Source organism: Gorilla gorilla, chromosome 4 (assembly GCF_029281585.2).
Source record: "Gorilla gorilla gorilla isolate KB3781 chromosome 4, NHGRI_mGorGor1-v2.1_pri, whole genome shotgun sequence".
NCBI lineage: Eukaryota > Metazoa > Chordata > Mammalia > Primates > Hominidae > Gorilla > Gorilla gorilla.
The window spans coordinates 192,389,641-192,461,729 of record NC_073228.2 but is presented as its reverse complement, the minus strand read 5'-3'; positions in this window follow the sequence as shown (position 1 = coordinate 192,461,729).

The following is a 72,089-nucleotide window of genomic DNA, read 5'->3' as shown; positions in this document are numbered from 1 at the left end:
GCTATCTCTGTAAACATGGAAATATCTACACCGCCATCTGTATGAACATGGAAATATCTGCACCGCCATCTGTATGAAGATATAAATATCTGCACCGCCATCTGTATTAAGATGGAGATATCTACACCGCTATCTGTATAAACCTGGAAATATCTACACCGCTATCTGTATAAACATGGAAATATCTACACCGCTATCTGTATAAACATGGAAATATCTACACCGCTACCTGTATAAACATGGAAATATCAGCACCGCTATCTGTATGAACATGGAAATATCTACACCGCTATCTGCATGAACATGGAAATATCTACACCGCTATCTGTATGAACATGGAAATATCCACACCGCTATCTGTATAAACATGGAAATACCTACACTGCTATCTGTTTGAACATGGAAATATCTACAGCGCTGTCAGCATGAAAATGGAAATATCTACACAGCTATTTGCATATACATGGAAATATCTACACAGCTATCTCTTTAGACATGGAAATAACTACACCGCTATCTCTATAAACATGGAAATATCTTCTCCGCCATCTGTATGAACATGGAAATATCTGCACCGGCATGTGTATAAACATATAAATATCTGCACCGCCATCTGTATTAAGAAGGAGATATCTACACCGCTATCTGTATAAACATGGAAATATCTACACCGCTATCTGTATGAACATGGAAATATCTACACCGCTATCTGTATAAACATGGAAATATCAGCACCGCTATCAGTATGAACATGGAAATATCTACACCGCTATCTGTATGAACGTGGAAATATCTACACCGCTGTCTGTATGAACATGGAAATACCTTCACCGCCATCTGTATGAACATGGATATATCTACAAAGCCATCTGTATGAACATGGAAATATCTACACCGCTATCCGTATGAACATGGAAATATCTACACCGCTATCTGTATGAACATGGAAATATCTTCACCACCATCTGTTTGATCATCGATATGTCTATACAGCCATCTGGATGAACATGGAAATATCTACACCGCGATCCGTATGAACATGGAAATATCTACACCACTATCTGCGTAAACATGCATACATTTCCCCGCTACCTGTATAAACATGGAAATATCTACACCGCTATCTGTATGAACATGGAAATATCTACAAAGCTATCTGTTTGAACATGGAAATACCTAAACCGCTATCAGCATGAAAATAGAAATATATACACAGCTATCTGCATATACATGGAAATATATACAAAGATATCTCTTTACACATGGAAATAACTACACCGCTATCTTTATAAACATGGAAATATCTACACCGCCATCTGTATGGACATGGAAATATCTGCACTGCCATCTGTATGAACATATAAATATCTACACCGCCATCTGTATTAAGATGGGGACACCTTCACCGCTATCTGTATAAACTTGGAAATATCTACACCGCTATCTGTATAAACCTGGAAATATCTACACCACTATCTGTATAAACATGGAAATATCTTCACCGCTATCTGTATAAACATGGAAATATCTACACCGCTACCTGTATAAACATGGAAATATCAGCACCGCTATCTGCATGAACATGGCAGTAACAGCCCCTCTATCTGTATGAACAAGGAGATATCTACACCGCTATCTGTAAGAACATGGAAATATCTACACCGCTATCTGTATGAACATAGAAATAACTTCACCGCAATCTGTATGAACATGGATATATCTACACAGCCATCTGGATGAAGATGGAAATATCTACACCGCTATCTGTATGAACATGGAAATAGCTACACCGCTATCTGTATGAACATGGAAATATCTACAACACTATCTGTATGAACATGGAAATATATACACCGCTATCTGTATGAACATGGAGATATCTTCACCGCCATCTGTATGAACATAGATATATCTACACAGCCATCTGGATGAACATGAAAATATCAACACCGATATCTGTATGAACATGGAAATAGCTACACCGCTATCTGTATGAACATGGAAATATCTACACCGCTATCTGTATGAACATGGAAATATCTACACCATTATCTGTATGAACATGGAAATATATTCACCGCCATCTGTATGAACATTGATATATCTACAGAGCCATCTGGTTGAACATGGAAATATCTACACCGCTATCTGTATGAACATGGAAATATCTACACCGCTATCTGTGTAAACATGCATAAATCTTCACCGCTATCTGTATGAACATGGAAATATCTACACCGCTGTCTGTATGAACATGGAAATATCTACACCGCTATCTGCATGAAAATGGAAATATCTACACAGCTATCTGCATATACATGGAAATGTCTACAAAGCTATCTCTTTACACTTGGAAATAACTACACCGCTATCTCTATAAACATGGAAATATCTACACCGCCATCTGTATGTACATGGAAATATCTGCACCGCCATCTGTATGAACATATAAATATCTACACCACCATCTGTATTAAGATGGAGATATCTACACCGCTATCTGTATAAACCTGGAAATATCTACACCGCTATCTGTATGAACATGGAAATAGCTACACCGCTATCTGTATGAACATGGAAATATCTACACCACTATCTGTATGAACATGGAAATATCTACACCGCTATCTGTATGAACATGGATATATCTACACAGCCATCGGGATGAACATGGAAATATCTACACCGCTATCTGTATGAACATGGAAATATCTACACCGCTATCTGTGTAAACATGCATACATCTTCACCGCTATCTGTATAAACATGGAAATACCTACAGCGCTATCTGTATGAACATGGAAATAGCTACACCGCTATCTGTATGCATATGGAAATAGCTACACCGCTATCTGTATGAACATGGATATATCTACACAGCCATCTGGATGAACATGGAAATATCTACACCGCTATCTGTTTAAACATGCATACATCTTCACCGCTATCTGTATGAACATGGAAATATCTCCACCGCTATCTGTATGAACATGGAAATATCTACACCGCTATCTGTTTGAACATGGAAATATCTACACCGCTATCTGCATGAAAATGGAAATAAATACACAGCTATCTGCATATACATGGAATTATCTACAAAGCTATCTCTTTACACATGGAAATAACTACACCGCTATCTCTGTAAACATGGAAATATCTACACCGCCATCTGTATGAACATGGAAATATCTGCACCGCCAACTGTATGAAGATATAAATATCTACACCGCCATCTGTATTAAGATGGAGATATCTACACCGCTATCTGTATAAACCTGGAAATATCTACACCGCTATCTATATAAACATGGAAATATCTACACCGCTATCTGTATAAACATGGAAATATCTACACCACTACCTGTATAAACATGGAAATATCAGCACCGCTATCTTTATGAACATGGAAATATCTACACCGATATCTGCATGAACATGGAAATATCTACACGGCTATCTGTATGAACATGGAAATATCCACACCGCTATCTGTATAAATATGGAAATACCTACACTGCTATCTGTTTGAACATGGAAATATCTACAGCGCTGTCAGCATGAAAATGGAAATATCTACACAGCTATTTGCATATACATGGAAATATCTGCACAGCTATCTCTTTAGACATGGAAATAACTACACCGCTATCTCTATAAACATGGAAATATCTACTCCGCCATCTGTATGAACATGGAAATATCTGCACCGGCATGTGTATGAACATATAAATATCTGCACCGCCATCTGTATTAAGAAGGAGATATCTACACCGCTATCTGTATAAACATGGAAATATCTACACAGCTATCTGTATGAACATGGAAATATCTACACCGCTATCTGTATAAACATGGAAATATCAGCACCGCTATCAGTATGAACATGGAAATATCTACACCGCTATCTGTATGAACGTGGAAATATCTACACCGCTGTCTGTATGAACATGGAAATACCTTCACCGCCATCTGTATGAACATGGATATATCTACACAGCCATCTGTATGAACATGGAAATATCTACAACGCTATCAGTATGAACATGGAAATATCTTCACCGCCATCTGTATGATCATCGATATGTCTACACAGCCATCTGGATGAACATGGAAATATCTACACCGTGATCTGTATGAACATGGAAATATCTACACCACTATCTGCGTAAACATGCATACATTTCACCGCTATCTGTATAAACATGGAAATATCTACACCGCTATCTGTATGAACATGGAAATATCTACAAAGCTATCTCTTTGAACATGGAAATACCTAAACCGCTATCTGCATGAAAATAGAAATATCTACACAGCTATCTGCATATACATGGATATATATACAAAGCTATCTCTTTACACATGGAAATAACTACACCGCTATCTTTATAAACATGGAAATATCTACACCGCCATCTGTATGAACATGGAAATATCTGAACTGCCATCTGTATGAACATATGAATATCTACACCACCATCTGTATTAAGATGGGGATATCTTCACCGCTATCTGTATAAACTTGGAAATATCTACACCGCTATCTGTATAAACCTGGAAATATCTACACCGCTATCTGTATAAACATGGAAATATCTTCACCGCTATCTGTATAAACATGGAAATATCTACACCGCTACCTGTATCAACATGGAAATATCAGCACTGCTATCTGCATGAACATGGCAACATCAGCCCCTCTATCTGTATGAACATGGAAATATCTACACCACTATCTGTATGAACATGGAAATAGCTACACCGCTATCTGTATGAACATGGAAATATCTACAACACTATCTGTATGAACATGGAAATATATACACCGCTATCTGTAGGAACATGGAAATATCTTCACCGCCATCTGTATGAACATAGATATATCTACACAGCCATCTGGATGAACATGAAAATATCTACACCGCTATCTCTATGAACATGGAAATAGCTACACCGCTATCTGTATGAACATGGAAATATCTACACCGCTATCTGTATGAACATGGAAATATCTACACCGCTATCTGTATGAACATGGAAATATATTCACCGCCATCTGTATGAATATGGATATATCTACAGAGCCATGTGGATGAACATGGAAATATCTACACCGCTATCTGTATGAACATGGAAATATCTACACCGCTATCTGTGTAAACATGCATACATCTTCACCGCTATCTGCATGAACATGGAAATACCTACACCGCTATCTGTATGAACATGGAAATATCTACACCGCTATCTGCTTGAACATGGAAATATCTACACCGCTATCTGCACGAAAATGGAAATATCTACACAGCTATCTGCATATACATGGAAATATCTACAAAGCTATCTCTTTACACGTGGAAATAACTACACCGCTATCTCTATAAACATGGAAATATCTACACCGCCATCTGTATGAACATGGAAATATCTGCACCGCCATCTGTATGAACATATAAATATCTACACCGCCATCTGTATTAAGATGGACATATCTACACCGCTATCTGTATAAACCTGGAAATATCTACACCGCTATCTGTATGAACATGGAAATAGCTACACCGCTATCTGTATCAACATGGAAATAACTACACCACTATCTGTATGAACATGGAAATATCTACACCGCTATCTGTATGAACATGGATATATCTACACAGCCATCGGGATGAACATGGAAATATCTACACCGCTATCTGTATGAACCTGGAAATATCTACACAGCTATCTGTGTAAACATGCATACATCTTCACCGCTATCTGTATAAACATGGAAATATCGACACCGCTATCTGTATGAACATGGAAATAGCTACACCGCTATCTGTATGAACATGGAAATATCTACACCGCTATCTGTTTGAACATGGAAATATCTACACCGCTATCTGCACGAAAATGGAAATATCTACACTGCTATCTGCATATACATGGAAATATCTACACAGGTATCTCCTAACACATGGAAATAACTACACCGCTATCTCTATAAACATGGAAATATCTACACCGCCATCAGCATGAACATAGAAATATCTTCACCGCCATCTGTATGAACATATAAATATCTACACCGCCATCTGTATAAAGAAGGAGATATCTACACCGCTATCTGTATAAACATGGAAATATCTACACCGCTGCCTGTATAAATATGGAAATATCAGCACCGCTATCTCTATGAACATGGAAATATCTACAACGCTACCTGTATGAACATGGAAATATCTACACCGCTATCTGTATGAACATGGAAATATCTACACCGCTATCTGTTTGAACATGGAAATATATACACCGCTATCTGTATGAACATGGAAATATCTACACCGCTATCTGTATGAACATGGAAATATCTACACAGCCATCTGGATGAACATGGAAATATCTACACCGCTATCTGTATGAACATGGAAATATCTACACCGTTATCTGTATGAACATGGATATATCTACACAGCCATCTGGATGAACATGGAAATATCTACACCGCTATCCGTGTAAACATGCATACATCTTCACCGCTATCTGTATAAACATGGAAAGATCTACACCGCTATCTGTATGAACATGGAAATATCTAAACCGCTATCTGTATGAACATGGAAATATCTACACTGCTATCTGTTTGAACATGGAAATATCTACACCGCTATCTGCATGAAAATGGAAATATCTACACTGCTATCTGCATATACATGGAAATATCTACTCAGCTATCCCTTTACACATGGAAATAACTACACCGCTATCTGTATGAAGATGGAAATATCTACACCGCTATCTGTATGAACATGGAAATAACTACACCACTATCTGTATGAACATGGAAATAACTACACAGCCATCTGGATGAACATGGAAATATCTCCACCGCTATCTGTATGAACATGGAAATATCTACACTGCTATCTGTTTGAACATGGAAATATCTACACCGCTATCGGCATGAAAATGGAAATATCTACACTGCTATCTGCATATACATGGAAATATCTACTCAGCTATCTCCTTACACATGGAAATAACTACACCGCTATCTGTATAAACTTGGAAATATCTACACCGCTACATGTATAAACATGTAAATATCTACACCGCTATCTGTATTAACATGGAAATATCTACACCGCTACTTGTATAAACATGGAAATATCAGCACCGCTATCTGTTTGAACATGGGAATACCTACACCGCTATCTCTATGAACATGGAAATATCTACACCGCTATCTGTATGAACATGGAAATATCTTCACCACCATCTGTTTGATCATCGATATGTCTACACAGCCATCTGGACGAACATGGAAATATCTACACCGCTATCTGGATGAACATGGAAATATCTACACCGCTATCTGTGTAAATATGCATACACCTTCACCGCAATCTGTAATAAACATGGAAATATCTACACCTCTATCTGTATGAACATGGAAATATCTACACCGCAATCTCAATGAACATGGAAATATCTACAACGCTATCTGTGTAAACATGCATACATCTTCACCGCTATCTGTATAAACATGGAAATATCTACACTGCTATCTGTATGAACATGGAAATAACTACACCGCTATCTGAATGAACATGGAAATATCTACACCGCTATCTGTTTGAACATGGAAATATCTACACCGCTATCTGCATGAAAATGGAAATATCTACATGCTATCTGCATATACATGGAAATATCCACACAGCTATCTCTTTACACATGGAAATAACTACAACGCTATCTGTATGAACATGGAAATATCTACACCGCCATCTGTATGAACATGGAAATATATGCACCGCCAACTGTATGAACATATAAATATCTACACCGCCATCTGTATTAAGATGGAGATATCTACACCGCTATCTGTGTAAATATGCATACACCTTCACCGCAATCTGTATAAACATGGAAATATCTACACCGCTATCTGTATAAACATGGAAATATCTACACCGCTATCTGTATAAACATGGAAATATCTACACCGCTACCTGTATAAACAAGGAAATATCAGCACCGCTATATGTATGAACATGGAAATATCTACACCGCTATCTGTATGAACATGGAAATATCTACACCGCTATCTGTATGAACATGGAAATATCTACACCGCTATCTGTATGAACATGGAAATATCTACACCGCTGTTTGAACATGGAAATATCTAATCCGCTGTCTGCATGAAAATGGAAATATCTACACAGCTATCTGCATATACATGGAAATATCTACACAGCTACCTATTTACACATGGAAATAACTACACCGCTATCCCTATAAACTTGGAAATATCTACACCGCCATCTGTATGCACTTGGAAATATCTGCAACGCCATCTGTATGAACATATAAACATCTACACCGCCATCTGTATTAAGGAGATATCTACACCGCTATCTGTATAAACATGGAAATATCTACACCGCTATCTGTATAAACATGGAAATCTCTACACCGCTATCTGTATAAACATGGAAATATCTACACCGCTGCCTGTATAAACATGGAAATATCAGCACCGCTATCGGTATGAACATGGAAATATCTACACCGCTATCTGTATGAACATGGAATTATCTACACCGCTATCTGTATGAACATGGAAATACCTTCACCGTCATCTGTATGAACATGGATATATCTACACAGCCATCTGTATGAACATGGAAATATCTATACAGCTATCTGTATGAACATGGAAATATCTACACCGCTGTCTGTATGAACATGGAAATATCTTCACCGCCATCTGTATGAACATGGATATGTCTACACAGCCATCTGGATGAACATGGAAATATCTACACCGCGATCTGTATGAACATGGAAATATCTACACCGCTATCAGTTTGAACATGGAAATATATAAACCGCTATCTGCATGAAAATAGAAATATCTACACAGCTATCTGCATATACATGGAAATATCTACAAAGCTATCTCTATACACATGGAAATAACTGCACCGCTATCTCTATAGACATGGAAATATCTACAGCGCCATCTGTATGAACATGGGTATATCTGCACCGCCATCTGTATGAACATATAAATATCTACACCGCCATCTGCTTTAAGATGGAGATATCATCACCGCTCTGTATAAACTTGGAAATATCTACACCGCTACCTGTATAAACATGGAAATATCAGCACCGCTATCTGTATGAACATGGAAATATCTACACCGCTATCTCTATGAATATGGAAATATCTACACCGCTATCTGTTTGAACATGGAAATATCTAAACCGCTATCTGCATGAAAATGGAAATATCTACACAGCTATCTGCTTATACATGGAAATATGTACACAGCTATCTCTTTACACATGGAAATAACTACACCGCTATCTGCATGAACATGGAAATATCTTCAACGCCATCTGTATGAACATGGATATATCTACACAGCCATCTGGATGAACATGGAAATATCTACACCGCTATCTATATGAACATGGAAATATCTACTCCGCTATCTGTGTAAACATGCATACATCTTCACCGCCATCTGTATAAACATGGAAATATCTACACTGCTATTAGCATGAACATGGAAATATCTACACCGCTATCTGTTTGAACATGGAAGTATCTTCACCGCTATCTGCATGAAAATGGAAATATCTACACAGCGATCTGCATATACATGGAAATATCTACAAAGCTATCCCTTTACACATGGAAATAACTACAGCGCTATCTCTATAAACATGCAAATATCTACACCGCCATCTGTATGAACATGGAAATGTCTGCACCGCCATCAGTATGAAGATATAAATATCTATACCCCCATCTGTATTAAGATGGAGATATCTAAACCGCTATCTGTAAAAACATGGAAATATCTACACCGCTACCTGTATAAAAATGGAAATATCAGCACCGCTATCTGTATGAACATGGAAATATCTACACCGCTATCTCTATGAACATGGAAATATCTACACCGCTATCTGTATGAAAATGGAAATAGCTACACCGCTATCTGTATGAACATGGAAATATCTACACCACTACCTGTATGAAAATGGAAATATCTACACCGCTATTTGTATGAACATGGATATATCTACACAGCCATCTGGATGAACATGGAAATATCTACACCGCTATCTGTATGAACATGGAAGTATCTACACCGCTATCTGTGTAAATATGCATACATCTTCACCGCAATCTGTATAAACATGGAAATATCTACACCTCTATCTGTATGAACATGGAAATATCTACACCGCTGTTTGAACATGGAAATATCTACACCGCTATCTGTGTAAACATGCATACATCTTCACCGCTATCTGTATAAACATGGAAATATCGACACCGCTATCTGTATGAACATGGAAATAGCTACACCGCTATCTGTTTGAACATGGAAATATCTAAACCGCTATCTGCATGAAAATGGAAATATCTACACCGCTATCTCTATGAAGATGGAAATATCTACACCGCTATCTGTTTGAACATGGAAATATCTACACCGCTATCTCTATGAACATGGAAATATCTTCACCGCCATCTGTATGAACTTGGATATGTCTACACAGCCATCTAGATGAACATGGAAATATCTACACCCCGATCTGTATGAACATGGAAATATCTACACCGCTATCTGTGTAAACATGCATACATCTTCACCGCTATCTGTATGAACATGGAAATATCTACACCGCTGTCTGTATGAACATGGAAATATCTACACCGCTATCTGCATGAAAATGGAAATATCTACACAGCTATCTGCATATACATGGAAATATCTACAAAGCTATCTCTTTACACATGGAAATAACTACACCGCTATCTCTATAAACATGGAAATATCTACACCGCCATCTGTATGAACATGGAAATATCTGCACCGCCATCTGTATGAACATATAAATATCTACACCGCCATCTGTATTAAGATAGAGATATCTACACCGCTATCTGTATAAACCTGGAAATACCTACACCTCTATCTGTATGAACATGGAAATAGCTACACCGCTATCTGTATCAACATGGAAATATCTACACCACTAGCTGTATGAACATGGAAATATCTACACCGCTATCTGTATGAACATGGATATATCTACACAGACATCGGGATGAACATGGAAATATCTACACCGCTATCTGTATGAACCTGGAAATATCTACACCGCTATCTGTGTAAACATGCATACATCTTCACCGCTATCTCTATAAACATGGAAATATCTACACCGCTATCTGTATGAACATGGAAATAGCTACACCGCTATCTGTATGAATATGGAAATAGCTACACCGCTATCTGTATGAACTTGGATATATCTACACAGCCATCTGGATGAACATGGAAATATCTACACCGCTATCTGTATAAACATGCATACGTCTTCACCGCTATCTGTATGAACATGGAAATATCTCCACCGCTATCTGTATGAACATGGAAATATCTACACCGCTATCTGTTTGAACATGGAAATATCTACACCGCTATCTGCATGAAAATGGAAATAAATACACAGCTATCTGCATATACATGGAAATATCTACAAAGCTATCTCTTTACACATGGAAATAACTACACCGCTATCTCTGTAAACATGGAAATATCTACACCGCCATCTGTATGAACATGGAAATATCTGCACCGCCATCTGTATGAAGATATAAATATCTACACCGCCATCTGTATTAAGATGGAGATATCTACACCGGTATCTGTATAAACCTGGAAATATCTACACCGCTATCTGTATAAACATGGAAATATCTACACCGCTATCTGTATAAACATGGAAATATCTACACCGCTACCTGTATAAACATGGAAATATCAGCACCGCTATCTGTGTGAACATGGAAATATCTACACCGCTATCTGCATGAACATGGAAATATCTACACCGCTATCTGTATGAACATGGAAATATCCACACCGCTATGTGTATAAACATGGAAATACCTACACTGCTATCTGTTTGAACATGGAAATATCTACAGCGCTGTCAGCATGAACATGGAAATACCTACACCGCTATCTGCTTGAACATGGAAATATCTAAACTGCTATCTGCATAAAAATAGAAATATCTACACAGCTATCTGCATATACATGAAAATATCTACAAAGCTATCTCTTTACACATGGAAATAACTACACCGCTATCTCTATAAACATGGAAATATCTACACCGCCATCTGAATGAACATGGAAATATCTACACCGACATCTGTATGAATATATAAATATCTACACCGCCATCTGTATTAAGATGGAGATATCTTCACCGCTATCTGTATAAACTTGGAAATATCTACACCGCTATCTGTATGAACATGGAAATATCTACACCGCTATCTGTATAAACATGGAAATATCTACACCACAACCTGTATAAACACGGAAATATCAGCAACGCTATCTGTATGAACATGGAAACATCTACACCGCTATCTCTATGAACATGGAAATATCTTCACCGCAATCTGTATGAACATGGAAATAGCTACAACGCTATCTGTATGAACATGGAAATATCTATACCACTATCTGTATGAACATGGAAATATCTACACCGCCATCTGTATGAACATAGAAATATCTACACAGCCGTCTGGATGAAAACGGAAATATCTACACCGCTATCTGCATGAACATGGAAATATCTACACCGCTATCTGTGTAAACATGCATATATCTTCACCGCTATCTGTATAAGCATGGAAATATCTACACCGCTATCTGTATGAACATGGAAATATGTACACCGCTATCTGTTTGAACATTTAAATATCTATACCGCTATCAGCATGAAAATGGAAATATCTAAACAGCTATCTGCATATACATGGAAATATCTACAGAGCTATCTCTTTACACATGGAAATAACTACACTGCTATCTGTATGAACATGGAAATATCTACACCGCCATCTGTATGAACATGGAAATATCTACACCGCTATCTGTATGAACATGGAAATAGCTACACCGCTATCTGTATGAAGAAGGAAATATCTACACCACTATCTGTATGAACATGGAATTATCTACACCACTATCTGTATGAACATGGATATATCTACACAGCCATCTGGATGAACATGGAAATATCTACACCGCTATCTGTGTGAACATGGAAATATCTACACTGCTATCTGTGTAAACATGCATACACCTTCACCGCTATCTGTATAAACACGGAAATATCTACACCGCTATCTGTATGAACATGGAAATATCTACACCGCTATCTCTTTGAACATGGAAATATCTAAACCGCTATCTGAATGAAAATGGAAATATCTGCACAGCTATCTGCATATACATGGAAATATCTACACAGCTATATCTTTACCCATGGAAATAACTACACCGCTATCTGTATGAACATGGAAATATCTACACCGCCATCTGTATGAACATGGAAATATCTGCACCACCATCTGTATGAACATATAAATATCTAAACCGCCATCTGTATTTAGAAGGAGATATCTAAACCGCTATCTGTATAAACATAGAAATATCTACACTGCTATCTGTATAAACATGGAAATATCTACACAGCTATCTGTATAAACATGGAAATATCTACACCGCTACCTGTATAAACATGGAAATATCAGCACCGCTATCGGTATGAACATGGAAATATCTACACCGCTATCTGTATGAAGATGGAAATATCCACACCACTATCTGTATGAACATGGAAATATCTTCACCGCCATCTGTATGAACATGGATATATCTACACAGCCATCTGTATGAACATGGAAATATCTACACCGCTATCTGTATGAACATGGAAATAAGTACACCGCTATCTGTATAAACATGGAAATATCTTCACCGCCATCTGTATGAACATGGATATGTCTACACAGCCATCTGGATGAACATCGAAATATCTACACCGCGATCTGTATGAACATGGAAATATCTACACCGCTATCTTTGTAAACATGTATACATCTTCACCGCTATCTATATAAACATGGAAATATCTACACCGCTATCTGTATGAACATGGAAATATCTACACCGCAATCTGTTTGAACATGGAAATATCTAAACTGCTATCTGCATGAAAATAGAAATATCTACACAGCTATCTGCATATACATGGAAATATCTAAAAAGCTATCTCTATAAACATGGAAATAACTACACCGACATCTGTATGAACATGGAAATATCTGCACCGCCATCTGTATGAACATATAAATATCTACACCGCCATCTGTATTAAGATGGAGATATCTTCACCGCTATCTGTATAAACTTGGAAATATCTACACAGCTATCTGTATAAACATGGACATATCTTCACCGCTATCTGTATAAACATGGAAATATCTACACAGCTACCTGTATAAACATGGAAATATCAGCACCGCTATCTGTATGAACATGGAAATATCTACACCGCTATCTCTATGAACATGGAAATATCTACACCGCTATCTGTATGAACATGGAAATAGCTACACCGCTATCTGTATGAACATGGAAATATCTACACCACTATCTGAATGAACATGGAAATATCTACACCGCTATCTGCATGAACATGGATATATCTACACCGCCATCTGTTTGAACATGGAAATACCTACACCGCTATCTGCATGAAAATGGAAATATCTACACTGCTATCTGTATGAACATGGAAATATCTTCACCTCCATCTGTATGAACATGGATATATCTACAGAGACATCTGGATGAACATGGAAATATATACACCGCAATCTGTATGAACATGGAAATATATACACCGCAATCTGTGTAAACATGCATACATCTTCACCGCTATCTGTTTGAACATGGAAATATCTACACCGCTATCTGCATGAAAATGGAAATAACTACACAGCTATCTGCATATACATGGAAATATCTACAAAGCTATCCCTTTACACATGGGAATAACTTCACCGCTATCTCTATAAACATGGAAATATCTACACCGCCATCTGTATGAACATGGAAATATCTACACCGCTATCTGTTTGAACATGGAAATATCTACACCGCTATCTGTATGAACATGGAAATATCTACACCGCTATCTGCATGAACATGGAAATATCTACACCGCTATCTGTTTGAACATGGAAATATCTACACCGCTATCTGTATGAACATGGAAATATCTACACCGCCATCTGTATGAACATGGAAATATATGCACCGCCAACTGTATGAACATATAAATATCTACACCGCCATCTGTATTAAGATGGAGATATCTACACCGCTATCTGTATAAACATGGAAATATCTACACCGCTATCTGTATAAACATGGAAATATCAACACCGCTATCTGTATAAACATGGAAATATCTACACCGCTACCTGTATAAACAAGGAAATATCAGCACCGCTATATGTATGAACATGGAAATATCTACACCGCTATCTGTATGAACATGGAAATATCTACACCGCTATCTGTATGAACATGGAAATATCTACAGCGCTATCTGTATGAACATGGAAATATCTACACCGCTATCTGTTTGAACATGGAAATATCTACACCGCTGTCTGCATGAAAATGGAAATATCTACACAGCTATCTGCATATAAATGGAAATATCTACACAGCTACCTCTTTACACATGGAAATAACTACACCGCTATCCCTATAAACTTGGAAACATCTACACCGCCATCTGTATGCACTTGGAAATATCTGCACCGCCATCTGAATGAACATATAAACATCTACACCGCCATCTGTATTAAGAAGGAGATATCTACACCGCTATCTGTATAAACATGGAAATATCTACACCGCTATCTGTATAAACATGGGAATCTCTACACCGCTATCTGTATAAACATGGAAATATCTACACCACTGCCTGTATAAACATGGAAATATCAGCACCGCTATCGGTATGAACATGGAAATATCTACACCGCTATCTGTATGAACATGGAAATATCTACACCGCTATCTGTATGAACATGGAAATATCTTCACCGTCATCTGTATGAACATGGATATATCTACACCGCTATCTGTATGAACATGGAAATATCTACACCGCTATCTGTATGAACATGGAAATATCTTCACCGTCATCTGTATGAACATGGATATATCTACACAGCCATCTGTATGAACATGGAAATATCTACACCGCTATCTGTATGAACATGGAAATATCTACACCACTGTCTGTATGAACATGGAAATATCTTCACCGCCATCTGTATGAACATGGATATGTCTACACAGCCATCTGTATGAACATGGAAATATCTACACCGCGATCTGTATGAACATGGAAATATCTACACCGCTATCTGTTTGAACATGGAAATATCTAAACCCCTATCTGCATGAAAATAGAAATATCTTCACAGCTATCTGCATATACATGGAAATATCTACAAAGCTATCTCTATACACATGGAAATAACTGCACCGCTATCTCTATAAACATGGAAATATCTACAGCGCCATCTGTATGAACATGGGAATATCTGCACCGCCATCTGTATGAACATATAAATATCTACACCGCCATCTGCTTTAAGATGGAGATATCTTCACCGCTCTCTGTATAAACTTGGAAATATCTACACCGCTACCTGTACAAACATGGAAATATCAGCACCACTATCTGTATGAACATGGAAATATCTACACCGCTATCTCTATGAACATGGAAATATCTACACCGCTATCTGTTTGAACATGGAAATATCTAAACCGCTATCTGCATGAAAATGGAAATATCTACACAGCTATCTGCATATACTTGGAAATATCTACACAGCTATCTCTTTACACATGGAAATAACTACACCGCTATCTGTATGAACATGGAAATATCTTCACCGCCATCTGTATGAACATGGATATATCTACACAGCCATCTGGATGAACATGGAAATATCTACACCGCTATCTATATGAACATGGAAATATCTACTCCGCTATCTGTGTAAACATGCATACATCTACACCGCCATCTGCATAAACATGGAAATATCTACACTGCTATCAGCATGAACATGGAAATATCTACACCGCTATCTGTTTGAACATGGAAATATCTTCACCGCTATCTGCATGAAAATGGAAATATCTACACAGCGATCTGCATATACATGGAAATATCTACAAAGCTATCTCTTTACACATGGAAATAACTACACCGCTATCTCTATAAACATGCAAATATCTACACCGCCATCTGTATGAACATGGAAATATCTGCACCGCCATCAGTATGAAGATATAAATATCTACACCCCCATCTATATTAAGATGGAGATATCTACACCGCTATCTGTATAAACATGGAAATATCTGCACCGCTACCTGTATAAACATGGAAATATCAGCACCGCTATCTGTATGAACATGGAAATAACTACACCGCTATCTCTATGAACATGGAAATATCTACACCGCTATCTGTATGAAAATGGAAATAGCTACACCGCTATCTGTATGAACATGGAAATATCTACACCACTACCTGTATGAAAATGGAAATATCTACACCGCTATTTGTATGAACATGGATATATCTACACAGCCATGTGGATGAACATGGAAATATCTACACCGCTATCTGTATGAACATGGAAATATCTATACCGGTATCTGCGTAAATATGCATACATCTTCACCGCAATCTGTATAAACATGGAAATATCTACACCGCTATCTGTATGAACATGGAAATATCTACACCGCTGTTTGAACATGGAAATATCTACACCGCTATCTGTGTAAACATGCATACATCTTCACCGCTATCTGTATAAACATGGAAATATCTACACTGCTATCTGTATGAACATGGAAATATCTACACCGCTATCTGTATGAACATGGAAATATCTACACCGCTATTTGTTTGAACATGGAAATATCTACACCGCTATCTGCATGAAAATGGAAATATCTACACTGCTACCTGCATATTCATGGAAATATCTACACAGCTATCTCTTTACACATGGAAATAACTACACCGCTATCTGTATGAACATGGAAATATCTACACCGCCATCTGTATGAACATGGAAATATCTGCACCGCCAACTGTATGAACATATAAATATCTACACCGCCATCTGTATTAAGTTGTAGATATCTACACTGCTATCTGTATAAACATGGAAATATCAGCACCGCTATATGTATGGACATGGAAATATCTACACCACTATCTGTATGAAAATGGAAATATATACACCGCTATCTGTATGAACATGGAATTATCTTCACCGCCATCTGTATGAACATGGATATATCTACACAGCCATCTGGATGAACATGGAAATATCTACACCGCTATCTGTATGAACATGGAAATAGCAACACAGCTATCTGTATGAACATGGAAATATCTACACCGCTATCTGTATGAACATGGAAATATCTACACTGCTATCTGTATGAACATGGAAATATCTTCACCGCCATCTGTATGAACATGGATATATCTACACAGCCATCTGGATGAACATGGAAATATCTACACAGCTATCTGTATGAACATGGAAATATATACACCGCTATCTTTGTAAACATGCATACACCTTCACCGCTATCTGTATAAACATGGAAATATCTACACCGCTATCTGTATGAACATGGATATATCTACACAGCCATCTGGATGAACATGGAAATATCTACACCGATATCTGTATGAACATGGAAATATCTACACCGCTATCTGTATGAACATGGAAATAGCTACACCGCTATCTGTTTGAACATGGAAATATCTAAACCGCTATCTGCATGAAAATGGAAATATCTACACCGCTATCTCTATGAACATGGAAATATCTACACCGCTATCTGTTTGAACATGGAAATATCTACACCGCTATCTGTATGAACATGGAAATATCTTCACCGCCATCTGTATGAACATGGATATGTCTACACAGCCATCAAGATGAAGATGGAAATATCTACACCCCGATCTGTATGAACATGGAAATATCTACACCGCTATCTGTGTAAACATGCATACATCTTCACCGCTATCTGTATAAACATGGAAATATCTACACCGCTATCTGTATGAACATGGAAATATCTACACCGCTATCTGTATGAACATGGAAATATCTACACCGCTATCTGCTTGAACATAGAAATATCTACACAGCCATCTGGATGAACATGGAAATATCTACACCGCTATCTGCAAGAACATGGAAATATCTACAGAGCTATCTCTTTACACATGGAAATAACTACACTGCTATCTGTATGAACATGGAAATATCTACACCGCCATCTGTATGAACATGGAAATATCTGCACCGCCATCTGTATGAACATATAAATATCTTCACCGCCATCTGTATTAAGATGGAGATATCTACACCGCTATCTGTAAAAACATGGAAATATCTACACCGCTATCTGTATAAACATGGAAATATCTACACTGCTATCTGTATAAACATGGAAATATCTACACCGCTACCTGTATAAACATGGAAATATCAGCACCGCTATCTGTAAGAACATGGAAATATCAGCCCCTCTATCTGTATGAACATGGAAATATCTACACCGGTATCTCTATGAACATGGAAATATCTACACCGCTATCTGTTTGAACATGGAAATATCTAAACCGCTATCTGCATGAAAATGGAAATATCTACACAGCTATCTGCATATACATGGAAATATCTACACAGCTATCTCTTTACAAATGGAAATAACTACACCGCTATCTGTATGAACATGGAAATATCTTCACCGCCATCTGTATGAACATGGATATATCTACACAGCCATCTGGATGAACATGGAAATATCTACACCGCTATCTGTATGAACATGGAAATATCTACACCGCTATCTGTATAAACATTTAAATATCAGCACCGCTATCTGTATGAACATGGAAATATCTACACCGCTTTCTCTATGAACATGGAAATATCAACACCACTATCTGTATGAACATGGAAATAGCTACACCGCTATCTGTATGAATATGGAAACATCTACACCACTACCTGTATGAACATGGAAATATCTACACCTCTATCTCTATGAACTTGGATATATCTACACAGCCATCTGGATGAACATGGAAATATCTACACCGCTATCTGTTTGAACATGTATATATCTACACCGCTATCTGCATGAATGTGGAAATATCTACAAAGCTATCTGCATATACATGGAAATATCTACACAGCCATCTGTATGAACATGGGTATGCCTACACAGCCATCTATATGAACATGGAAATATCTACACCGTGATCTGTACGAACATGGAAATATCTACACCGCTATCTGTGTAAACATGCATACGTCATCACCGCTATCTGTATAAACATGGAAATATCTACACCGCTGTCTGTATGAACATGGAAATATCTACACCGCTATCTGTTTGAACATTGAAATATCTAAACCGTTATCTGCATGAAAATGGAAATATCTACAGAGCTATCTGCATATACATGGAAATATCTACACAGCTATCTCTTTACACATGGAAATAACTACACCTCTATCTGTATGAACATGGAAATATCTACACCGCCATCTGTATGAATATGGAAATATCTGCACCGCCATCTGTATGAACATATAAATAACTACACGGCCATCTGTATTAAGATAGAGATATCTACACCGCTATCTGTATAAACATGGAAATATCTACACCGCTATCTGTATAAACATGGAAATATCTACACAGCTACCTGTATAAACATGGAAATATCTATACCGCTACCTGTATAAACATGGAAATATCTACACCGCTACCTGTATAAACATGGAAATATCAGCACCGCTACCTGTATGAACATGGAAATATCAGCCCCTCTATCTGTATGAACATGGAAATATCTACACCGCTATCTGTATGAACATGGAAATATCTACACCGCTATCCGTATGAACATGGAAATATCTTCACCGCCATCTGTATGAACATGGATATATCTACACAGCCATCTGGGTGAACTTGGAAATATCTACACCGCTATCTGTATGAACATGGAAATAGCTACACCGCTATCTGTATGAACATGGAAATATCTTCACCGCCATCTGAATGAACATGGATATATCTACACAGCCATCTGGATGAACATGGAAATATCTACACAGCTATCTGTATGAATATGGAAATATATACACCGCTATCTGTGTAAACATGCATACATATTCACCGCTATCTGTATAAACATGGAAATATCTACACCGCTATCTGTATGAACATGGAAATATCTACACCGCTTTCTCTTTGAACATGGAAACATCTACACCGCTATCTGCATGAAAATGGAAATATCTACAGAGCTATCTGCATATACATGGAAATGTCTACAAAGCTATCTCTTTACACATGGAAATAACTACACCGCTATCTCTATAAACATGGAAATATCTACACCGCCATCTGTATGAACATGGAAATATCTGCACCGCCATCTGTATGAACATATAAATACACCGCCATCTGTATTAAGATGAAGATACCTACACCGCTATCTGTATAAACCTGGAAATATCTACACTGCTATCTGTATAAACATGGAAATATCTACACCGCTATCTGTATAAACATGGAAATATCTAAACTGCTACCTGTATAAACATGGAAATATCAGAACCGCTATCTGTATGAACATGGAAATATCTACACCGCTATCTGTATGAACATGGAAATATCTACACCGCTATCTGAATGAACATGGAAATAGCTACACCGCTATCTGTATGAACAAGGAAATATCTACACCACTACCTGTATGAACTTGGAAATATCTACACCGCTATCTGTATGAACATGGATATATCTACACAGCCATCTGGATGAACATGGAAATATATACACCGCTATCTGTATGAACGTGGAAATATGTACACTGCTATCTGTGTAAACATGCATACATCTTCAGAGCTATCTGTATAAACACGGAAATATCTACACCGCTATCTGTATGAACATGGAAATATCTACACCGCTATCTCTTTGAACATGGAAATATCTAAACCGCTATCTGCATGAAAATGGAAATATCTGCACAGCTATCTGCATATACTTGGAAATATCTGCACAGCTATCTCTTTACACATGGAAATAACTACACCGCTATCTGTATGAACATGGAAATATCTACACCGCCATCTGTATGAACATGGAAATATCTGCACCGCCAACTGTATGAACATATAAATATCTACACTGCCATCTTTATTAAGATGGAGATATCTACACCGCTATCTTTATAAACCTGGAAATATCTACACCGCTATCTGTATAAACATGGAAATATCTACACCGCTACCTGTATAAACATGGAAATATCAGCACCGCTATCTGTATGAACATGGAAATATCTACACCGCTATCTGTATGAACATGGAAATATCTACACCGCTATCTGTATGAACATGGAAATATCTACACCGCTATCTGTATGAACATGGAAATATCTACACCGCTATCTGTTTGAACATGGAAATATCTACACCGCTGTCTGCATGAAAATGGAAATATCTACATAGCTATCTGCATATACATGGAAATATCTACACAGCTACCTCTTTACACATGCAAATAACTACACCGCTATCTCTATAAACTTGGAAATATCTACACCGCCATCTGTATGAACATGGAAATACCTGCACCGCCATCTGTATGAACATATAAACATCTACACCGCCATCTGTATTAAGGAGATATCTACACCTCTACCTGTATGAACATGGAAATATCAGCACCGCTATCGGTATGAACATGGAAATATCTACACCGCTATCTGTATGAACATGGAAAGTTCTACACCGCTATCTGTATGAACATGGAAATATCTTCACCGTCATCTGTATGAACATGGATATATCTACACAGACATCTGTATGAACATGGAAATATCTACACCGCTATCTGTATGAACATGGAAATATCTACACCGCTGTCTGTATGAACATGGAAATATCTTCACCGCCATCTGTATGAACATGGATATGTCTACACAGCCATCTGGATGAACATGGAAATATCTACACCGCGATCTCTATGAACACGGAAATATCTACAACGCTATCTGTGTAAACATGCATACATCTTCACCACTATCTGTATAAACATGGAAATATCTACACCGCTATCTGTATAAACATGGAAATATCTACACCGCTATCTGTATAAACATGGAAATATCTACACCGCTACCTGTATAAACATGGAAATATCAGCACAGCTATCTGTATGAACATGGAAATATCTACACCGCTATATGTATGAACATGGAAATATCTACACCGCTATCTGTTTGAACATGGAAATATCTACACCGCAATCTGCGTAAATATGCATACATCTTCACCGCAATCTGTATAAACATGGAAATACCTACACCGCTACCTGTATGAACATGGAAATATCTACACCGCTATCTGTTTGAACATGGAAATATCTACACCGCTATCTGTGTAAACATGCATACATCTTCACCGCTATCTGTATAAACATGGAAATATCTACACTGCTATCTGTATGAAAATGGAAATATCTACACCGCTATCTGTATGAACATGGAAATATCTACACCGCTGTCTGGATGAACATGGAAATATCTACACCGCTATCTGTATAAACATGGAAATATCTACAACGCTATCTGTATAAACATAGAAATATCTACACCGCTACCTGTATAAACATGGAAATATCTACACCGCTATCTGTATGAACATGGAAATATATTCACCGTCATCTGTATGAACATGGATATATCTACACAGCCATCTGTATGAACATGGAAATATCTACACCCCTATCTGTATGAACATGGAAATATCTACACTGCTGTCTGTATGAACATGGAAATATGTTCACCGCCATCTGTATGAACATGGATATGTCTACACAGTCATCTGGATGAACATGGAAATATCTACACCGCGATCTGTATGAACATGGAAATATCTACACCGCTATCTGTGTAAACATGCATACATCTTCACCGCTATCTGTATAAACATGGAAATATCTACACCGCTATCCGTATGAACATGGAAATATCTACACCGCTATCTGTTTGAACATGGAAATATCTAAACCCCTATCTGCATGAAAATAGAAATATCTACACAGCTATCTGCATATAGATGGAAATATCTACAAAGCTATCTCTATACACATGGAAATAACTACACCGCTATCTCTATAAATATGGAAATATCTACAGCGCCATCTGTATGAACATGGAAATCTCTGCACCGCCATCTGTATGAACATATAAATATCTACACCGCCATCTGCTTTAAGATGGAGATATCTTCACCGCTCTCTGTATAAACTTGGAAATATCTACACCGCTATCTGTATAAACATGGAAATATCTACACTGCTATCTGTATAAACATGGAAATATCTACACCGCTACCTGTATAAACATGGAAATATCAGCACCGCTATCTGTAAGAACATGGAAATATCAGCCCCTCTATCTGTATGAACATGGAAATATCTACACCGGTATCTCTATGAACATGGAAATATCTACACCGCTATCTGTTTGAACATGGAAATATCTAAACCGCTATCTGCATGAAAATGGAAATATCTACACAGCTATCTGCATATATATGGAAATATCTACACAGCTATCTCTTTACACATGGAAATAACTACACCGCTATCTGTATGAACATGGAAATATCTTCACCGCCATCTGTATGAACATGGATATATCTACACAGCTATCTGGATGAACATGGAAATATCTACACCGCTATCTCTATGAACATGGAAATATCTTCACCGCCATCTGTATGAACATGGATATGTCTACACAGCCATCTGGATGAACATGGAAATATCTACACTGCTATCTGCATGAACATGGAAATATCTACACCGCTATCGGTTTGAACATGGAAATATCTACACCGCTATCTGCATGAAAATGGAAATATCTACACCGCTATCTGTATGAACATGGAAATATCTACACCGCTGTCTGTATGAACATGGAAATATCTTCACCGCCATCTGTATGAACATGGATATGTCTACACAGCCATCTGGATGAACATGGAAATATCTACACCGCGATCTCTATGAACACGGAAATATCTACACCGCTATCTGTGTAAACATGCATACATCTTCACCGCTATCTGTATAAACATGGAAATATCTACACCGCTATCTGTATGAACATGGAAATATCTACACCGCTATCGGTTTGAACATGGAAATATCTGAGCCCCTATCTGCATGAAAATAGAAATATCTGCACAGCTATCTGCATATACTTGGAAATATCTACAAAGCTATCTCTATACACATGGAAATAACGACAGCGCTATATCTATAAACATGCCAATATCTACAGCGCCATCTGTATGAACATGGAAATATCTGCACCGCCATCTGTATGAACATATAAATATCTACACCGCCAACTGCTTTAAGATGGAGATATCTTCACCGCTCTCTGTATAAACTTGGAAATATCTACACCGCTATATGTATAAACATGGAAATATCTACACCGCTACCTGTATAAACATGGAAATATCTACACCGCTACCTGTATAAACATGGAAATATCAGCACCGCTATCTGTATGAACATGGAAATATCTACACCGCTATCTCTATGAACATGGAAATATCTACACCGCTATCTGTTTGAACATGGAAATATCTAAACCGCTATCTGCATGAAAATGGAAATATCTACACAGCTATCTGCATATTCATGGAAATATCTACACTGCTATCTCTTTACACATGGAAATAACTACACCGCTATCTGTATGAACATGGAAATATCTTCACCGCCATCTGTATGAACATGGATATATCTACACAGCCACCTGGATGAACATGGAAATATCTACACCGCTATCTGTATGAACATGGAAATATCTACACCGCTATCTTTGTAAACATGCATACATCTTCACCGCCATCTGTATAAACATGGAAATATCTACACTGCTATCTGTATAAACATGGAAATATCTACACCGCTACCAGCATAAACATGGAAATATCAGCACCGCTATATGTGTAAACATGCATACATCTTCACAACTATCTGTATAAACATGGAAATATCTACACTGCTATCTGTATGCAAATGGAAATATCTACACCGCTATCTGTATGAACATGGAAATATCTACACCGCTATCTTTGTAAACATGCATACATCTTCACCGCCATCTGTATAAACATGGAAATATCTACACTGCTATCTGCATGAACATGGAAATAACTACACCGCTATCTGTTTGAACATGGAAATATCTACACCGATATCTGCATGAAAATGGAAATATCTACACAGCGATCTGCATATACATGGAAATATCTACAAAGCTATCTCTTTACACATGGAAATAACTAAAGCGCTATCTCTATAAACATGCAAATATCTACACCGCCATCTGTATGAACATGGAAATATCTGCACCGCCATCTTTATGAAGATATAAATATCTACACCCCCATCTATATTAAGATGGAGATATCTACACCGCTATCTGTATAAACTTGGAAATATCTACACTGCTATATGTAAAAACATGGAAATATCTACACCGCTATCTGTATAAACATGGAAATATCTACACCGCTACCACTATAAACATGGAAATATCAGCACCGCTATCTGTATGAACATGGAAATATCTACACCGCTATCTCTATGAACATGGAAATATCTACACCGCTATCTGTATGAACATGGAAATAGCTACACCGCTATCTGTATGAACATGGAAATATCTACACCACTACCTGTATGAAAATGGAAGTATCTACACCGCTATCTGTATGAACATGGATATATCTACACAGCCATCCGTATGAACATGGAAATATCTACACCGCTAACTGTGTAAATATGCATACATCTTCACCGCAATCTGTATAAACATGGAAATATCTACACTGCTATCTGTATGAACATGGAAATATCTACACCGCTATCTGTTTGAACATGGAAATATCTACACCGCTATCTGTGTAAACATGCATACATCTTCACCGCTATCTGTATAAACATGGAAATATCTACACTGCTATCTGTATGCAAATGGAAATATCTACACCGCTATCTGTATGAAAATGGAAATGTACACGGATTTCTGTATGAACACGCAATTATCTACACCGCTATCTGTATGAACATGGATATATCTACACAGCCATCTGGATGAACATGGAAATATCTTCACCGCTATCTGTATGAACATGGAAATATCTACACCGTTATCTGTATGAACATGGATATATCTACACCGCCATCTGGATGAACATGGAAATATCTACACCGCTATCTGTGTAAACATGCATACATCTTCACCGCTATCTGTATGAACATGGAAATCGGTACACCGCTATCTGTATGAACATGGAAATATCTACACTGCTATCTGTATGAACAAGGAAATATCTACACTGCTATCTGTTTGAACATGGAAATATCTACACCGCTATCTGCATGAAAATGGAAATATCTACACTGCTATCTGCATATACATGGAAATAACTACTCAGCTATCTCTTTACACATGGAAATAACTACACCGCTATCTGTATGAACATGGAAATATCTACACCGCCATCTGTATGAACATGGAAATATCTGCACCGCCAACTGTATGAACATATAACTATCTACACCGCCATCTTTATTAAGATGGAGATATCTACACCGCTATCTGTATAAACATGGAAATATCTACACCGCTATCTGTATAAACATGGAAATATCTACACCGCTATCTGTATAAACATGGAAATATCTACACCGCTACCTGTATAAACATGGAAATATCAGCACAGCTATCTGTATGAACATGGAAATATCTACACCGCTATCTGTATGGACATGGAAATATCTACACCGCTATCTGTTTGAACATGGAAATATCTACACCGCTATCTGTGTAAATATGCATACATCTTCACCGCAATCTGTATAAACATGGAAATACCTACACCGCTACCTGTATGAACATGGAAATATCTACACCGCTATCTGTTTGAACATGGAAATATCTACACCGCTATCTGTGTAAACATGCATACATCTTCACCGCTATCTGTATAAACATAGAAATATCTACACTGCTATCTGTATGAAAATGGAAATATCTACACCGCTATCTGTATGAACATGGAAATATATACACGGCTATCTGTATGAACATGGAAATACCTACACCGCTATCTGTATGAACATGGATATATCTACACAGCCATCTGGATGAACATGGAAATATCTACAATACTATCTGTATGAACATGGAAATATCTACACCGTTATCTGTAAGAACATGGATATATCTACACAGCCATCTGGATGAACATGGAAATATCTACACCGCTATCTGTGTAAACATGCATACATCTTCACCGCTATCTGTATAAACATGGAAATATCTACACCGCTATCTGAACATGGAAATATCTACACCGCTGTCTGTATGAACATGGAAATATCTACACTGCCATCTGTTTGAACATGGAAATATCTACACGGCTATCTGCAAGAAAATGGAATTATCTATACTGCTATCTGCATATACATGGAAATATCTACTCAGCTATCTCTTTACACATGGAAATAAATACACCGCTATCTGTATGAACATGGAAAATCTACACCGCTATCTGTTTGAACATGGAAATATCTACACCGCTATCTGCGTAAATATGCATACATCTTCACCGCAATCTGTATAAACATGGAAATACCTACACCGCTACCTGTATGAACATGGAAATATCTACACCGCTATCTGTTTGAACATGGAAATATCTACACCGCTATCTGTGTAAACATGCATACATCTTCACCGCTATCTGTATATACATGGAAATATCTACACTGCTATCTGTATGAAAATGGAAATATCTACACCGCTATCTGTATGAACATGGAAATATATACACGGCTATCTGTATGAACATGGAAATACCTACACTGCTATCTGTATGAACATGGATATATCTACACAGCCATCTGGATGAACATGGAAATATCTACAATGCTATCTGTATGAACATGGAAATATCTACACCGTTATCTGTAAGAACATGGATATATCTACACAGCCATCTGGATGAACATGGAAATATCTACACCGCTATCTGTGTAAACATGCATACATCTTCACCGCTATCTGTATAAACATGGAAATATCTACACCGCTATCTGAACATGGAAATATCTACACCGCTATCTGTATGAACATGGAAATATCTACACTGCCATCTGTTTGAACATGGAAATATCTACACCGCTATCTGCATGAAAATGGAAATATCTATACTGCTATCTGCATATACATGGAAATATCTACTCAGCTATCTCTTTACACATGGAAATAACTACACCGCTATCTGTATGAACATGGAAATATCTACACCGCCATCTGTATGAACATGGAAATATCTGCACCGCCAACTTTATGAACATATAAATATCTACACCGCCATCTTTATTAACATGGAGATATCTACACCGCTATCTGTATAAACATTTAAATATCTACACCGCTATCTGTATAAACATGGAAATATCTACACCGCTATCTGTATAAACATGGAAATATCTACACCGCTACCTGTATAAACATGGAAATATCAGCACCGCTATCTGTATGAACATGGAAATATCTACACCGCTATCTGTATGAACGTGGAAATATCTACACCGCTATCTGTTTGAACATGGAAATATCTACACCGCTGTCTGCATGAAAATGGAAATATCTACACAGCTATCTGCATATACATGGAAATATCTACACAGCTACCTCTTTACACATGTAAATAACTACACCGCTATCTCTATAAACTTGGAAATATCTACACTGCCATCTGTATGCACATGGAAATATCTGCACCGCCATCTGTATGAACACATAAACATCTACACCACCATCTGTATTAAGAAGGAGTTATCTACACCGCTATCTGTATAAACATGGAACTATCTGCACCGCTATCTGTATAAACATGGAAATCTCTACACCGCTATCTGTATAAACATGGAAATATCTACCCCGCTACCTGTATAAACATGGAAATATCAGCACCGCTATCTGTATGAACATGGAAATATATTCACCGTCATCTGTATGAACATGGATATATCTACACAGCCATCTGTATGAACATGGAAATATCTACACCGCTATCTGTATGAACATGGAAATATCTACACCGCTGTCTGGATGAACATGGAAATATCTACACCGCTATCTGTATAAACATGGAAATATCTACAACGCTATCTGTATAAACATAGAAATATCTACACCGCTACCTGTATAAACATGGAAATATCTACACCGCTATCTGTATGAACATGGAAATATATTCACCGTCATCTGTATGAACATGGATATATCTACACAGCCATCTGTATGAACATGGAAATATCTACACCCCTATCTGTATGAACATGGAAATATCTACACTGCTGTCTGTATGAACATGGAAATATGTTCACCGCCATCTGTATGAACATGGATATGTCTACACAGCCATCTGGATGAACATGGAAATATCTACACCGCGATCTGTATGAACATGGAAATATCTACACCGCTATCTGTGTAAACATGCATACATCTTCACCGCTATCTGTATAAACATGGAAATATCTACACCGCTATCCGTATGAACATGGAAATATCTACACCGCTATCTGTTTGAACATGGAGATATCTAAACCCCTATCTGCATGAAAATAGAAATATCTACACAGCTATCTGCATATAGATGGAAATATCTACAAAGCTATCTCTATACACATGGAAATAACTACACCGCTATCTCTATAAATATGGAAATATCTACAGCGCCATCTGTATGAACATGGAAATATCTGCACCGCCATCTGTATGAACATATAAATATCTACTCCGCCATCTGCTTTAAGATGGAGATATCTTCACCGCTCTCTGTATAAACTTGGAAATATCTACACCGCTATCTGTATAAACATGGAAATATCTACACTGCTATCTGTATAAACATGGAAATATCTACACCGCTACCTGTATAAACATGGAAATATCAGCACCGCTATCTGTAAGAACATGGAAATATCAGCCCCTCTATCTGTATGAACATGGAAATATCTACACCGGTATCTCTATGAACATGGAAATATCTACACCGCTATCTGTTTGAACATGGAAATATCTAAACCGCTATCTGCATGAAAATGGAAATATCTACACAGCTATCTGCATATATATGGAAATATCTACACAGCTATCTCTTTACACATGGAAATAACTACACCGCTATCTGTATGAACATGGAAATATCTTCACCGCCATCTGTATGAACATGGATATATCTACACAGCTATCTGGATGAACATGGAAATATCTACACCGCTATCTGTATGAACATGGAAATATCTTCACCGCCATCTGTATGAACATGGATATGTCTACACAGCCATCTGGATGAACATGGAAATATCTACACTGCTATCTGCATGAACATGGAAATATCTACACCGCTATCGGTTTGAACATGGAAATATCTACACCGCTATCTGCATGAAAATGGAAATATCTACACCGCTATCTGTATGAACATGGAAATATCTACACCGCTGTCTGTATGAACATGGAAATATCTTCACCGCCATCTGTATGAACATGGATATGTCTACACAGCCATCTGGATGAACATGGAAATATCTACACCGCGATCTCTATGAACACGGAAATATCTACACCGCTATCTGTGTAAACATGCATACATCTTCACCGCTATCTGTATAAACATGGAAATATCTACACCGCTATCTGTATGAACATGGAAATATCTACACCGCTATCTGTTTGAACATGGAAATATCTGAACCCCTATCTGCATGAAAATAGAAATATCTGCACAGCTATCTGCATATACTTGGAAATATCTACAAAGCTATCTCTATACACATGGAAATAACGACACCGCTATATCTATAAACATGCCAATATCTACAGCGCCATCTGTATGAACATGGAAATATCTGCACCGCCATCTGTATGAACATATAAATATCTACACCGCCAACTGCTTTAAGATGGAGATATCTTCACCGCTCTCTGTATAAACTTGGAAATATCTACACCGCTATATGTATAAACATGGAAATATCTACACCGCTACCTGTATAAACATGGAAATATCTACACCGCTACCTGTATAAACATGGAAATATCAGCACCGCTATCTGTATGAACATGGAAATATCTACACCGCTATCTCTATGAACATGGAAATATCTACACCGCTATCTGTTTGAACATGGAAATATCTAAACCGCTATCTGCATGAAAATGGAAATATCTACACAGCTATCTGCATATTCATGGAAATATCTACACTGCTATCTCTTTACACATGGAAATAACTACACCGCTATCTGTATGAACATGGAAATATCTTCACCGCCATCTGTATGAACATGGATATATCTACACAGCCACCTGGATGAACATGGAAATATCTACACCGCTATCTGTATGAACATGGAAATATCTACACCGTTATCTTTGTAAACATGCATACATCTTCACCGCCATCTGTATAAACATGGAAATATCTACACTGCTATCTGTATAAACATGGAAATATCTACACCGCTACCAGCATAAACATGGAAATATCAGCACCGCTATATGGGTAAACATGCATACATCTTCACAACTATCTGTATAAACATGAAAATATCTACACTGCTATCTGTATGCAAATGGAAATATCTACACCGCTATCTGTATGAACATGGAAATATCTACACCGCTATCTTTGTAAACATGCATACATCTTCACCGCCATCTGTATAAACATGGAAATATCTACACTGCTATCTGCATGAACATGGAAATAACTACACCGCTATCTGTTTGAACATGGAAATATCTACACCGATATCTGCATGAAAATGGAAATATCTACACAGCGATCTGCATATACATAGAAATATCTACAAAGCTATCTCTTTACACATGGAAATAACTACAGCGCTATCTCTATAAACATGCAAATATCTACACCACCATCTGTATGAACATGGAAATATCTGCACCGCCATCTTTATGAAGATATAAATATCTACACCCCCATCTATATTAAGATGGAGATATCTACACCGCTATCTGTATAAACATGGAAATATCTACACCGCTACCACTATAAACATGGAAATATCAGCACCGCTATCTGTATGAACATGGAAATATCTACACCGCTATCTCTATGAACATGGAAATATCTACACCGCTATCTGTATGAACATGGAAATAGCTACACCGCTATCTGTATGAACATGGAAATATCTACACCACTACCTGTATGAAAATGGAAGTATCTACACCGCTATCTGTATGAACATGGATATATCTACACAGCCATCCGTATGAACATGGAAATATCTACACCGCTAACTGTGTAAATATGCATACATCTTCACCGCAATCTGTATAAACATGGAAATATCTACACTGCTATCTGTATGAACATGGAAATATCTACACCGCTATCTGTTTGAACATGGAAATATCTACACCGCTATCTGTGTAAACATGCATACATCTTCACCGCTATCTGTATAAACATGGAAATATCTACACTGCTATCTGTATGCAAATGGAAATATCTACACCGCTATCTGTATGAAAATGGAAATGTACACGGATTTCTGTATGAACACGGAATTATCTACACCGCTATCTGTATGAACATGGATATATCTACACAGCCATCTGGATGAACATGGAAATATCTTCACCGCTATCTGTATGAACATGGAAATATCTACACCGTTATCTGTATGAACATGGATATATCTACACCGCCATCTGGATGAACATGGAAATATCTACACCGCTATCTGTGTAAACATGCATACATCTTCACCGCTATCTGTATGAACATGGAAATCGGTACACCGCTATCTGTATGAACATGGAAATATCTACACTGCTATCTGTATGAACAAGGAAATATCTACTCTGCTATCTGTTTGAACATGGAAATATCTACACCGCTATCTGCATGAAAATGGAAATATCTACACTGCTATCTGCATATACATGGAAATAACTACTCAGCTATCTCTTTACACATGGAAATAACTACACCGCTATCTGTATGAACATGGAAATATCTACACCGCCATCTGTATGAACATGGAAATATCTGCACCGCCAACTGTATGAACATATAACTATCTACACCGCCATCTTTATTAAGATGGAGATATCTACACCGCTATCTGTATAAACATGGAAATATCTACACCGCTATCTGTATAAACATGGAAATATCTACACCGCTATCTGTATAAACATGGAAATATCTACACCGCTACCTGTATAAACATGGAAATATCAGCACAGCTATCTGTATGAACATGGAAATATCTACACCGCTATCTGTATGGACATGGAAATATCTACACCGCTATCTGTTTGAACATGGAAATATCTACACCGCTATCTGTGTAAATATGCATACATCTTCACCGCAATCTGTATAAACATGGAAATACCTACACCGCTACCTGTATGAACATGGAAATATCTACACCGCTATCTGTTTGAACATGGAAATATCTACACCGCTATCTGTGTAAACATGCATACATCTTCACCGCTATCTGTATAAACATAGAAATATCTACACTGCTATCTGTATGAAAATGGAAATATCTACACCGCTATCTGTATGAAAATGGAAATATATACACGGCTATCTGTATGAACATGGAAATACCTACACCGCTATCTGTATGAACATGGATATATCTACACAGCCATCTGGATGAACATGGAAATATCTACAATACTATCTGTATGAACATGGAAATATCTACACCGTTATCTGTAAGAACATGGATATATCTACAAAGCCATCTGGATGAACATGGAAATATCTACACCGCTATCTGTGTAAACATGCATACATCTTCACCGCTATCTGTATAAACATGGAAATATCTACACCACTATCTGAACATGGAAATATCTACACCGCTATATGTATGAACATGGAAATATCTACACTGCCATCTGTTTGAACATGGAAATATCTACACGGCTATCTGCAAAAAAATGGAATTATCTATACTGCTATCTGCATATACATGGAAATATCTACTCAGCTATCTCTTTACACATGGAAATAACTACACCGCTATCTGTATGAACATGGAAATATCTACACCGCCATCTGTATGAACATGGAAATATCTGCACAGCCAACTTTATGAACATATAAATATCTACACCGCCATCTTTATTAACATGGAGATATCTACACCGCTATCTGTATAAACATTTAAATATCTACACCGCTATCTGTATAAACATGGAAATATCTACACCGCTATCTGTATAAACATGGAAATATCTACACCGCTACCTGTATAAACATGGAAATATCAGCACCGCTATCTGTATGAACATGGAAATATCTACACCGCTATCTGTATGAACGTGGAAATATCTACACCGCTATCTGTTTGAACATGGAAATATCTACACCGCTGTCTGCATGAAAATGGAAATATCTACACAGCTATCTGCATATACATGGAAATATCTACACAGCTACCTCTTTACACATGCAAATAACTACACCGCTATCTCTATAAACTTGGAAATATCTACACTGCCATCTGTATGCACATGGAAATATCTGCACCGCCATCTGTATGAACACATAAACATCTACACCACCATCTGTATTAAGAAGGAGATATCTACACCGCTATCTGTATAACCATGGAAATATCTACACCGCTATCTGTATGAACATGGAAATATCTACACCGCTGTCTGGATGAACATGGAAATATCTACACCGCTGTCTGGATGAACATGGAAATATCTACACCGCTATCTGTATAAACATGGAAATATCTACACCGCTATCTGTATAAACATGGAAATATCTACACCTCTACCTGTATAAACATGGATATATCTACACCGCTATCTGTATGAACATGGAAATATATTCACCGTCATCTGTATGAACATGGATATATCTACACAGCCATCTGTATGAACATGGAAATATCTACACCCCTATCTGTATGAACATGGAAATATCTACACCGCTACCTGTATAAACATGGAAATATCTTCCCCGCCATCTGTATGAACATGGATATGTCTACACAGCCATCTGGATGAACATGGAAATATCTACACCGCGATCTGTATGAACATGGAAATATCTACACCGCTATCTGTGTAAACATGCATACATCTTCACCGCTATCTGTATAAACATGGAAATATCTACACCGCTATCCGTATGAACATGGAAATATCTACACCGCTATCTGTTTGAACATGGAAATATCTAAACCCCTATCTGCATGAAAATAGAAATATCTACACAGCTATCTGCATAGAGATGGAATTATCTACAAAGCTATCTCTATACACATGGAAATAACTACACCGCTATCTCTATAAACATGGAAATATCTACAGCGCCATCTGTATGAACATGGAAATATCTGCACCGCCATCTGTATGAACATATAAATATCTACACCGCCATCTGCTTTAAGATGGAGATATCTTCACCGCTCTCTGTATAAACTTGGAAATATCTACACTGCTATCTGTATAAACATGGAAATATCTACACCGCTACCTGTATAAACATGGAAATATCTACACCGCTACCTGTATAAACATGGAAATATCAGCAAGGCTATCTGTATGAACATGGAAATATCTACACCGCTATCTCTATGAACATGGAAATATCTACACCGCTATCTGTTTTAACATGGAAATATCTAAACCGCTATCTGCATGAAAATGGAAATATGTACACAGCTATCTGCATATATATGGAAATATCTACACAGCTATCTCTTTACACATTGAAATAACTACACCGCTATCTGTATGAACATGGAAATATCTTCACCGCCATCTGTATGAACATGGATATATGTACACAGCTATCTGGATGAACATGGAAATATCTACACCGCTATCTGTATGAACATGGAAATATCTTCACCGCCATCTGTATGAACATGGATATGTCTACACAGCCATCTGGATGAACATGGAAATATCTACACTGCTATCTGCATGAACATGGAAATATCTACACCGCTATCGGTTTGAACATGGAAATATCTACACCGCTATCTGCATGAAAATGGAAATATCTACACAGCGATCTGCACATACATGGAAATATCTACACAGCAATCTCTTTACACATGGAAATAACTACAGCGCTATCTCTATAAACATGCAAATATCTACACCACCACCTGTATGAACATGTAAATATCTGCACCGCCATCTGTATGAACATATAAATATCTACACCCCCATCTGTATTAAGATGGAGATATCTACACAGCCATGTGGATGAACATGGAAATATCTACACCGCTATCTGTATGAACATGGAAATATCTACACCGTTATCTGTATGAACATGGACATATCTACACAGCCATCTGGATGAACATGGAAATATCTCCACCGCTATCTGTGTAAACATGCATACATCTTCACCGCTATCTGTATAAACATGGAAATATCTACACCGCTATCTGTATGAACATGGAAATATCAACACCGCTGTCTGCATGAAAATGGAAATATCTACACAGCTATCTGCATATACATGGAAATATCTACACAGCTATCTCTTTACACATGGAAATAACTACACCGCTATATAAACATGGAAATATCTACACCGCCTTCTGTATGAACATGGAAATATCTGCACCGCCATCTGTATTAAGAAGGAGATATCTACAACGCTATCTGTATAAACATGGAAATATCTACACCGCTATCTGTATAAACATGGGAACATCTACACCGCTATCTGTATAAACATAGAAATATCTACACCACTACCTGTATAAACATGGAAATATCAGCACCGCAATCGGTATGAACATGGAAGTATCTACACCGCTATCTGTATGAACATGGAAATATCTACACCGCTATCTGTATGAACATGGAAATATCTTCACCGCCATCTGTTTGAACATGGATATGTCTGCACAGCCATCTGGATGAACATGGAAATATCTACACCGCGATCTGTATGAACATGGAAATATCTACACCGCTATCTGTGTAAACATGCATACATCTTCACCGCTATCTGTATAAACATGGAAATATCTACACCGCTATCTGTATGAACATGGAAATATCTACACCGCTATCTGTTTGAACATCTAAATATCTAAACCGCTATCTGCATGAAAATAGAAATATCTACACAGCTATCTGCATATACATGGAAATATCTACAAAGCTATCTCTATACACATGGAAATAACTACACCGCTATCTCTATAAACATGGAAATATCTACAGTGCCATCTGTATGAACATGGAAATATCTGCACCGCCATCTGTATGAAGATATAAATATCTACACCCCCATCTACATTAAGATGGAGATATCTACACCGCTATCTGTATGAACTTGGAAATATCTACACCGATATATGTATAAACATGGAAATATCTACACCGCTATCTGTACAAACATGGAAATATCTACACCGCTACCTGTATTAACATCGAAATATCAGCATGGCTATCTGTATGAACATGGAAATATCTACACCGCTATCTCTATGAACATGGAAATATCTACACCACTATCTGTATGAACATGGAAATAGCTACACTGCTATCTGTATGAACATGGAAATATCTACACCACTACCTGTATGAACATGGAAATATCTACACCGCTATCTGTATGAACATGGATATATCTACACTGCCATCTGGATGAACATGGAAATATCTACACCGCTATCTGTATGAACATCGAAATTTCTACACCGCTATCTGTGTAAATATGCATACATCTTCACCGCAATCTGTATAAACATGGAAATATCTACACCGCTATCTGTATGAACATGGAAATATCTACACCGCTACCTGTTTGAACATGGAAATATCTAAACCCCTATCTGCATGAAAATAGAAATATCTACACAGCTATCTGCATATACATTTAAATATCTACAAAGCTATCTCTATAGACATGGAAATAACTACACCGCTATCTCCATAAACAAGGAAATATCTACAGCGCCATCTGTATGAACATGGAAATATCTGCACCGCCATCTGTATGAACATATAAATATCTACACCGCCATCTGCTTTAAGATGGAGATATCTTCACCGCTCTCTGTATAAACTTGGAAATATCTACACCGCTATCTGTATAAACATGGAAATATCTACACCGCTACCTGTATAAACATGGAAATATCTACACCGCTACCTGTATAAACATGGAAATATCAGCAAGGCTATCTGTATGAACATGGAAATATCTACACCGCTATCTCTATGAACATGGAAATATCTACACCGCTATCTGTATGAACATGGAAATAGCTACACCGCTATCTGTTTGAACATGGAAATATCTAAACCGCTATCTGCATGAAAATGGAAATATGTACACAGCTATCTGCATATATATGGAAATATCTACACAGCTATCTCTTTACACATGGAAATAACTACACCGCTATCTGTATGAACATGGAAATATCTACACCGCTATCTGTATGAACATGGAAATATCTACAGAGCCATCTGTATGAACATAGAAATATCTTCACCGCCATCTGTATGAACATGGATATATCTACACAGCCATCTGGATGGACATGGAAATATCTACACCGCTATCTGTATGAACATGGAAATATCTACACCGCTATCTGTGTAAACATGCATACATCTTCACCGCTATCTGTATAAACATGGAAATATCTACACCGCTATCTGTATGAACATGAAAATATCTACACCTCTGTTTGAACTTGGAAATATCTAAACCGCTATCTGCATGAAAATGGAAATATCTACAGAGCTATCTGCATATACATGGAAATATCTACACAGCTATCTCTTTACCAATGGCAATAACTACACCGCTATCTGTATGAACATGAAAATATCTGCACCGCCATCTGTATGAACATAAAAATATCTACACCGCCATCTGTATTAAGATGGAGATATCTACACCGCTATCTGTATGAACATGGATATGTCTACACAGCCATCTGGATGAACATGGAAATATCTTCACCGCTATCTGTATGAACATGGAAATATCTACACCGCTATCTGTATGAACATGGAAATATCTACACCGCTATCTGTATGAACATGGAAATATCTACACCGCTATCTGTATGAACATGGAAATATATACACCGCTATCTGTATGAACATGGAAATATCTACACCGCTATCTGTTTGAACATGGAAATATCTACACCGCTGTCTGCATGAAAATGGAAATATCTACACAGCTATCTGCATATACATGGAAATATCTACATAGCTATCTCTTTACACATGGAAATAACTACACCGCTATCTCTAAAAACATGGAAATATCTACACCGCCATCTGTATGAACATGGAAATATCTTCACTGCCATCTGTGTGAACATATAAATATCTACACCGCCATCTGTATTAAGGAGATATCTACACCGCTATCTGTATAAACATGGAAATATCTACACCGCTATCTGTATAAACATGGAAATATCTACACCGCTATCTGTATAAAAATGGAAATATCAGCACCGCTATCAGTATGAACATGGAAATATCTGCACCGCTATCTGTATGAACATGGAAATATCTACACCGCTATCTGTGTGAACATGGAGATATCTACACCGCTATCTGTATGAACATGGAAATATCTTCACCGCCATCTGTATGAACATGGAAATATCTGCACCGCCATGTGTATGAACATATAAATATCTGCACCGCCATCTGTATTAAGAAGGAGATATCTACAACGCTATCTGTATAAACATCGAAATATCTACACTGCTATCTGTATAAACATGGAAATATCTACACCGCTATCTGTACAAACATGGAAATATCTACACCGCTACGTGTATAAACATGGAAATATCAGCACCGCTATCAGTATGAACATGGAAATATCTACACCGCTATCTGTATGAACATGGAAATATCTACACAGCTATCTGTAAGAACATGGAAATAACTTCACCGCCATCAGTATGAACATGGATATATCTACACAGCCATCTGTATGATCATGGAAATATCTACACCGCTATATGTATGAACATGGAAATATCCACACCGCTATCTGTATGAACATGGAAATATCTTCACCGCCATCTGTATGAACATGGATATGTCTACACAGCCATCTGGATGAACATGGAAATATCTACACCGCGATCTGTATGAAGATGGAAATATCTGCACTGCCATCTGTATGAACATATAAATATCTACACCGCCATCTGTATTAAGATGGAGATATCTTCACCGCTATCTGTATAAACTTGGAGATATCTACACCGCTATCTGTATAAACATGGAAATACCTACACCGCTACCTGTATAAACATGGAAATATCAGCACTGCTATCTGTATGAACCTGGAAATATCTACACCTCTATATCAATGAACATGGAAATATCTACACCGCTATCTGTATGAACATGGATATATCTACACAGCCATCTGGATGAACATGGAAATATCTACACCGCTATCTGCTTGAACATGGAAATATCTACACCGCTATTTGTGTAAACATGCATACATCTTCACCGCAATCTGCAAAAGCATGGAAATAGCTACACCGCTATCTGAATGAACATGGAAATATCTACAACGCTATCTGTTTGATCATGGAAATATCTAAACCGCTATCAGCATGAAAATGGAAATATCTACACCGCTATCTGCATATACATGGAAATATCTACACAGCTATCTCTTTACACATGGAAATAACTACACCGCTATCTGTATGAACATGGAAATATCTAAACAGCCATCTGTATGAACACGGAAATATCTGCACCGCCATCTGTATGAAAATATAAATATCTACACCGCCATCTGTATTAAAAAGGAGATATCTACAACGCTATCTGTATAAACATGGATATATCTACACCGCTCTCTGTATAAACATGGAAATATCTACACTGCTACCTGTATAAACATGGAAATATCTAAACCGCTACCTGTATAAACATGGAAATATCAGCACCGCTATCTGTATGAACATGGAAATATCAGCCCCTCTATCTGTATGAATATGGAAATATCTACACCGCTATCTCTATGAACATGGAAATATCTACACCGCTATCTGTTTGAACATGAAAATCTCTAAACCGCTATCTGCATGAAAATGGAAATATCCACACAGCTATCTGCATATACATGGAAATATCTACACAGCTATCTCTTTACACATGGAAATAACTACACCGCTATCTGTATGAACATGGAAATATCTTCACCGCCATCTGTATGAACATGGATATATCTTCACAGCCTCCTGGATGAACATGGAAATATCTACACTGCTATCTGTATGAACATGGAAATATCTGCACTGCTATCTGTATGAACATGGAAATACATACACCGCTATCTGTATGAACATGGAAATAGCTACACCGCTTTCTGTATGAACATGGAAATATCTACACCGCTATCTGTATGGACATGGAAATATCTACACCGCTATCTGTATGAACATGGAAATAACTTCACCGCCATCAGTATGAACATGGATATATCTACACAGCCATCTGTATGATCATGGAAATATCTACACCGCTATCTGTTTGTACATGGAAATATCTACACCGCTGTCTGCATGAAAATGGAAATATCTACACAGCTATCTGCATATACATGGAAATATCAACACAGCTATCTCTTTACACATGGAAATAACTACACCCCTATATAAACATGGAAATATCTACACCGCCATCTGTATGAACATGGAAATATCTGCACCGCCATCTGTATGAACATATAAACATCTACACTGCCATCTGTATTAAGAAGGAGATATCTACAACGCTATCTGTATAAACATGGAAATATCTACACCGCTATCTGTATAAACATGGAAACATCTACACCGCTATCTGTATAAACATGGAAATATCTACACCGCTACCTGTATAAACATGGAAATATCAGCACCGCTATCGGTATGAACATGGAAATATCTACACCGCTATCTGTGTAAACATGGAAATATCTTCACCGCCATCTGTTTGAACATGGATATGTCTACACAGCCATCTGGATGAACATGGAAATATCTACACCGCGATCTGTATGAACATGGAAATACCTACACCGCTATCTGTGTAAACATGCATACATCTTCACCGCTATCTGTATAAACATGGAAATATCTACACCGCTATCTGTATGAACATGGAAATATCTACACCGCTATCTGTTTGAACATCTAAATATCTAAACCGCTATCTGCATGAAAATAGAAATATCTACACAGCTATCTGCATATACATGGAAATATCTACAAAGCTATCTCTATACACATGAAAATAACTACACCGCTATCTCTATAAACATGGAAATATGTACACCGCCATCTGTATGAACATGGAAATATCTGCACCGCCATCTGTATGAAGATATAAATATCTAAACCCCCATCTATATTAAGATGGAGATATCTACACCGCTATCTGTATAAACTTGGAAATATCTACACCGCTATATGTATAAACATGGAAATACCTGCACCGCTACCTGTATAAACATGGAAATATCAGCACTGCTATCTGTATGAACCTGGAAATATCTACACCGCTATATCAATGAACATGGAAATATCTACACCGCTATCTGTATGAACATGGATATATCTACACAGCCATCTGGATGAACATGGAAATATCTACACCGCTATCTGCATGAACATGGAAATATCTACACCGCTATTTGTGTAAACATGCATACATCTTCACCGCAATCTGCAAAAGCATGGAAATAGCTACACCGCTATCTGAATGAACATGGAAATATCTACAACGCTATCTGTTTGATCATGGAAATATCTAAACCGCTATCAGCATGAAAATGGAAATATCTACACCGCTATCTGCATATACATGGAAATATCTACACAGCTATCTCTTTACCAATGGCAATAACTACACCGCTATCTGTATGAACATGGAAATATCTGCACCGCCATCTGTATGAACATATAAATATCTACACCGCCATCTGTATTAAGATGGAGATATCTACACCGCTATCTGTATGAACATGGATATGACCACACAGCCATCTGGATGAACATGGAAATATCTACACCGCTATCTGTATGAACATGGAAATATATACACCGCTATCTGTATGAACATGGAAATATCTACACCGCCATCTGTATGAACATGGAAATATCTGCACCGCCATGTGTATGAACATATAAATATCTGCACCGCCATCTGTATTAAGAAGGAGATATCTACACCGCTATCTGTATAAACATCGAAATATCTACACTGCTATCTGTATAAACATGGAAATATGTACACCGCTATCTGTATAAACATGGAAATATCTACACCGCTATATGTATGAACATGGAAATAACTTCACCGCCAAAAGTATGAACATGGATATATCTACACAGCCATCTGTATGATCATGGAAATATCTACACCGCTATATGTATGAACATGGAAATATCTACACCGCTATCTGTATGAACATGGAAATATCTTCACCGCCATCTGTATGAACATGGATATGTCTACACAGCCATCTGGATGAACATGGAAATATCTACACCGCGATCTGTATGAACATGGAAATATCTGCACTGCCATCTGTATGAACATATAAATATCTACACCGCCATCTGTATTAAGATGGAGATATCTTCACTGCTATCTGTATAAACTTGGAAATATCTACACCGCTATCTGTATAAACATGGAAATACCTGCACCGCTACCTGTATAAACATGGAAATATCAGCACTGCTATCTGTATGAACCTGGAAATATCTACACCGCTATATCAATGAACATGGAAATATCTACACCGCTATCTGTATGAACATGGATATATCTATACAGCCATCTGGATGAACATGGAAATATCTACACCGCTATCTGCATGAACATGGAAATATCTACACCGCTATTTGTGTAAACATGCATATATCTTCACCGCAATCTGCAAAAGCATGGAAATAGCTACACCGCTATCTGAATGAACATGGAAATATCTACAACGCTATCTGTTTGATCATGGAAATATCTGAACCGCTATCAGCATGAAAATGGAAATATCTACACCGCTATCTGCATATACATGGAAATATCTACACAGCTATCTCTTTACACATGGAAATAACTACACCGCTATCTGTATGAACATGGAAATATCTAAACAGCCATCTGTATGAACACGGAAATATCTGCACCGCCATCTGTATGAACATATAAATATCTACACCGCCATCTGTATTAAGAAGGAGATATCTACACCGCTATCTGTATAAACATGGATATATCTACACCGCTCTCTGTATAAACATGGAAATATCTACACTGCTACCTGTATAAACATGGAAATATCTAAACCGCTACCAGTATAAACATGGAAATATCAGCACCGCTATCTGTATGAACATGGAAATATCAGCCCCTCTATCTGTATGAACATGGAAATATCTACACCGCTATCTCTATGAACATGGAAATATCTACACCGCTATCTGTTTGAACATGGAAATATCTAAACAGCCATCTGTATGAACACGGAAATATCTGCACCGCCATCTGTATGAACATATAAATATCTACACCGCCATCTGTATTAAGAAAGAGATATCTACACCGCTATCTGTATAAACATGGATATATCTACACCGCTATCTGTGTAAATATGCATACATCTTCATCGCAATCTGTATAAACATGGAAATATCTACACCGCTATCTGTGTGAACATGGAAATATCTACACCGCTATCTGTTTGAAAATGGAAATATCTACACCGGTATCTGCATGAAAATGGAAAAATCTACAGAGCTATCTGCATATACATAGAAATATCTACACTGCTATCTCTTTACACATGGAAATAACTACACCGCTATCTGTATGAACATGGAAATATCTACACCGCCATCTGTATGAACATGGAAATATCTGCACCGCCATCTCTATGAACATATAAATATCTACACGGCCATCTGTATTAAGATGGAGATATCTACAACGCTATTTGTATAAACATGGAAATATCTACACCGCTATCTGTATAAACATGGAAATATCTACCCCGCTACCTGTATAAACATGGAAATATCAGCACCGCTATCTGTATGAACATGGAAATATCTACACCACTATCTGTATGAACATGGAAATATCTACACGGCTATCTGTATGAACATGGAATTATCTTCACCGCCATCTGTATGAACATGGATATATCTACACAGCCATCTGGATGAACATGGAAATATCTACACCGCTATCTGTATGAACATGGAAATAGCTACACAGCTATCTGTATGAACATGGAAATATCGACACCGCTATCTGTATGAACAGGGAAATATATACACTTCTATCTGTAGGAACATGGAAATATCTACACCGCTATCTGTATGAACATGGATATATCTACACAACCATCTGGATGAACATGGAAATATCTACACCGCTATCTGTATGAACGTGGAAATAGCTACACCGCTATCTGCTTGAACATGGAAATATCTAAACCGCTATCTGCATGAAAATGGAAATATCTACACAGCTATCTGCATATATCTGGAAATATCTGCACAGCAATCTCTTTACACATGGAAATAACTACACAGCTATCTGTATGAACATGGAAATATCTGCACCGCCATCTGTATGAACATATAAACATCTACACCGCCATCTGTATTAAGATGGAGATATCTACACCGCTATCTGTATGAACATGGATATGACTACACAGGCATCTGGATGAACATGGAAATATCTACACCGCTATCTGTATGAACATGGAAATATATACACCGCTATCTGTATGAACATGGAAATATCTACACCGCTATCTGTATGAACATGGAAATATCTACACCGCTATCTGTATGAACCTTGGAAATATATACACCGCTATCTGTATGAACATGGAAATATCTACACCGCTATCTGTTTGAACATGGAAATATCTACACCGCTGTCTGCATGAAAATGGAAATATCTACACAGCTATCTGCATATACATGGAAATATCTACACAGCTATCTCTTTACACATGGAAATAACTACACCGCTATCTCTAAAAACATGGAAATATCTACACCGCCATCTGTATGAACATGGAAATATCTTCACTGCCATCTGTATGAACATATAAATATCTACACCACCATCTGTATTAAGGAGATATCTACACCGCTATCTGTATAAACATGGAAATATCTACACCGCTATCTGTATAAACATGGAAATATCTACACCGCTATCTGTATAAAAATGGAAATATCAGCACCGCTATCAGTATGAACATGGAAATATCTGCACCGCCATCTGTATGAACATGGAAATATCTACACCGCTATCTGTGTGAACATGGAGATATCTACACCACTATCTGTATGAACATGGAAATATCTACACCGCCATCTGTATGAACATGGAAATATCTGCACCGCCATGTGTATGAACATATAAATATCTGCACCGCCATCTGTATTAAGAAGGAGATATCTACACCGCTATCTGTATAAACATCGAAATATCTACACTGCTATCTGTATAAACATGGAAATATCTACACCGCTATCTGTATAAACATGGAAATATCTACACTGCTACGTGTATAAACATGGAAATATCAGCACCGCTATCAGTATGAACATGGAAATATCTACACCGCTATCTGTATGAACATGGAAATATCTACACCGCTATCTGTATGAACATGGAAATAACTTCACCGCCAAAAGTATGAACATGGATATATCTACACAGCCATCTGTATGATCATGGAAATATCTACACCGCTATATGTATGAACATGGAAATATCTACACCGCTATCTGTATGAACATGGAAATATCTTCACCGCCATCTGTATGAACATGGATATGTCTACACAGCCATCTGGATGAACATGGAAATATCTACACCGCGATCTGTATGAACATGGAAATATCTGCACTGCCATCTGTATGAACATATAAATATCTACACCGCCATCTGTATTAAGATGGAGATATCTTCACCGCTATCTGTATAAACTTGGAAATATCTACACCGCTATCTGTATAAACATGGAAATACCTACACCGCTACCTGTATAAACATGGAAATATCAGCACTGCTATCTGTATGAACCTGGAAATATCTACACCGCTATATCAATGAACATGGAAATATCTACACCGCTATCTGTATGAACATGGATATATCTACACAGCCATCTGGATGAACATGGAAATATCTACACCGCTATCTGCATGAACATGGAAATATCTACACCGCTATTTGTGTAAACATGCATACATCTTCACCGCAATCTGCAAAAGCATGGAAATAGCTACACCGCTATCTGAATGAACATGGAAATATCTACAATGCTATCTGTTTGATCATGGAAATATCTGAACCGCTATCAGCAAGAAAATGGAAATATCTACACCGCTATCTGCATATACATGGAAATATCTACACAGCTATCTCTTTACACATGGAAATAACTACACCGCTATCTGTATGAACATGGAAATATCTAAAAAGCCATCTGTATGAACACGGAAATATCTGCACCGCCATCTGTATGAACATATAAATATCTACACCGCCATCTGTATTAAGAAGGAGATATCTACACCGCTATCTGTATAAACATGGATATATCTACACCGCTCTCTGTATAAACATGGAAATATCTACACTGCTACCTGTATAAACATGGAAATATCTAATCCGCTACCTGTATAAACATGGAAATATCAGCACCGCTATCTGTATGAACATGGAAATATCAGCCCCTCTATCTGTATGAACATGGAAATATCTACACCGCTATCTCTATGAACATGGAAATATCTACACCGCTATCTGTTTGTACATGAAAATCTCTAAACCGCTATCTGCATGAAAATGGAAATATCCACACAGCTATCTGCATATACATGGAAATATCTACACAGCTACCTCTTTACACATGGAAAGAACTACGCCGCTATCTGTATTAACATGGAAATATCTACACCGCCATCTGTATGAACATGGAAATATCTGCACCGCCATCTGTATGAACATATAAATATCTACACGGCCATCTGTATTAAGATGGAGATATCTACACCGCTATCAGTATAAACATGGAAATATCTACACCGCTATCTGTATAAACATGGAAATATCAGCACCGCTATCTGTATGAACATGGAAATATCAGCCCCTCTATCTGTATGAACATGGAAATACCTACACCGCTATCTGTATGAACATTGAAATATCTGCACCGCTAGATGTATAAACATGGAATTATCTTCACTGCCATCTGTATGAACATGGATATGTCTACACAGCCATCTGGATGAACATGGAAATATCTACACCGCTATCTGTATGAACATGGAAATAGCTACACCGCTATCTGTATGAATATGGAAATATCTGCACCGCCATCTGTATGAACATATAAATATCTACACCGCATTCTGTATTAACATGGAGATATGTACACCGCTATCTGTATAAACATGGAAATATATACACCGCTATCTGTATAAACATGGAAATATCTACACCGCTATCTTTATAAACATGGAAATATCTACACCGCTACCTGTATAAACATGGAAATAACAGCACCGCTATCTGTATGAACATGGAAATAACTACACCGCTATCTCTATAAACATGGAAATATCTACACCGCCATCTGTATGAATATGGAAATATCTTCACAGCCATCTGTATGAACATATATATATGTACACCGCCATCTGTATTAAGAAGGAGATATCTACACCGCTATCTGTATGAACATGGAAATATCTACGCTATCTGTATGAACATGGAAATACATACACCGCTATCTGTATGAACATGGAAATAGCTACACCGCTATCTGTATGCACATGGAAATTTCTTCACCGCCATCTGTATGAACATGGATATATCTACACAGCCATCTGGATGAACATGGAAATATCTACACCGCTATCTGTATGAACATGGAAATATCTACACCGCTATCTGTATGAACATGGAAATACCTTCACCGCCATCTGTATGAACATGGATATGTCTACACAGCCATCTGGATGAACATGGAAATATCTACACCGTGATCTGTATGAACATGGAAATATCTGCACCGCTATCTGTGTAAACATGCATACGTTTCACCGCTATCTGTATAAACATGGAAATATCTACACCGCTGTCTGTATGAACATGGAAATATCTACACCGCTATCTGTTTGAACATGGAAATATCTAAACCGCTATCTGCATGAAAATAGAAATATCTACACAGCTATCTGCATATACATGGAAATATCTACAAACCTATCTCTTTACACATGGAAATAACTACACCGCTATCTCTATAAACATGGAAATATCTACACCGCCATCTGAATGAACATGGAAATATCTGCACTGCCATCTGTGTGAACATATAAATATCTACACCGCCATCTGTATTAAGATGGAGATATCTTCACTGCTATCTGTATAAACTTGGAAATCTCTACACCGCTATCTCTATAAACCTGGAAATATCTACACCGCTATCTGTATAAACATGGAAATATCTACACCGCTACCTGTATAAACATGGAAATATCAGCACCGCTATCTGTATGAACATGGAAATATCTAGACCGCTATCTCTATGAACATGGAAATATCTACACCGCTATCTGCATGAACATGGAAATAGCTACAACGCTATCTGTACGAACATGGAAATATCTACACCTCTATCTGTATGAACATGGAAATATCTACACCGCTATCTGTATGAACATGGATATGTCTACACAGCTATCTGGATGAACATGGAAATATCTACACCGCTATCTGCATGAACATGGAAATATCTACACCGCTATCTGTGTAAACATGCATACATCTTCACTGCAATCTGTATAAGCATGGAAATATCTACAACGCTGTCTGTATGAACATGGAAATATCTACACCGCTATCTATATGAACATGGAAATATCTAAACGGCTATCAGCATGAAAATAGAAATATCTACACAGCTATCTGCATATACATGGAAATATCTACACAGCTATCTCTTTACACATGGAAATAACTACACCGCTATCTGTATGAACATGGAAATATCTACACCGCCATCTGTATGAACATGGAAATATCTGCACCGACATCTGAATGAACATATAAATATCTACACCGCCATCTGTATTAAGATGGAGATATCTACACCGCTATCAGTATAAAGATGGAAATATCCACACCGCTATCTGTATAAACATGGAAATATCTACACTGCTACCTGTATAAACATGGAAATATCTACACCACTACCTGTACAAACATGGAAATATCAGCACCGCTATCTGTATGAAAATGGAAATATCAGCCCCTCTATCTGTATGAACATGGAAATATCTACACCGCTATCTCTATGAACACGGAAATATCTACACTGCCCTCTGTACGAACATGGATATATCTACACAGCCATCTGGATGAACATGGAAATATCTACACCGCTATCTGTATGAACATGGAAATATCTACACCGCTATCTGTATGAACATGGAAATACCTACACCGCTATCTGTATGAACATGGATATATCTACACAGCCCTCTGGATGAACTTGGAAATATCCACACCGCTATCTGAGTAAACATGCATACATCTTCACCGTGATTTGTATAAACATGGAAATATCTACACCGCTATCTGTATGAACATGGAAATATCTTCACCGCCATCTGTATGAACATGGATATATCTACAGAGACATCTGGATGAACATGGAAATATATACACCGCAATCTGTATGAACATGGAAATATATACAACGCTATCTGTGTAAACATGCATACATCTTCACCGCTATCTGTTTGAACATGGAAATATCTACACCGCTATCTGCATGAAAATGGAAATAACTACACAGCTATCTGCATATACATGGAAATATCTACAAAGCTATCTCTTTACACATGGAAATAACTTCACCGCTATCTCTATAAACATGGAAATATCTACACCGCCTTCTGTATGAACATGGAAATATCTGCACCGCCATCTGTATAAAGATATAAATATCTACACCGCCATCTGTATTAAGATGGAGATATCTACACCACTATCTGTATAAACCTGGAAATATCTACACCGCTATCTGTATAAACATGGAAATATCTCCACCGCTATCTGTATGAACATGGAAATATCTACACCGCTATCTGTTTGAACATGGAAATATCTACACCGCTATCTGCATGAAAATGGAAATAAATACACAGCCATCTGCATATACATGGAACTATCTACAAAGATATCTCTTTACACATGGAAATAACTACACCGCTATCTCTGTAAACATGGAAATATCTACACCGCCATCTGTATGAACATGGAAATATCTGCACCGCCATCTGTATGAAGATATAAATATCTACACCGCCATCTGTATTAAGATGGAGATATCTACACCTCTATCTGTATAAACCTGGAAATATCTACACCGCTATCTGTATAAACATGGAAATATCTACACCGCTATCTGTATAAACATGGAAAAATCTACACCGCTACCTGTATAAACATGGAAATATCAGCACCGCTATCTTTATGAACATGGAAATATCTACACCGCTATCTGCATGAACATGGAAATATCTACACCGCTATCTGTATGAACATGGAAATATCGACACCGCTATCTGTATAAATATGGAAATACCTACACTGTTATCTGTTTGAACATGGAAATATCTACAGCGCTGTCAGCATGAAAATGGAAATATCTACACAGCTATTTGCATATACATGGAAATATCTGCACAGCTATCTCTTTAGACATGGAAATAACTACACCGCTATCTCTATAAACATGGAAATATCTACTCCGCCATCTGTATGAACATGGAGATATCTGCACCGGCATGTGTATGAACATATAAATATCTGCACCGCCATCTGTATTAAGGAAATATCTACACCGCTATCTGTATAAACATGGAAATATCTACACAGCTATCTGTATGAACATGGAAATATCTACACCGCTATCTGTATAAACATGGAAATATCAGCACCGCTATCAGTATGAACATGGAAATATCTACACCGCTATCTGTATGAACGTGGAAATATCTACACCGCTGTCTGTATGAACATGGAAATACCTTCACCGCCATCTGTATGAACATGGATATATCTACACAGCCATCTGTATGAACATGGAAATATCTACAACGCTATCTGTATGAACATTGAAATATCTTCACCGCCATCTGTATGATCATCGATATGTCTACACAGCCATCTGGATGAACATGGAAATATCTACACCGTGATCTGTATGAACATGGAAATATCTACACCACTATCTGCGTAAACATGCATACATTTCACCGCTATCTGTATAAACATGGAAATATCTACACCGCTATCTGTATGAACATGGAAATATCTACAAAGCTATCTCTTTGAACATGGAAATACCTAAACCGCTATCTGCATGAAAATAGAAATATCTACACAGCTATCTGCATATACATGGATATATATACAAAGCTATCTCTTTACACATGGAAATAACTACACCGCTATCTTTATAAACATGGAAATATCTACACCGCCATCTGTATGAACATGGAAATATCTGAACTGCCATCTGTATGAACATATGAATATCTACACCGCCATCTGTATTAAGATGGGGATATCTTCACCGCTATCTGTATAAACTTGGAAATATCTACACCGCTATCTGTATAAACCTGGAAATATCTACACCGCTATCTGTATAAACATGGAAATATCTTCACCGCTATCTGTATAAACATGGAAATATCTACACCGCTACCTGTATCAACATGGAAATATCAGCACCTCTATCTGCATGAACATGGCAATATCAGCCCCTCTATCTGTATGAACATGGAAATATCTACACCACTATCTGTATGAACATGGAAATATATACACCGCTATCTGTATGAACATGGAAATATCTTCACCGCCATCTGTATGAACATGGATATATCTACACAGCCATCTGGATGAACATGAAAATATCTACACCGCTATCTCTATGAACATAGAAATAGCTACACCGCTATCTGTATGAACATGGAAATATCTACACCGCTATCTGTATGAACATGGAAATATCTACACCGCTATCTGTATGAACATGGAAATATATTCACCGCCATCTGTATGAATATGGATATATCTACAGAGCCATCTGGATGAACAGGGAAATATCTACACCGCTATCTGTATGAACATGGAAATATCTACACCGCTATCTGTGTAAACATGCATACATCTTCACCGCTATCTGTATGAACATGGAAATACCTACACCGCTATCTGTGTAAACATGTATACATCTTCACCGCTATCTGTATAAACATGGAAATATCGACACCGCTATGTGTATGAACATGGAAATAGCTACACCGCTATCTGTATGAACATGGAAATATCTACACCGCTCTCTGTTTGAACATGGAAATATCTAAACAGCTATCTGCACGAAAATGGAAATATCTACACTGCTATCTGCATATACATGGAAATATCTACACAGCTATCTCCTTACACATGGAAATAACTACACCGCTATCTCTATAAACATGGAAATATCTACACTGCCATCAGTATGAACATAGAAATATCTTCACCGCCATCTGTATGAACATATAAATATCTACACCGCCATCTGTATAAAGAAGGAAATATCTACACCGCTATCTGTATAAACATGGAAATATCTACACCGCTGCCTGTATAAACATGGAAATATCAGCACCGCTATCTCTATGAACATGGAAATATCTACACCGCTACCTGTATGAACATGGAAATATCTACACCGCTATCTGTATGAACATGGAAATATCTACACCGCTATCTGTTTGAAAATGGAAATATCTACACCGCTATCTGTATGAACATGGAAATATCTACACCGCTATCTGTATGAACATGGAAATATCTACACAGCCATCTGGATGAACATGGAAATATCTACACCGCTATCTGTATGAACATGGAAATATCTACACCGTTATCTGTATGAACATGGATATATCTACACAGCCATCTGGATGAACATGGAAATATCTACACCGCTATCCGTGTAAACATGCATACATCTTCACCGCTATCTGTATAAACATGGAAATATCTACACCGCTATCTGTATGAACATGGAAATATCTAAACCGCTATCTGTATGAACATGGAAATATCTACACTGCTATCTGTTTGAACATGGAAATATCTACACCGCTATCTGCATGAAAATGGAAATATCTACACTGCTATCTGCATATACATGGAAATATCTACTCAGCTATCTCTTTACACATGGAAATAACTACACCGCTATCTGTATGAACATGGAAATATCTACACCGCTATCTGTATGAACATGGAAATATCTACACCGCTATCTGTATGAACATGGAAATATCTACACAGCCATCTGGATGAACATGGAAATATCTCCACCGCTATCTGTATGAACATGGAAATATCTACACTGCTATCTGTTTGAACATGGAAATATCTACACCGCTATCTGCATGAAAATGGAAATATCTACACTGCTATCTGCATATACATGGAAATATCTACTCAGCTATCTCTTTACACATGGAAATAACTACACCGCTATCTGTATAAACTTGGAAATATCTACACCGCTACATGTATAAACATGGAAATATCTACACCGCTATCTGTATTAACATGGAAATATCTACACCGCTACTTGTTTAAACATGGAAATATCAGCACCGCTATCTGTTTGAACATGGGAATACCTACACCGCTATCTCTATGAACATGGAAATATCTACACCGCTATCTGTATGAACATGGAAATAGCTACACCGCTATCTGTATGAACATGGAAATATCTACACCACTACCTGTATGAAAATGGAAATATCTACACCGCTATCTGTATGAACATGGATATATCTACACAGCCATCTGGACGAACATGGAAATATCTACACCGCTATCTGGATGAACATGGAAATATCTACACCGCTATCTGTGTAAATATGCATACACCTTCACCGCAATCTGTAATAAACATGGAAATATCTACACCTCTATCTGTATGAACATGGAAATATCTACACCGCAATCTCAATGAACATGGAAATATCTACAACGCTATCTGTGTAAACATGCATACATCTTCACCGCTATCTGTATAAACATGGAAATATCTACACTGCTATCTGTATGAACATGGAAATAACTACACCGCTATCTGAATGAACATGGAAATATCTACACCGCAATCTGTTTGACCATGGAAATATCTACACCGCTATCTGCATGAAAATGGAAATATCTACATGCTATCTGCATATACATGGAAATATCCACACAGCTATCTCTTTACACATGGAAATAACTACAACGCTATCTGTATGAACATGGAAATATCTACACCGCCATCTGTATGAACATGGAAATATATGCACCGCCAACTGTATGAACATATAAATATCTACACCGCAATCTGTATTAAGATGGAGATATCTACACCGATATCTGTGTAAATATGCATACACCTTCACCGCAATCTGTATAAACATGGAAATATCTACACCGCTATCTGTATAAACGTGGAAATATCTACACCGCTATCTGTATAAACATGGAAATATCTACACCGCTACCTGTATAAACAAGGAAATATCAGCACCGCTATATGTATGAACATGGAAATATCTACACCGCTATCTGTATGAACATGGAAATATCTACACCGCTATCTGTATGAACTTGGAAATATCTACACCGCTATCTGTATGAACATGGAAATATCTACACCGCTGTTTGAACATGGAAATATCTACACCGCTGTCTGCATGAAAATGGAAATATCTACACAGCTATCTGCATATACATGGAAATATCTACACAGCTACCTCTTTACACATGGAAATAACTACACCGCTATCCCTATAAACTTGGAAATATCTACACCGCCATCTGTATGCACATGGAAATATCTGCAACGCCATCTGTATGAACATATAAACATCTACACCGCCATCTGTATTAAGGAGATTTCTACACCGCTATCTGTATAAACATGGAAATATCTACACCGCTATCTGTATAAACATGGAAATATCTACACCGCTATCTGTATAAACATGGAAATATCTACACCGCTACCTGTATAAACATGGAAATATCAGCACCGCTATCTGTATGAACATGGAAATATCTACACCGCTATCTGCACGAACATGGAAATATCTACACCGCTATCTGTATGAACATGGAAATATCCACACCGCTATCTGTATAAACATGGAAATACCTACACTGCTATCTGTTTGAACATGGAAATATCTACAGCGCTGTCAGCATGAACATGGAAATATCTACACCGCTATCTGCTTGAACATGGAAATATCTAAACTGCTATCTGCATAAAAATAGAAATATCTACACAGCTATCTGCATATACATGAAAATATCTACAAAGCTATCTCTTTACACATGGAAATAACTACACCGCTATCTCTATAAACATGGAAATATCTACACCGCCATCTGAATGAACATGGAAATATCTACACCGACATCTGTATGAACATATAAATATCTACACCGCCATCTGTATTAAGATGGAGATATCTTCACCGCTATCTGTATAAACTTGGAAATATCTACACCGCTCTCTGTATGAACATGGAAATATCTACACCGCTATCTGTATAAACATGGAAATATCTACACCACAACCTGTATAAACACGGAAATATCAGCAACGCTATCTGTATGAACATGGAAACATTTACACCGCTATCTCTATGAACATGGAAATATCTTCACCGCTATCTGTATGAACATGGAAATAGCTACAACGCTATCTGTATGAACATGGAAATATCTATACCACTATCTGTATGAACATGGAAATATCTACACCGCCATCTGTATGAACATAGAAATATCTACACAGCCATCTGGATGAAAACGGAAATATCTACACCGCTATCTGCATGAACATGGAAATATCTACACCGCTATCTGTGTAAACATGCATATATCTTCACCGCTATCTGTATAAGCATGGAAATATCTACACCGCTATCTGTATGAACATGGAAATATCTACACCGCTATCTGTTTGAACATTTAAATATCTATACCGCTATCAGCATGAAAATGGAAATACCTAAACAGCTATCTGCATATACATGGAAATATCTACAGAGCTATCTCTTTACACATGGAAATAACTACACTGCTATCTGTATGAACATGGAAATACTACACCGCCATCTGTATGAACATGGAAATATCTACACCGCTATCTGTATGAACATGGAAATAGCTACACCGCTATCTGTATGAAGAAGGAAATATCTACACCACTATCTGTATGAACATGGAATTATCTACACCACTATCTGTATGAACATGGATATATCTACACAGCCATCTGGATGAACATGGAAATATCTACACCGCTATCTGTGTGAACATGGAAATATCTACACTGCTATCTGTGTAAACATGCATACATCTTCACCGCTATCTGTATAAACACGGAAATATCTACACCGCTATCTGTATGAACATGGAAATATCTACACCGCTATCTCTTTGAACATGGAAATATCTAAACCGCTATCAGAATGAAAATGGAAATATCTGCACAGCTATCTGCATATACATGGAAATATCTACACAGCTATCTCTTTACCCATGGAAATAACTACACCGCTATCTGTATGAACATGGAAATATCTACACCGCCATCTGTATGAACATGGAAATATCTGCACCACCATCTGTATGAACATATAAATATCTAAACCGCCATCTGTATTAAGAAGGAGATATCTAAACCGCTATCTGTATAAACATAGAAATATCTACACCGCTATCTGTATAAACATGGAAATATCTACACAGCTATCTGTATAAACATGGAAATATCTACACCGCTACCTGTATAAACATGGAAATATCAGCACCGCTATCGGTATGAACATGGAAATATCTACACCGGTATCTGTATGAAGATGGAAATATCTACACCACTATCTGTATGAACATGGAAATATCTTCACCGCCATCTGTATGAACATGGATATATCTACAGAGCCATCTGTATGAACATGGAAATATCTACACCGCTATCTGTATGAACATGGAAATAAGTACACCGCTATCTGTATAAACATGGAAATATCTTCACCGCCATCTGTATGAACATGGATATGTCTACACAGCCATCTGGATGAACATCGAAATATCTACACCGCGATCTGTATGAACATGGAAATATCTACACCGCTATCTTTGTAAACATGCACACATCTTCACCGCTATCTATATAAACATGGAAATATCTACACCGCTATCTGTATGAACATGGAAATATCTACACCGCAATCTGTTTGAACATGGAAATATCTAAACTGCTATCTGCATGAAAATAGAAATATCTACACAGCTATCTGCATATACATGGAAATATCTAAAAAGCTATCTCTATAAACATGGAAATAACTACACCGACATCTGTATGAACATGGAAATATCTGCACCGCCATCTGTATGAACATATAAATATCTACACCGCCATCTGTATTAAGATGGAGATATCTTCACCGCTATCTGTATAAACTTGGAAATATCTACACAGCTATCTGTATAAACATGGACATATCTTCACCGCTATCTGTATAAACATGGAAATATCTACACAGCTACCTGTATAAACATGGAAATATCAGCACCGCTATCTGTATGAACATGGAAATATCTACACCGCTATCTCTATGAACATGGAAATATCTACACCGCTATCTGTATGAAAATGGAAATAGCTACACCGCTATCTGTATGAACATGGAAATATCTACACCACTATCTGAATGAACATGGAAATATCTACAACGCCATCTGCATGAACATGGATATATCTACACCGCCATCTGTTTGAACATGGAAATATCTACACCGCTATCTGCATGAAAATGGAAATATCTACACCGCTATCTGTATGAACATGGAAATATCTTCACCGCCATCTGTATGAACATGGATATATCTACAGAGACATCTGGATGAACATGGAAATATATACACCGCAATCTGTATGAACATGGAAATATATACACCGCAATCTGTGTAAACATGCATACATCTTCACCGCTATCTGTTTGAACATGGAAATATCTACACCGCTATCTGCATGAAAATGGAAATAACTACACAGCTATCTGCATATACATGGAAATATCTACAAAGCTATCTCTTTTCACATGGAAATAACTTCACCGCTATCTCTATAAACATGGAAATATCTACACCGCCATCTGTATGAACATGGAAATATCTGCACCGCCATCTGTATAAAGATATAAATATCTACACCGCCATCTGTATTAAGATGGAGATATCTACACCACTATCTGTATAAACCTGGAAATATCTACACCGCTATCTGTATAAACATGGAAATATCTACACCGCTATCTGTATAAACATGGAAACATCTACACCGCTACCTGTATAAACATGGAAATATCAGCACCGATATCTGTATGAACATGGAAATATCTACACCGCTATCTGCATGAACATGGAAATATCTACACCGCTATCAGTATGAACATGGAAATATCCACACCGCTATCTGTATGAACATGGAAATATCTACACCGCTATCTGTTTGAACATGGAAATATCTACACCGCTGTCAGCATGAAAATGGAAATATCTACACAGCTATCTTCATATACATGGAAATATCTACACAGCTATCTCTTTACACATGGAAATAACTACACCGCTATCTCTATAAACATGGAAATATCTACTCCGCCATCTGTATGAACATGGAAATATCTGCACCGGCATGTGTATGAACGTATAATTGTCTGCACCGCCATCTGTATTAAGAAGGAGATATCTTCACCGCTATCTGTATAAATATGGAAATATCTACACCGCTATCTGTATAAACATGGAAATATCTACACCGCTATCTGTATAAACATGGAAATATCAGCACCGCTATCAGTATTAACATGGAAATATCTACACCGCTATCAGTATGAACATGGAAATATCTACACCGCTGTCTGTATGAACATGGAAATATCTTCACCGCCATCTGTATGAACATGGATATATCTACACAGCCATCTGTATGAACATGGAAATATCTACACCGCGATCTGTATGAACATGGAAATATCTACACCGCTATCTGTGTAAACATGCATACATCTTCACCGCTATCTATATAAACATGGAAATATCTACACCGCTATCTGTATGAACATGGAAATATCTACAGCCCAATCTGTTTGAACATCGAAATATCTAAACTGCTATCGGCATGAAAATAGAAATATCTACACAGCTATCTGCATATACATGGAAATATCTACAAAGCTATCTCTTTTCACATGGAAATAACTACACCGCTATCTCTATAAACATAGAAATATCTGCACCGCCATCGGCATGAACATATAAATATCTACACTGCCATCTGTATTAAGATGGAGATATCTTCCCCGCTATCTGTATAAACTTGGAAATATCTACACAGCTATCTGTATAAACATGGACATATCTTCACTGCTATCTGTATAAACATGGAAATATCTACACCGCTACCTGTATAAACATGGAAATATCAGCACCGCTATCTGTATGAACATGGAAATATCTACACCGCTATCTGCATGAACATGGAAATATCTACACCACTATCTATATGAACATGGAAATAGCTACACCGCTATCTGTATGAACATGGAAATATCTACACCACTATCTGTATGAACATGGAAATATCTACACCGCTATCTGTATGAACATGGATATATCTACACAGCCATCTGGATGAACATGGAAATATCTACACTGCTATCTGGATGAACATGGAAATATCTACACCGCTATCTGTGTAAATATGCATACACCTTCACCGCAGTCTGTATAAACATGGAAATATCTACACCTCTATCTGTATGAACATGGAAATATCTACACCGCAATCTCAATGAACATGGAAATATCTACACCGCTAACTGTGTAAACATGCATACATCTTCACCGCAATCTGTATAAACATGGAAATATCTACACTGCTATCTGTATGAACATGGAAATAACTACACCGCTATCTGTATGAACATGGAAATATCTACACCGCTATCTGTTTGAACATGGAAATATCTACACCGCTATCTGTTTGAACATGGAAATATCTACACCGCTATCTGCATGAAAATGGAAATACCTGCACTGCTATCTGCATATACATGGAAATATCTACACAGCTATCTCTTTACACATGGAAATAACTACACCGCTATCTGTATGAACATGGAAATATCTACACCGCCATCTGTATGAACATGGAAATATATGCACCGCCAACTGTATGAACATATAAATATCTACACCGCCATCTGTATTAAGATGGAGATATCTACACCGCTATCTGTATGAACATGGAAATATCTACACCGCTATCTGTATGAACATGGAAATATCTACACCGCTATCTGTATGAACATGGAAATATCTAAACCGCTATCTGTTTGAACATGGAAATATCTACACCGCTGTCTGCATGAAAATGGAAATATCTACACAGCTATCTGCAAATAAATGGAAATATCTACACAGCTACCTCTTTACACATGGAAATAACTACACCGCTATCCCTATAAACTTGGAAATATCTACACCGCCATCTGTATGCACTTGGAAATATCTGCACCGCCATCTGAATGAACATATAAACATCTACACCGCCATCTGTATTAAGAAGGAGATATCTACACCGCTATCTGTATAAACATGGAAATATCTACACCGCTATCTGTATAAACATGGGAATCTCTACACCGCTATCTGTATAAACATGGAAATATCTACACCACTGCCTGTATAAACATGGAAATATCAGCACCGCTATCTGTATGAACATGGAAATATCTACACCGCTATCTGTATGAACATGGAAATATCTACACCGCTATCTGTATGAACATGGAAATATCTTCACCGTCATCTGTATGAACATGGATATATCTACACAGCCATCTGTATGAACATGGAAATATCTACACCGCTATCTGTATGAACATGGAAATATCTACACCACTGTCTGTATGAACATGGAAATATCTTCACCGCCATCTGTATGAACATGTATATGTCTACACAGCCATCTGTATGAACATGGAAATATCTACACCGCGATCTGTATGAACATGGAAATATCTACACCGCTATCTGTTTGAACATGGAAATATCTAAACCCCCATCTGCATGAAAATAGAAATATCTTCACAGCTATCTGCATATACATGGAAATATCTACAAAGCTATCTCTATACACATGGAAATAACTGCACCGCTATCTCTATAAACATGGAAATATCTACAGCGCCATCTGTATGAACATGGGAATATCTGCACCGCCATCTGTATGAACATATAAATATCTACACCGCCATCTGCTTTAAGATGGAGATATCTTCACCGCTCTCTGTATAAACTTGGAAATATCTACACCGCTACCTGTATAAACATGGAAATATCAGCACCACTATCTGTATGAACTTGGAAATATCTACACCGCTATCTCTATGAACATGGAAATATCTAAACCGCTATCTGCATGAAAATGGAAGTATCTACACAGCTATCTGCATATACATGGAAATATCTACACAGCTATCTCTTTACACATGGAAATAACTACACCGCTATCTGTATGAACATGGAAATATCTTCACCGACATCTGTATGAACATGGATATATCTACACAGCCATCTGGATGAACATGGAAATATCTACACCGCTATCTATATGAACATGGAAATATCTACTCCGCTATCTGTGTAAACATGCATACATCTTCACCGCCATCTGTATAAACATGGAAATATCTACACTGCTATCAGCATGAACATGGAAATATCTACACCGCTATCTGTTTGAACATGGAAATATCTTCACCGCTATCTGCATGAAAATGGAAATATCTACACAGCGATCTGCATATACATGGAAATATCTACAAAGCTATCTCTTTACACATGGAAATACCTACAGCGCTATCTCTATAAACATGCAAATATCTACACCGCCATCTGTATGAACATGGAAATATCTGCACCGCCATCAGTATGAAGATATAAATATCTACACACCCATCTATATTAAGATGGAGATATCTACACCGCTATCTGTATAAACATGGAAATATCTGCACCGCTACCTGTATAAACATGGAAATATCAGCACCGCTATCTGTATGAACATGGAAATAACTACACCGCTATCTCTATGAACATGGAAATATCTACACCGCTATCTGTATGAAAATGGAAATAGCTACACCGCTATCTGTATGAACATGGAAATATCTACACCACTACCTGTATGAAAATGGAAATATCTACACCGCTATTTGTATGAACATGGATATACCTACACAGCCATCTGGATGAACATGGAAATATCTACACCGCTATCTGTATGAACATGGAAATATCTACACCGCTATCTGCGTAAATATGCATACATCTTCACCGCAATCTGTATAAACATGGAAATATCTACACCGCTATCTGTATGAACATGGAAATATCTACACCGCTGTTTGAACATGGAAATATCTACACCGCTATCTGTGTAAACATGCATACATCTTCACCGCTATCTGTATAAACATGGAAATATCTAGACTGCTATCTGTATGAACATGGAAATATCTTCACCGCCTTCTGTATGAACATGGATATATCTACACAGCCATCTGGATGAACATGGAAATATCTACACAGCTATCTGTATGAACATGGAAATATATACACCGCTATCTTTGTAAACATGCATACATCTTCACCGCTATCTGTATAAACATGGAAATATCTACACCGCTATCTGTATGAACATGGATATATCTACACAGCCATCTGGATGAACATGGAAATATCTATACCGATATCTGTATGAACATGGAAATATCTACACCGCTATCTGTATGAACATGGAAATAGCTACACCGCTATCTGTTTGAACATGGAAATATCTAAACCGCTATCTGCATGAAAATGGAAATATCTACACCGCTATCTCTATGAACATGGAAATATCTACACCGCTATCTGTTTGAACATGGAAATATCTACACCGCTATTTGTATGAACATGGAAATATCTTCACCGCCATCTGTATGAACATGGATATGTCTACACAGCCATCAAGATGAACATGGAAATATCTACACCCCGATCTGTATGAACATGGAAATATCTACACCGCTATCTGTGTAAACATGCATACATCTTCACCGCTATCTGTATAAACATGGAAATATCTACACCGCTATCTGTATGAACATGGAAATATCTACACCGCTATCTGCTTGAACATGGAAATATCTAAACTGCTATCTGCATAAAAATAGAAATATCCACACAGCTATCTGCATATACATGGAAATATCTACAAAGCTATTTCTTTAAACATGGAAATAACTACACCGCTATCTCTATAAACATGGAAATATCTACACCGCCATCTGAATGAACATGGAAATATCTACACCGACATCTGTATGAACATATAAATATCTTCACCGCCATCTGTATTAAGATGGAGATATCTTCACCGCTATCTGTATAAACTTGGAAATATCTACACCGCTATCTGTATGAACATGGAAATATCTACACCGCTATCTGTATAAACATGTAAATATCTACACCGCAACCTGTATAAACACGGAAATATCAGCACCGCTATCTGTATGAACATGGAATCATCTACACCGCTATCTCTATGAACATGGAAATATCTTCACCGCTATCTGTATGAACATGGAAATAGCTACAACGCTATCTGTATGAACATGGAAATATCTACACCACTATCTGTATGAACATGGAAATATCTACACCGCCATCTGTATGAACATAGAAATATCTACACAGCCATCTGGATGAACATGGATATATCTACACCGCTATCTGCATGAACATGGAAATATCTACACCGCTATCTGTGTAAACATGCATATATCTTCACCGCTATCTGTATAAGCATGGAAATATCTGCACCGCTATCTGTATGAACATGGAAATATCTACACCGCTATCTGTTTGAACATTTAAATATCTAAACCGCTATCAGCATGAAAATGGAAATATCTACACAGCTATCTGCATATACATGGAAATATCTACAGAGCTATCTCTTTACACATGGAAATAACTACACCGCTATCTGTATGAACATGGAAATATCTACAACGCCATCTGTATGAACATAAAAATATCTGCACCGCCATCTGTATGAACATATAAATATCTTCACCGCCATCTGTATTAAGATGGAGATATCTACACCGCTATCTGTAAAAACATGGAAATATCTACACCGCTATCTGTATAAACATGGAAATATCTACACTGCTATCTGTATAAACATGGAAATATCTACACCGCTACCTGTATAAACATGGAAATATCAGCACCGCTATCTGTAAGAACATGGAAATATCAGCCCCTCTATCTGTATGAACATGGAAATATCTACACCGGTATCTCTATGAACATGGAAATATCTACACCGCTATCTGTTTGAACATGGAAATATCTAAACCGCTATCTGCATGAAAATGGAAATATCTACACAGCTATCTGCATATACATGGAAATATCTACACAGCTATCTCTTTACAAATGGAAATAACTACACCGCTATCTGTATGAACATGGAAATATCTTCACCGCCATCTGTATGAACATGGATATATCTACACAGCCATCTGGATGAACATGGAAATATCTACACCGCTATCTGTATGAACATGGAAATATCTACACCGCTATCTGTATAAACATTTAAATATCAGCACCGCTATCTGTATGAACATGGAAATATCTACACCGCTTTCTCTATGAACATGGAAATATCAACACCACTATCTGTATGAACATGGAAATAGCTTCACCGCTATCTGTATGAACATGGAAACATCTACACCACTACCTGTATGAACATGGAAATATCTACACCTCTATCTCTATGAACTTGGATATATCTACACAGCCATCTGGATGAACATGGAAATATCTACACCGCTATCTGTTTGAACATGTATATATCTACACCGCTATCTGCATGAATGTGGAAATATCTACAAAGCTATCTGCATATACATGGAAATATCTACACAGCCATCTGTATGAACATGGGTATGCCTACACAGCCATCTATATGAACATGGAAATATCTACACTGCGATCTGTACGAACATGGAAATATCTACACCGCTATCTGTGTAAATATGCATACGTCATCACCGCTATCTGTATAAACATGGAAATATCTACACCGCTGTCTGTATGAACATGGAAATATCTACACCGCTATCTGTTTGAACATTGAAATATCTAAACCGTTATCTGCATGAAAATGGAAATATCTACAGAGCTATCTGCATATACATGGAAATATCTACACAGCTATCTCTTTACACATGGAAATAACTACACCTCTATCTGTATGAACATGGAAATATCTACACCGCCATCTGTATGAACATGGAAATATCTGCACCGCCATCTGTATGAACATATAAATAACTACACGGCCATCTGTATTAAGATAGAGATATCTACACCGCTATCTGTATAAACATGGAAATATCTACACCGCTATCTGTATAAACATGGAAATATCTACACCGCTACCTGTATAAACATGGAAATATCTATACCGCTACCTGTATAAACATGGAAATATCTACACCGTTACCTGTATAAACATGGAAATATCAGCACCGCTTCCTGTATGAACATGGAAATATCAGCCCCTCTATCTGTATGAACATGGAAATATCTACACCGCTATCTGTATGAACATGGAAATATCTACACCGCTATCCGTATGAACATGGAAATATCTTCACAGCCATCTGTATGAACATGGATATATCTACACAGCCATCTGGGTGAACTTGGAAATATCTACACCGCTATCTGTATGAACATGGAAATAGCTACACCGCTATCTGTAAGAATATGGAAATATCTACACCACTATCTGTATGAACATGGAAATATCTACACCGCTATCTGTATGAACATGGAAATATTTTCACCGCCATCTGTATGAACATGGATGTATCTACACAGCCATCTGGATGAACATGGAAATATCTACACCGCTATCTGTATGAACATGGAAATAGCTACACCGCTATCTTTATGAACATGGAAATATCTTCACCGCCATCTGAATGAACATGGATATATCTACACAGCCATCTGGATGAACATGGAAATATCTACACAGCTATCTGTATGAATATGGAAATATATACACCGCTATCTGTGTAAACATGCATACATCTTCACCGCTATCTGTATAAACATGGAAATATCTACACCGCTATCTGTATGAACATGGAAATATCTACACCGCTATCTCTTTGAACATGGAAACATCTACACCGCTATCTGCATGAAAATGGAAATATCTACAGAGCTATCTGCATATACATGGAAATGTCTACAAAGCTATCTCTTTACACATGGAAATAACTACACCGCTATCTCTATAAACATGGAAATATCTACACCGCCATCTGTATGAACATGGAAATATCTGCACCGCCATCTGTATGAACATATAAATACACCGCCATCTGTATTAAGATGAAGATACCTACACCGCTATCTGTATAAACCTGGAAATATCTACACCGCTATCTGTATAAACATGGAAATATCTACACCGCTATTTGTATAAACATGGAAATATCTAAATTGCTACCTCTATAAACATGGAAATATCAGAACCGCTATCTGTATGAACATGGAAATATCTACACCGCTATCTGTATGAACATGGAAATATCTACACCGCTATCTGAATGAACATGGAAATAGCTACACCGCTGTCTGTATGAACAAGGAAATATCTACACCACTACCTGTATGAACATGGAAATATCTACACCGCTATCTGTATGAACATGGATATATCTACACAGCCATCTGGATGAACATGGAAATATATACACCGCTATCTGTATGAACGTGGAAATATGTACACTGCTATCTGTGTAAACATGCATACATCTTCAGCGTTATCTGTATAAACACGGAAATATCTACACCGCTATCTGTATGAACATGGAAATATCTACACCGCTATCTCTTTGAACATGGAAATATCTAAACCGCTATCTGCATGAAAATGGAAATATCTGCACAGCTATCTGCATATACTTGGAAATATCTGCACAGCTATCTCTTTACACATGGAAATAACTACACCGCTATCTGTATGAACATGGAAATATCTACACCGCCATCTGTATGAACATGGAAATATCTGCACCGCCAACTGTATGAACATATAAATATCTACACTGCCATCTTTATTAAGATGGAGATATCTACACCGCTATCTTTATAAACCTGGAAATATCTACACCGCTATCTGTATGAACATGGAAATATCTACACCGCTATCTGTATGAACATGGAAATATCTACACCGCTATCTGTTTGAACATGGAAATATCTACACCGCTATCTGTATGAACATGGAAATATCTACACCGCTATCTGTTTGAACATGGAAATATCTACACCGCTGTCTGCATGAAAATGGAAATATCTACATAGCTATCTGCAAATACATGGAAATATCTACACAGCTACCTCTTTACACATGTAAATAACTACACCGCTATCTCTATAAACTTGGAAATATCTACACTGCCATCTGTATGCACATGGAAATATCTGCACCGCCATCTGTATTAACACATAAACATCTACACCACCATCTGTATTAAGAAGGAGTTATCTACACCGCTATCTGTATAAACATGGAACTATCTGCACCGCTATCTGTATAAACATGGAAATCTCTACAACGCTATCTGTATAAACATGGAAATATCTACACCGCTACCTGTATAAACATGGAAATATCAGCACGGCTATCTGTATGAACATGGAAATATATTCACTGTCATCTGTATGAACATGGATATATCTACACCGCTATCTGTATGAACATGGAAATATCTACACCGCTATCTGTATGAACATGGAAATATCTACACCGCTGTCTGGATGAACATGGAAATATCTACACCGCTATCAGTATAAACATGGAAATATCTACACCGCTATCTGTATAAACATGGAAATATCTACACCGCTACCTGTATAAACATGGAAATATCTACACCGCTATCTGTATGAACATGGAAATATATTCACCGTCATCTGTATGAACATGGATATATCTACACAGCCATCTGTATGAACATGGAAATATCTACACCCCTATCTGTATGAACATGGAAATATCTACACTGCTGTCTGTATGAACATGGAAATATCTTCACCGCCATCTGTATGAACATGGATATGTCTACACAGCCATCTGGATGAACATGGAAATATCTACACCGCGATCTGTATGAACATGGAAATATCTACACCGCTATCTGTGTAAACATGCATACATCTTCACCGCTATCTGTATAAACATGGAAATATCTACACCGCTATCCGTATGAACATGGAAATATCTACACCGCTATCTGTTTGAACATGGAAATATCTAAACCCCTATCTGCATGAAAATAGAAATATCTACACAGCTATCTGCATATAGATGGAAATATCGACAAAGCTATCTCTATACACATGGAAATAACTACACCGCTATCTCTATAAACATGGAAATATCTACAGCGCTATCTGTATGAACATGGAAATATCTGCACCGCCATCTGTATGAACATATAAATATCTACACCGCCATCTGCTTTAAGATGGAGATATCTTCACCGCTCTCTGTATAAACTTGGAAATATCTACACCGCTATCTGTATAAACATGGAAATATCTACACTGCTATCTGTATAAACATGGAAATATCTACACCGCTACCTGTATAAACATGGAAATATCAGCACCGCTATCTGTAAGAACATGGAAATATCAGCCCCTCTATCTGTATAAACATGGAAATATCTACACCGGTATCTCTATGAACATGGAAATATCTACACCGCTATCTGTTTGAACATGGAAATATCTAAACCGCTATCTGCATGAAAATGGAAATATCTACACAGCTATCTGCATATACATGGAAATATCTACACAGCTTTCTCTTTACAAATGGAAATAACTACACCGCTATCTGTATGAACATGGAAATATCTTCACCGCCATCTGTATGAACATGGATATATCTACACAGCCATCTGGATGAACATGGAAATATCTACACCGCTATCTGTATGAACATGGAAATATCTACACCGCTATCTGTATAAACATTTAAATATGAGCACCGCTATCTGTATGAACATGGAAATATCTACACCGCTTTCTCTATGAACATGGAAATATCAACACCACTATCTGTATGAACATGGAAATAGCTACACCGCTATCTGTATGAACATGGAAACATCTACACCACTACCTGTATGAACATGGAAATATCTACACCTCTATCTCTATGAACTTGGATATATCTACACAGCCATCTGGATGAACATGGAAATATCTACACCGCTATCTGTTTGAACATGTATATATCTACACCGCTATCTGCATGAATGTGGAAATATCTACAAAGCTATCTGCATATACATGGAAATATCTACACAGCCATCTGTATGAACATGGGTATGTCTACACAGCCATCTATATGAACATGGAAATATCTACACCGCGATCTGTACGAACATGGAATTATCTACACCGCTATCTGTGTAAACATGCATACATCTTCACCGCTATCTGTATAA